At 34.9% G+C, this 72,089-nt stretch overlaps 1 protein-coding gene and 1 non-coding gene across 2 annotated transcripts; both read right to left on the reverse strand.

Moving 5' to 3' along the window:
* Positions 1 to 17,743: 17,743 nt before the first annotated feature.
* Positions 17,744 to 18,283, reverse strand: LOC120135624. The gene has a single exon (XM_039151872.1). The coding sequence runs from the start codon at positions 18,281 to 18,283 to the stop codon at positions 17,744 to 17,746; it is 540 nt and encodes a 179-aa protein (XP_039007803.1).
* A 25,346-nt stretch (positions 18,284 to 43,629) lies between these two features.
* Positions 43,630 to 43,736, reverse strand: LOC120135735. Its single transcript, XR_005517285.1, has one exon. It is a non-coding gene; the product is annotated as a small nucleolar RNA R71 (small nucleolar RNA).
* Positions 43,737 to 72,089: the final 28,353 nt, after the last annotated feature.

Consider the following 72,089-nt stretch of genomic DNA (forward strand, 5'->3'; position numbering starts at 1 on the left):
ATGAGATGGTTGATTCTTTAGGTGGGGACTATCACACTTATAGTGACTCAGTTTTTGGCAATGGTAACATATGATAGGATCCTTATTCTTCTTCGATTCATGCTTCCTTTTTTCTTTCTTTGGATGACATGAATATCTTGAATTTTTTGAATAGCTTCTCTTCATCTTCGTCATCCACCTCTTCACCAAAATTAGATTTTTCATGTGTATATGATCTTAAAGCAACACCAAATTGCTTTTTGTTTTCTTTCCTCTCTTCTTTCTTTTGTTCTTCTTTCTTCTCCTCTTTTACCATCAACTCATGAGTTAGAAAGGAACCAATAAGTACATCAAGATTGAGTGACTGTAGGTTCTTTGCTTCGATGATTGTCGTCTTCTTCGATTGCCAATATTTTGGATGAGAGTAAATCATCTTCCTCACAAGCTTTTCATTAGGGATAATCTCTCCATGACCATTTAGGCCCTTGAAAATTACAGAAAATCCATTTGTCATAGCTTTGATTTCTTCATCTAGTTTCATCTTGAAATTTTCATAGTTATGGTTGAGAAGACCGATTTTCGTTTCCCTTACTTCATCAGTTCCTTCATGATGACTTACAGCTTGTCCCAAATCTCCTTGGCATTTGAACAAGAGGAGACTCTTCCATATTCATCCAGGCATAATGTACTATTGAATAACCGGGTAAAGAAAACAGAAAGAACACAAAAATTTTAACAAGGTTCAGCAATGTGCTTACGTCCTCAGTGCCTTAGGCGGCGCTAGAATTTCATTCAATTCAATGTCTCATAGGTTTAGGTTACATCTTCTTTTATAATAAATAAACCCTGGTACATATTTACAAAAATAACCATGTACCGTACCGCGGGGTGCGGGGTTGCGGCCTTGCACCCCTAACCCATAATTGAAACACCCACTACAAGACTTTCTACCGATTTATTTATGAGTCATACCTAACAAATCTCCACCTTGGCGAATATCCTTCCCCTTAGGAAACATTCAATGTGGGTTGGGTTACCTTACTTCTTTAATAACTCGAAACATTCAACAAGTCCAAGCAATGCATGAACTTGTCTGTCGTAACTGGCTTGGTGAATATATCAGCGACATTCTCATCAGTATGTACCTTCTGAAATAAAATCTCTCCGGATGCAACCAACTCTCTCATCTTGTGAAACCTTACATCAATATTCTTGGTTCTAGCACGATATACTTGATTGTTAGTTAAGTGAATAGTACTTTGATTGTCACAAAGCAACTAAATTCCACCTTGTTGAACACTAAACTCCTTCACTAAACTAGTAAGCCATAAAGCTTCTTTTGCAGCTTCAGTCGCTGCCATGTATTCAGCTTCAGTTATAGATAATGCCACAACAGATTGAACAGTAGACTTCCAACAAATAGGCCCTCCACCAAGAGAAAAGACATACCCTGTCGTAGATCTTTTATTATCCAAGTCACCCGCATAGTCTGAATCCACATATCCTACAACCAAAGGATTATCCTGCTGACTACCGAAAACAATTCCATGTCCCACAATACCCTTTAAGTACCTAAAAATCCACTTGACTGCTTCCCAATGTTGCTTACCAAGTTTAGACATGTACTTACAAACTTGACTAACAACATGAACTAAATCATGACGAGTACATACCATTGCATACATCAAGAAACCAACATCATTAGAATATGGAACCTTTGTCATATCTTCAGCTTTCTTATTTGTCTTAGGGCACTGTTCTAATGAGAGCTTAAAGTGATTTGCCAATTGAGTGCTCACTGGTTTTGCGCTGCTCATCGCAAACCTTTCTAGCATTTTCTCAACATAACCCCATTGAGATAGCCATAGTTTTCTTGAGTCTCTGTCCCTGCAAATTTCCATTCCAAGAATTTTCTTTGCAGCACCTAAATCTTTCATATCAAATTCATGACTCGATAAAGTTTTCAAACCGTTAACATCATCCATATTCTTTGCATCAATTAACATATCATCAACATACAGTAACAGAAAAATAAAAGAACCATCATCAAGGATCTTAACATAGACACAACAATCATAATAACATAGCTTGTAGCCAATCTTGATCATATAGGAGTCAAACTATTTGTACCATTGTCTCGGAGACTGTTTCAACCCGTACAAAGATTTCTTCAATCTGTAAACTAAATGCTCGTTTCCAAGTTGAATGAAACCTTAAGGCTACAGCATGTAGATATGCTCCTCTAAATCACCATGCAAAAAAGCAATTTTAACATCCATCTGCTCTAAATGCAAATCCTAACTAGCCACCAATGCAAGTACTGCTCGAATTGAAGTATGCCTGACCACAAGAGAAAAACTTTCATCATAATTAAATACTTTCTGTTGTGAAAAACCCTTTGCTACCAAGCGAGCCTTAACTTCTCCCCCTCTTTTTCTGTTACTGATGGTTTCTTCTTATACACCCATTGCAACCAATAGGCTTCTTACCCTTAGGAAGGTGAACTAACTTCTATGTACGATTGTGATTCAAAGACTCCATCTCCTCAACTATGGCAGTCATCCACTTGTCGTTTTCTTGACTAGTAACAGCATCATGAAAAGTAATCGGATCATCACTGCTAACAGTAAGTGCAAAAGAGACCAAGTCTTCAAAACCCAATCTGTTTGGAGGCTTTATATTCATCTGTCTCACCCCGTCTCTGGTGAGACTATAATCCTGCAAATCAACCATAGTAAAACCACCAGAAGTCGGTTAAGAAGTTTTGTTTTCTCAATTGGAAACTGCTCGAAATCCACCACTGTCGTGTCTTTCTTCTGCTGTAACATGGGTTGTTCATCAAAAACATCTCTACTGATCACAATTTTCTTCGCAACTGGATCCTAGAACTTGAATCCTTTGACAACTGTCTTGTAACCCAGAAAAATGCACTCCTTCGATTTTGCATCAAGATTAGATCTATCATCAGCAGGTACATGCACATAAGCAGGACAACTAAAAATCTGTAAGTGATCAAAAGTAACATCATGACCAGTCCATGCCTCTTCTGCAACTTTCCCAGCCAATGATGCCCTTGGCGATCTATTGATAAGATAGCATGCCATGTTAACAGCCTCAGCCCAGAAGTGTTTTGAAAACCCCGCATTCAACCGCAAACATCTGGCTCTTTCATTCAACGACCTGTTCATCCGTTTTACAACACCATTCTGTTGTGGTGTCTTGCACACTTTAAAATACCTTTTAATCACATGCTCCTTATAGAAGTTTAGAAACTATGAATCTGTGTACTCCTTACAATTGTCAGACCACAAACACTTGATTTTTCGTCCTGTTTGGTTTTTTACCTCAGCTTTCCACATCTTGAACTTCTCAAAAACGTTAGACTTCTGTTTAAAAAAATACACCCAACCTTTCCGTGAAAAATCATCAATAAAAGTAACATAATACCTAGATCCACCCAAAGACGATGTCGTGGAAGGCCCCCATACATCAGAATGCACATAATCAAGAATCCCTTCAGTTGTGTGCTTCTCAGTCTTGAAACGAACTTTAGTTTGTTTACCTAGAACACAATACTTGCAAAAATCGAGCTTACATCTTCTAACACCATGCAACATATTTCTTTTATGTAATTCAGCCATACCATGTTCACTAAGATGAGCAAGACGCATATGCCTCAGTTTGGTAGTATCATCACATGACTCAACAGAATGAACTCCACCTACAATGGTACTCCCTAACAATCTGTAAATATTCCCTGTAGTCATATTTCCTTTCATCATAGTCAAAGCTCCTTTAACAATCCGAATGGTTTCCCTATCCTCATCAGCCTTAGGGATAAAACCATTCTTGTGCAAAGTGCCCAAAGAAATCAAATTCTTCTTCAAATATGGGATATGTCGAACACCACACAACGTCATAACAGAACCATCATACATCTTAATTCTGACATCACCAATACCAAAAATATTACAACATCGATCATCACCCAAGTAGACAGAACCAGAATTAACCGACCTGTATGTTGAAAACCATTCTCTATTTGGCGTGATGTGATAAGAACATCCAGAATCAAGAATCCAAGCATATTTCAATTGAGTCGTTGAAATAGAGAGCATATCACCCTCACTGGAATCAAAATTGTCATCATCGACCACATTCACAGACTTGGATGAGTTATCACACTTCTCATTAGTCTGCTTTTTCAACTTCGGATAGTCTCACTTAATATGTCCCACCTCCTTGCACTTGTAACAGTGAATTTTCTTCTTATCCCTATATTTGGATCTGAAATTACGCTTTTCAGACCCTCCATTCTATAGATTCCGTCCGCGGTCTCGATTACCCTTGACATATAAGCTATCAGCTTGAGAGCTTTCCCCTGCATTCTACTTCCGCTGGTTGTGAGCCAACAAGGCTGCAGTAATATCCTCAACTTTGATAGTCTCTTTCCCATATATAAGAGTAGTAACCATGTGTTCGTAGGAGGAAGGCAACGAACACAACAGAATCATCGCTTTGTCTTCATCCTCAATTTTCACATCAAGCCGAGCCAAATCAGAAGCGATTTGATTAAAGACATTCACGTGTTGCGCCAAATCATGATCGTCCTACATTTTCAGCCCATACAGCTGCTGCTTTATATACAGTTTAATTGTTAAGGATTTGGACATAAACTAACTTTCCAACTTCTTCTAAATTTCATTTGGAGACGATAGATGCATGATGTGATACATGACATCGTCCACCAAACATAATCGTATGATTTCTGCCGCTCACTGCTATAATTCTTCCCAATCTTTCTCCTCCATCGACGCTGACTTTGTAGGTCGTAAAGCCTTTAGGATCCCTTGCTGCGCCAACAGATGCTTCACCCTTGTTTGCCATAATCCGAAGTTACCCAGACCATCGAATTTCGCAACTTCTAATTTGGCTCCTAACATCTGATATCAATTGTTGAATAATCGGCTAAAGAAAACATAAAGAACACAAGAATTTTAACGAGGTTTAGCAATGTGCTTACGTCCTTGGTGCCTTTGGCGGCGCTAGAATTTTATTCAATTCAATGTCTCATAAGTTTAGGTTACATGTCCTTTTATAATAAATAAACCCTGATATATATATTTACAAAAATAACCCTATACCGTACTGTGAGGCTGGGCCCCGCACCCCCAACCCACATAATCGTAATCTCCACTACAAGACTTTCTACCATTATATTTATGAGCCATACCTAACATGTACAAAACAAAATGTACACGGCCTTAGTAATTAGTTGGAACTATTTCTTATCTTTTTCACTCCATTCTGCCAAAGCTCTAGTTGGAGTAGAATGACCCTTCATGATAGACTCCCAAGCTCCTAAATCATATGCTTGAATGAAGAGCATCATCCTATTCTTCCAATAGGGATAATTTACACCATTGAAATAAGGTTGCTTTTTGACCGATTAAGAATCTTCAACGTAATAAGAGCAAAAAGTTGAATCCATCTTTCTCGATTGATAGAGAAAATTGATAGAGCTCTCCTAGAACCTTCTCAAGGTTGTTAAATCGTTGATAGAGACCCACTATGATACCAATTGTTACCTTTATCGATCAACCGAATGATGCCAAGAAGGGGAGAATTGGCCTTTTAAGAATTTCAGTGGAAGCAATCGAAAAATAAAATTTTTGTACACCGATTTAGAGTGGTTCGGCGTTCTCAAACAAATTATACATCCATTACCATAACATCCACACTAAGGATTTCTAAAATCCACTAAATTTACTTACCTTTAAGGACAAGGTGTAACCTTACAAACACTTCAATGTTTATACCCCAAAACCTTGAATACACACTCTCCCAAAGAGTAAATACAAAATGAAGCAAACAAAGAGAAAACCTCAAAGGGCAAATATGTTTGCAGAATTTAAGCACTCACCCAATACCCACTTGAGCAAAATAAACAATGTAGCTCACAAGTGTGACTACAACAAAGAATTTGACAAAATAAGCACAAAACAAAACTTTGATGTTGGTAGGTTGGTTAAATATGTTTATTGTTTACCTTGGGAAGGTTTGACCTTCAATTTATACCTTCTCTATTAATTCTAGACATTTGGAGCTGTTGGGGATCATTATAGATGTTACCTAACACCAAAAAAACAATTAATACACAAGAGATCGGTCATGTTGTGAAAGGGATAGATCATTTTTCAAATAATTCGACCGTTATAAGAAATGAATCAAACCTTTAATGGAAGGGATCAATCATTTTCATTAAGGGACTAATAATTGTCATTAAGGGACTGATCCTTTTGGTGAAGGGATAAATCCTTTTACTAAAGGGATCTATATTTTTTGTAAAGGGATCAATCACAAACTTATTAGAGTCCAAGGGACCGATCCTTTGGTCAAAGGGATCAATTCTTTTTTTAAAGGATCGATCATTTGGGCCAGAAAAACTTGGAAACTTGAATTTAAAGCGCGAAAATGATCGAGTAAGTTTTTGAAAGGTTCAACTAAGTTGAAAAACATTTAAAACATATTTTTCAAGTAAATTTGGACTTTAAATTACTTTTGATATGATTTCGATCAATTCACTTAAATCCAAAATCAATTTTACAAATTATTGATATATCAAAAGATTAATTCAACACAAGTATATACCCGATCGTGCTCTTGATTATTTACATTTGCGCGACTCATTTATGATGTATTTTGATGCAGTTGGTTGGATGTTATACCCTGAGATTAGATTTAGTGCATATTATGAATTAGTTTTTGAGTTTTATGCTACATTTACATTCCTGGCAAATCCTATCAAAACTAATGACTCACCTAGTGTTATCTCTTTTCGGCTATTAGGACAACACTTTGTTATGTCTCTTTCTGATTTTAATTTCTCAATGGGATTCATGGTGGATGTCATGGATCATGGATATGTAACCTCTTTACGTGACATTCTGCAGAACTTTGGCATAAACATGGCTTATGATGTGCTCACTGGATTACCAGGTGCCACCTTCAATGCTCGTACCACCAAAGGGTAGCATATTCATGACCCCATTTTCTTCTACATACAATGGTCCCTCGCCTACAACTACTCCATACATAACGATACCATGTCCTGTTTGAGTTAGGTTGAACTCTTTTCTTTGTGGTGTATACACACTGGTACGAAGCTAAATTTTGGCTTTTGGTTCACTCGTGCCTTCGAGCGTGTTGTGCGCTCTGATCGCCCATTAATTCTCGATCCTTATATTACTAACCTTGCATCTTGATTATTTCCACTGGCGTTCGATACTACACAATTTACTTGTGCTTTTAAAATGGACCCTTTAGATGTACAATGTTTGGACACAATGGGTCTTTCTACAGGTACTCCCTTTGCGCCGTATATCGTTCCTCCCGACATTGTTACATCATGCAATGTGTGTTTATTTCTTTGGAGGACGACACCACATGCGACACCGACAGAGCACCCATAGTCGATGTGCACGAAGAGATCCATTAAGTGAACGACCGACTTGATTCCATCAAGACCGACCTCGCCGAGATCCTCTATTACCTTCTCCCAAACACCTCTCGATGTGACCATGACCGTTATTAAGTTGGGGAATATTTCCATTCCCTCTCTTGTTCTTTAATTTTCATATTGGGACAATATGACTTAAGTAAGGGGGTAGAGTTGACATCGAATTAATTCTTTCTTATTCAATCATGATTGAAATTAAGCGCTTCTTGATTTTATTTGTTGACATTTCTTGTTGCCTATCTCTTGTTTCACTTTATTTCTTTGTTTTCCTTGTAAATTTTGATCTTGCTTTTGTTGGAATTAGGATGCATGATAGCATGGCATGACTACTTTTTGTAAATTTTTCTTAGTATTTCCATGCGTTTTTTAGTTGAAATGATTGTTTGACTTAGTACAATTGAACCTTACATGTGAGTCTTGAGCCTAATGATTATATTTTTACATTCTTGTTCTTTGTTTAATTTGAGTATGCCGACTAATTATTTACATTTTTGCACCTTTCTCTTCTAAAAAACATAGTGTTCCCTTGTTTATTTTCCCCTTAGTTAGCCGATTTTGAACTTTGTAACATTTTCTTTGTTTACCACATTATTAACCCGAGCCAATTTTAATTTTATTTTTCACTGTTTGGTTCGAACAGTACAGAAAAAATAGTGCACTTTGGTTCGAATAGTGCAGAGAAAAAAACATATTTGAATAAACTATTTTGAACAGGGGAAAAACGAAAAACGAAAAATTTGGTTCATTCGAATTGAAGTAAGAAAGAAAAAAAATAATAAGTTCAAAAATAAAGAGAAGGTTGTTTCATTTTTTGTTATCTTCCTTTTCGCTTGCTTCCTTTAGATTAAATTCATGGAATGAGCTTACTTTTTTTTTTAATTTTAACCCGATTTTTTGTCTTTATCCTACCCAAACCATAGCCCCGTTACAACCCTTTTAATTACCCCTTGATTATTACATCATGTTCATGCTTAGCGGTGGAGATTAGATTTAGTTACAAGCCTACGATAATGTATTGATGATTTGAGAGATTCTTTCACCTGAAAAACTTGAGCTAAATGAGTGAACCATTGTGAGGTATTAAGTCTTGTTCCTTTGAGATTGACGAATAATTGGAATGCCATGCTTAGCTTATACTTGCTTTTAGTTGTGTCTTTGCTTGATTGTTCTTGAATTTTGGCATTTGCTTTGATTTTTTATTTGGAAGTCTTGGGAATATTGTGAAGTAGAAGGTGGAAACTTGAGATTCTTGACATGTTAATTGAGAAATGTTTGAGGACAAGCATTGAATAAGCGAGGGAGAATTTGATTAGTGCTTTAAATGGTCACTAATTTACTATTTATTACTCCTTGATTTGTCGATTTTTGTTGATTATTTGGGCATTTTCACTTGTTTTCTATGCAGTATGTCAGATTCCAGAAATGACACTTAAATGGTGCTGTAGTTTTTAGAAGGTCCAATCAGTAGTTTCTAGAAGGTCCAATCAGCAGTTTCGTGAGGAAGAGAGACTTAGCCGCAATTTTGAATTTTAAATTAGGATTTATTTTTGTTTTTAGGATTTAATTCAAACACTTTCCAAAGATTATCTATTGTCATTTCTGCTACATTTTGGTTTTTAGAGGACTATAAATATTCCATCTAGGTAAGCTGAAAACATATCTCAGATTAGCTTTTTTTCTTTGTTTAGTTTTTATAAAATTCTTCTTTTCTTTATTTTATTTTTTTTATTTTCAAGTTTTCTTTTAAAATGCTAAGTATGATTTCTATCATGCTTAGCTAAGTTTTGGTTAGCTAGGTTTTCCATAGCCAAAGCCTGAAGCGATGAATCAATTTCGATCGTGAGAATTGAAAAGCGCCTAATACAATTCGGGTTACATTCTCAATTTTTTGGAATCAAGGATTGGCAATCGGCCATCCTATTAAAATAAAAAATGTTTTATTTCAAAAAGTGCATGTTGACTTGATTGCGGTTTTGATTAACAATTGGGAGGATGGATCGGTTTGTAGCACATTCGACTTCCTATTAAAACACTTAGTGACGGTCCGCTAAGGGAAATCAAGATCGAATTTGATTCTCATCGAGACGCTATAGTTTGAGTCGGGTTTTTCCAAATCTTTTAATTGAGTTGGCACTAGCAATGATTATCGCGATTAGTCCACAAAAAAGACTGAAATTCATAGATTGATTTTAGATTGTCGGTTTAGCAGGGAGAAAAAATAAGTTACAGGGGTTGGGTCCTGTAGACTGTAATCGACGTGAATTATGAAGCGAAAAATCTTATTCAATGATCGATGGAGTTTGAAGCAAAGCGGACCTAAGGCTGATTTTACCACATAAGTTTTATCTTAATTACTTTCTTTAGACTTAATTTTATTTTCTTTATAATCTTTCAATCTCCCCCACTTTTTTATCTTTAAATTTCGTCTAGATCAAGAACAATTACATCAGCATCTTTCATAGTCACTGTGGATCGACCTTTTTTCTCGCTGTACTATTTTATTTTATTTTTTTATTTTGAGATTAAGGATAATTATTTGACAAGTAAAACGAGTGTGTCAAGGACTGATCACAGCTGGTGAATCAACTTGAGGATCGGGACCAACACTCGCATCACCTGCTGCTTCCAAATCTTGTGAACCAATTATAGGTGACCCATCATGACCAACTTGCTGCAACTCATGCATGGACACAGGTGAGCTAGAAGGAACCGTACCAGAAAAATTTGATTTGTGAATATCAGCGACAATTTGTAGCTCATCTGATTGCCCGATCTGATTAGAGGACTGAGTACTCCCTAGTTCCTTATCTACAAAAGGAAAAGATGATTCATAAAATATTACATGTGATATAATCACACATCCCTCAGGCAGACGACAATGAAATCCCTTGTGTTGTGAGCTATAACCCAAGAATGTACAAGCCTGAGAATGGAACATCAACTTATGTTTATGAAATGGTCGAAGGTGGGGAAAGCATTTACAACCAAATATCTTCATCAATTTGTAATCCGGTTTATTTCCAAGAAGCTTCTCAAACGGCGTTAGATCTTCTAGCACCCTTGTTGGTAACCTATTTATAAGATACACAGCCGATATTACAACATAAGACCAAAACCGTACGGAAGATAGGATTAAGATAATAACACCAATTCTAAACCAAATGTTTGTGTTTGCATTCCACCTCCCCATTTTGCTCGAAGGTGTGTCGACATGCTAGAAGATGCATTATCCCAACTTTAAGCAACTCGGTTGACAAGGCCCTGTACTCTCCTCCCCGATCACTTTGTATAGCTTTGATTGGTAGCTCAAATTGTGTCTTAACCATTTGTTGAAACAAATGGACAACAATTGCTTGTGACTTATCTTTAAGCAAGTATAACCAAGTATGCCTGGTACACGCATCAACAAAAGAGACATAATAGCGGAATTTGTTCGATGACATGTGCGAGGGACCCTATAAATCGGTTAACTCAACTTGAAACGGCGAATCATACACAGTTTGAGAAGCATAAAATGGCAATTTGTGACTCTTTCCCATGAAACAGGCAGAACACATATTATTCATAATCGGTGGTATATTTACATCAATAGTGTTGCAGATTTTCTTCAAAGTACTAACATATGGGTGCCCTAGGCGCCTATGCCAAAGCTCATAGGTATTAGGGGAAACAACAACAATGTATACTTCTGCTTTGGTGCATTTACGTCGCATGTCAAACATATAGAGACCATCTCACAAACGAAGCATTCCTCAGAATAAACTCAACAAAAACCTGATTATCCCTAGCAAGCTTAGTCATCTTAATAAATTATTTGTTATTTTAGGCCCGTGCAAAAGATTTATTCAATAACAATGCTTGGGAAGAAGATGCAACTACCGATCTACCAACCATATTAACTAACTTATAATGATTCTCCGTTACCAACAACCAAATTACCTAGGCCATGAAAGTCGTCCGGATGGACGATGTTAGTTGCATCAGAAGTTACGTGGTGCGTAGTACCGGAGTCCACTACCCACTGTTCTCTTGAGGTAGACGCAGCATGTGCTTATGGTAAAGAACCAGTTTAAGCCTTGATTGCACCATCACGGCTACTGTTTGAACAACATAAGCATCTTTTATTGTTATAGTTCACATAATGAGCAGTTTCAGACTCTTTATTAGATGAAGACGGATCAGCACTGGAACCTACTCCAGGAAAGTCTTGATCAAACCGATACCAACATCGGTCAATAGAGTGGCCATTCTTCCCACATAACTGACACTACAACCGGGTATGTCCTCATTGACCTCTTTCACTGGTTCTACCACCCGAGTTGGACGGGTGTCGATGATGCTTATACTCATTTATAGAACGAGAATCAGAGGCACCAACCTTGTCTTACGCTATGTTTACTGATCGGCAATCCATCAAATTGGGATTCATACATAGTAATTTGTGTCTCGACATCTATCAGAATAGAACAAATTTTGTCGAATAAGAGAGACTTGCCTGAGGCGGTTATAACAGCCACGAACGGTTGATAATCCCTCGACAATCCTTTCAAGATGCTAACAATCTATTCGATTTAAGCCACAAGACACAAAAGCATCGCAGACTTCCTTGATACGGGTGAGATAAACCTGCATGCTATCATTGTCTTTCTTCAACAACTGTAGCTTATAATGAAAGTTAATCACTGTCGTAGTTATTGTTGATATGTTAGCAAAGAATCGGAGAACCATCTTCCAGACATCGGCAACTATCTCGACACCAACAAATTGTGGTAGCAAGGAGGCACTTATTGTTGATAGTAACCACGATGCAAGAGCGTTATCTTGAACGATGAAATCGTCATACGCATCGTTTGGAACAGACTCACCTCTTCCATCTATAATAGTTTTAGAAGGTTTTTGCATCGTTCCAGTCAGCAATCGCTGGAAACGATGAGTACAAATCGTAAGCAGCGCTTGTTGCTTCCATAATTGGAAGTTCGACTCGTCGAGCACAACATTAACTTTATTATTTGTGAAAATCTTCCATGATCTTGAAGAAAGGTCGACTGGGCACAACTTCAAGAAAAAAATAACAAACAGCCGAAGCTTAGCAAGATGCAATTCACACAGCTCCTGAATCTTCAACGAAAGATAACATATTGAAAATGTACAAGAAAGCAATCTTTTACCCAAAATGTGAACAACAGTGTTTTGAAAACCGGACTGGCCGGTTCAACCAGGAACCGCTGCCTAGTCCGGTTCAATCTACACCGGTTGAACCGTTACTAGTGAATCGGTCGTAACCGCTGAACAGTTCGAATCGGACCAGCTGAAAATCGAAAAAAACCGCCAATTTTATTTTTTATTTTTTAAAAATTAAACCAAACGACGTCGTTTGTTAAATGAGCCAAGTCGAACTCGAATATTGCTGAGCTCGACTCGAACTTGAAAACTTTAAAAGTAAGCTCAACTCGACTCAAACTCACGATCTAAAAATTATCAAGTTCAACTAAAACTCGAAATATAATATTAAAACTTGAACTCGAAAATGCTTAAACTCAAAAAAAAATTTAGAAGCTCAATTGAAGCCTAAATTTCGAGCATGATTAAAGTGAAATAATAGGCTCACCAAAAGCTCCATAATTTTGAATGTCAAATTACCTCTATTATTTATAGAAGTTAGTTGGGATGCTCTTCTATGTTTCTTAGCCATGTGAGATTGTTTTTAAAAAAAATTAAACCAAACAATATCATTTTGTTATGATTTTTTTAGCCTCAAATTTATTTTTTAATTATAGTTATATAATTATATTTATTATTTAATATGTTTTACCTTAAATATTATGTTGTAGTTAATTTGAATCATTTTGTTTCACTTGATTTTATGGTTTTTAACTTATATATGTTATGACTTGCTTTGAATATGACTTGTGATATAAAAATTTATTTTTTATTAAATATTTTTAGTATTTTTATTTAATTTTTTAAATAATTATGACGTTGTCCCGACCGGTCGAATCGATTCGACCGATTGAATCAATGAACCAATAGTATAACCGGTTCACTAACCGGTCCGATTCTGAAATCCATAGTGAACAAAATATAGGAAGAACTTCTTTATTTCATGTGGGATAATACTAATTATTCTAGGAAACAAGGGCATTTTTTTATAGTCATCAATACACTTAATCAGTCGACAACTGACATGAGAAGCTAGTCTAACAAACTAATTGCACAGCTAGCCTAACCACCTAACTGACCACACGTGACTAATAACTACAACACTCAACACACATGGTTTTGCTTAAATTATTTCTATTTTTGCGTTTCACTTTATTGTTATTTTTTATTCAAATAATTGTTGTGATCTTGACTTGTTTGATTTTCTTAGAAATAAATAAAAGTAAATAGAGGTTTCAAGACGCTTAGTTAAGGCATGCTTGAGTGATCTTGAGTGGGAATTTGATTAGTATTTTATTTTGCACATGTTTTGTTGATAATTATTTCTCGTTGTCTATTTTATGATGTTGATTTAAGCTGTTTTGATTCGTTTTTGTGCAAGAGCTTACTTTCCAAAAAATCAACACTAAAAGGGTCGATTTTGTGGTTTTTATTTTCTGGAATCATGACTAGATACATAGGCATGACTTAGGGTATGACGCGGTCTCATGTGACAGTTTCTAGAATGTACAATCAGTAGCAAGAGCAATTTCTAGAAGGTTCAATCAGCGCTATCTAGAAGGAGGACGAGCGAAAATCGTTTAGGAATTAAGTTTGAATTTGAAAAAAAATACTTGGTATTTATCTTGTTATTATTTGGAATTTATCTTTTGGTTATTTCTAGGACTATCTTTAGGATAATTTGTTTTATTTTAAATTTATTTTTATCTTTAAGAAAATTATCCTTTGTAATTCTCTAGGCTATAAATGCTCCTTAGGGTGAAGCTAGAGATGTACTTCTATTTGTTTTTTATAAAATTCTCGGGTTTTTTTTATTAAAGTTGCTTTTTCTTTCTTTAGTTTTCCTTTTACTTTCTTTTTAAACAAATGCTAAGTTTGATTTTCATCATGCTTAGCTATATTTTTAATTAGCCGATGGCTTAGAGATGACTCAATTCATTTGGTGTGAATTGAAAAGAACTTTATATCTTCGGATATCATTCTTAATTTTCTGTAACTTTGATTGGCAATAGACATCTCCTTTAAAAATCTTAACACTTTCATTTCGAAAAGAGTTCATTGGTCTGGATGTTGTTCTGATTTACATTTGGGAGGACGAGTCTGTTGGTAGTAAATTCGACTTCCTATTAACAAACTTAGCAGTGATCCGCTAAGAGAAATTGAGATCGGATTTGATTCTCATTGAGACAACATAATCCGAATCGAACTTTTCTAGTGTTGAAAGTTATTTTGGTGCTAATGGCGATAGTCGTGGTTAGTCTAAGAAAGGACTGAATTTCGAAGATTTAATTAGGAATGTCAGTTTATCATAAAGAAATGTAAGTTACAAAGGTTGGACCTTGTAGACTGTAACCGGCATGAATCCCGAAGTAAAATCGACGATCGAAATGAATTAAGGCAAAGCGAAGTTTGAGGCTATTTTTCATCATTAATTTTTTTAACTATTTATTTTCATTCTGTCATTTTTACTTAGTTCATTTTATTTAATTTTTATATTACCAAACCCTCTTTTATTTTTACTTGTAGTTTCCTTGGATCGGGATCAACACAATACGACATTGAACATTTTTAAGTCCCTATGAATCGATCATTTCTTCTCTATATTATTTTTAATTTATTTCATTTGATAAAAAAAGAATTTTTATTTGACAATTACTATGCTTGTCACTATTACATGTTAAAGACTACTCATGCGTAAAATTAACCTTTAAAAGATGAAAGTTTTTGTTTGAGAGACATTTAAGTTTTCCATTTTGATGCTTAGGCCATATTTTCATCCAGTCTAAAAGGGGAATGGACATCAAATTTTTAGATTACGAGGCATTTTTCGATGAAATAAATATTAGATCCACGTTTAGGAGGTAAAGAATGAGTGAATTAAAATTTTGGAGTATAACGATTCGTCAAAGATATCAATAAGCAAATGCTAAGAATATCATCTAATCATAGAGCACTGATTATTTCAAAATTGAATTTGATCCGATCATAAATAAAAATCACTTATAATATTTAAATTCAAGACTTTAAACATTAAATTTCTTATCACTTCCTTCAACAGTGTTGGATTTATATATTGAAAATTAAGTTAATAAGGATGTGTGTTTTGATTATGTCAATGGGTACCTTATGTCACACCAGCTTCATGCCATGACCATGTACACGTGCCTTTGATCATATATGAGATTCATCAACATCATCATTCCATTTTTATGAATTGGGGTAGGTTCACAACAAAAATGTTTTCCTTTACTTTGCCTTTCTTTGTGAGGTGCTTCATATTATTGTTTTGAAAAGATCAAGAGGATCCTCCAATTTGCCTTGACCTCGTAAAAATTAGGTGTAAAGGAATTAGAACATGGAACATTATACGGCATATGGTCATTGGAAAGATCAAATAATGTGTCATTCTTTAGGAAAATGGGCTTTCTCCATCGCTTTCACTTTATGATCATTTTTCCAATACAATGTTTCCAGAATCTTTAAAACTTAGTATGAATTCTAGAATACATCTTTTGCAGGCCTCAGCTAAAAATCAAAACAATTGTAATATAATCTTGTTTTATATTTTCTGGACCTCTTCTACAAGTCATACTTTCATTGTTATATTCTTTGGATTCTTTCATAAATCATACATCTTCTATTAATGGTAGATTTGCGTTCGAGTAAAGGTGAATATTGGACACGTGTTCATATTGAAATTTGAATTTTTTTAGTAATATATATTTTTTAAGTATATCTATTCTGAAATTTTATTTGTCCATGTCTGTATAAAAAATTATATGTTGTTAATATATATGTCCAACATCAAAAATATTTTCGAATCTACCACTATCTAATTATGATTTTTTACCAGTTGAGGTTTTCGGAATTCTACAAAATCTCCGAAGCTCAATATCCTCTAGACAGCTGCATTTTTTTGATATGATCACTGACTAATCTATATGATCTGTTAAATATATTATTTAACAATTATATCTATGAGTTATGCTAGTATATGGATAATCATCATGATCCTAGATTTGACACCAACACTAAAGATCAATACATAAATCATCATATATGACTAGAGAAAAATCATAAATTCTCTTTTTCTCTTTCGATTTTTTTTTTCACATCATATATGATTTTTTCAGTTTATTAGAAGAATCGATCGCGATTCTCGCTTAAACCAAAAGGAATAATCCGAAGAATTACACTTTTGTTATCAACAAATGTAATATGACTATATGAGGTTACACCTGTGGCTCGGTGGAACAGTTGTTTTCGAACCAAAGCTTCCCTTTGCTCGGTGCAATTTGGTTTATAGATAAACAAAATGATTAGCACAAATAGCGAGACGGCGGGCTTTATAAGTCAATAAAGGGATAAATGTATTGGTGTCATCGTGAGATATTTGTTGGAGCAAACCTAGTTTTGATGACCAGGAAAGGAAATCATGAATCTACTACACTTCCCCTCACAATAATTGAAGCACCGAAATGACCTGATTGGGATCTGGTTAAATAATTTATTTCAGATCTTCACGGTTGTTACACAGGTTGGCCAATCTATATTATATATATTTGCATATGTTGGGTTGAAAAACTTGGCTTAATTGCATTGGTGGAAGTGCAACAACTCGACGTTGAAATTACTGATCCCAAATTAACATAATAATATATTTTATAAAGTGGATGTGCATCTATACAGTAGCAGATCTATAGTAAGTCTAGAGTGGATGTGTGTTTATCTTAAAATTTAATTTTTTTTTTATTAATTGTTCATTTTTGGTGATTGTGTTATATCCACTCTTCATAAAACTTTTTGTATTCTTGTATATCTACTTTCAAAAATACTATCTATATTGATCTTTCATCATAAATATATTTCTTCTGGCCATAGCTACAGAATAGAACATTCATCTTCCAGCCGTCTCAAAGAAAGAAACCATAAAAATCCGGAAAGTTTTACTGAATTTGTTAAGATTATTCCCACTAATTATACATGATCTTGAAAGTGGAAAGAAAACCACGTACAAAAAAGCTTAGGCTAGCAAAACAAAGAAGATGATGAAGTAATAATTAAGAAGAAGAAGAAGAAAAAACTTCACATGCTTCTAGCCATCATTTCCTGGAATCTCCTGTCAGACTCTTGCTTCTCCAACCTAAACTTTTCATGACAATCGGCTATAAACATTTCTGCCAGCTTATCAATCTCATTGAGATCCGTCTCGGCCGTACAATTCCTATTACCCTTCTTTTCTTCTAGCCATTGAAGGTAACCTGAAAGTTCAGACTCCACCGTATCCTCCTCACATTGCTCACCTGCTGGAATCACTGAATCGTAGTACGAATGAGTCGCGGTGCAGCCTTCGAGTACCGGAACCGGAACTGGTGTAACATGGGAAGAACACCAGTTGTAGTGTAGCCTAAACGAACCAAAGAAGAGCTTCTTTTGCTTGTTTTTTGTGGTCTTTGAGCTGGAAATCAAGAATCGTATAGGTTTGTTTTGTTTACAAATTTGAAGGAAAGTAGACTTTGCTTTCGAAATTGCTCGGATTAGACGACAAACGTGAGCATAGACAAGGGTGAGGATTTGAGTTTTTATTTTCATGGAGCATAAGGAAGAAGAAGGACCAACCTCCATTTTTATTTTGTATTTTTGTTGGTGTTGTAGGGTAATCATGAACCACGTTCTCATATGGAGTTTATAAAGGGTCTTGATTACCAATTTGCCACCCGACTTTTATGTTATTTAAAGCATTGCCATCCACTTTGCAGATTTTGGACGACTCTTGCATTTTGTCTTTTTCCATGGATTTTCGAATTCGATAACTCCTTCTTTGGTTTCACTTGCACCAACCAACGTGACTGGTAAGTGATCTTAAATCATTTGTTCTTGAATGTACCCTTATATTTAGGCTTAGCCTGTATTATCATTGTAATTAAGGTCATAATGACATTAATTTCTTTGAATTTGCTACATAATTAAATAAGGGTTGGAATCTTAGGGCATGACCGGGAATCTTTTGGATTTTGGAAGCAAGCAAATCCCAAGGCTTTTCTCCCCCACAAGACCCGCTTACATGGTTTGAAATTTCAAAAACTTTTTTTCACTATTTAAAAAGTAAAATTGGGGCCTGTAAGGTATGATTCATAAATATACCGGTAAAGAGGACAGGGGATGGTCAGGGTAACTTCGAATTATGGCAAACGAGGGTGAATGATCTGTTGGCGTAGCAGGGGATCCTGAAGGCTTTGCGACCTACAAAGCCGGCGTCGATGGAGGAGGAAGATTGGGAAGAATTGCAACAGCGAGCGGCAAGAACCATACGATTATGCTTGGCGGACAAGGTCATGTATCACGTCATGCATCTATCGTCTCCAGAAGAAATTTAGAGGAAGTTGGAAAGTCAGTTTATATCCAAATTCTTAACGACAAAACTGTATCTAAAGCAGCGGATGTATGGGCTGAAGATGCAGGACGATCATGATTTGATGCAACACTTGAATGTCTTCAATCAAATCGTTTCTGATTTGGCTCGACTTGATGTGAAAATTGAGGATGAAGACAGAGCGATGATTCTGTTGTGTTCGTTGCCTCCCTCTTACGAACACATGGTGACTACTCTTACATATGGAAAAGTGACTATCAACGTTGAGGAGATTACTGCAGCCTTGTTGGCTCACAACCAGTAGAAGTAAAATACAGGGGAAAGCTCTCAAGTCGATAGCTTATATGTCAAGGGTAATCGAGACCGTGGACGGAAGACAGAGAAGGCAGGGTCTGGCAAGCGAAATTCCAGATCCAAATCTAGGGATAAGAAGACAATTCACTATTACAAGTGCAAGGAGGCGGGACATATGAAGCGAGACTGTCTGAAGTTGAAAAAGAAGACTGATGAGAAGCGTGATGATTCATCCAAGTCTGTGAATGTGGTCGAGGATGACAATTCTAATTGCAGTGAGGGTGATATGCTTCCTATTTCAACGACTCAATTGACGGATGTTTGGATTCTTGATTCAGGATGTTCTTATCACATCACGCCAAATAGGGAATGGTTTTCGACATACTGGTCGGTTAATTCTGGTTCTGTTTATTTGGGTGATGATCGATGTTGCAATATTGTTGATATTGGTGAGGTCAGAATTAAGATGTATGATGGCTCTGTTCGGACGTTGAGTGGTGTTCGGCATATCCCAGATTTGAAGAAGAATTTGATTTCTTAGGGAACTTTGCACAAGAATGGTTTTATCCCTAAGGCTGATGAGGATAGGGAAACCATTCAGATTGTTAATGGTGCTTTGACTGTGATGAAAGGCAAGATGACTGCAGGGAATATTTACAGTTTGTTAGGGAGTACCATTGTAGGTGGAGTTCATTCTGTTGAGTCCTGTGATGATACAACCAAACTGTGGCATATGCGTCTTGCTCATCTTAGTGAACGTGGTATGGTTGAATTACATAAAAGAAATTTGTTGCATGGTGTTAAAAGCTGTAAGCTCAATTTTTGCAAGTATTGTGTTCTTGGTAAACAGACTAAAGTTCGTTTCAAGACTGCGAAGCACACAACTGAAAGGATTCTTGATTATGTGCACTCTGATGTATGGGGGCCTTCCACGACATCGTCTTTGGGTGGATCTAGGTATTATGTTACTTTCATTGACGATTTTTCACGGAAAGTTTGGGTGTATTTTTTGAAACACAAGTCCGACGTTTTTGAGAAGTTCAAGTTGTGGAAAGCTGAGGTAGAAAACCAAACAAGATGAAAAATCAAGTGTTTGCGGTCTGATAATGGTACGGAGTACACAGATACACAATTTCTAAACTTCTGTAAGGATCACGGGATTAAGAGGCATTTTACAGTGCGCAAGACACCACAACAGAATGGTGTTGCGGAACGGATGAACATGTCGTTGAATGAAAGAGCCAGATGTTTGCGGTTGAATGCGAAGCTTCCCAAACACTTCTGGGCTGAGGCTGTTAACATGGCGTGCTATCTTATCAATAGATCGCCAAGGGCATCATTGGATGGGAAAGTTGCAGAAGAGGTATGGACTGGTCATGAAGTTAGTTTTGATCACTTACGGATTTTTGGTTGTCCTGCTTATGTGCATGTACCTGCTGATGAGAGATCCAAACTTTATGCAAAATCGAAGGAGTGCATTTTTCTAGGTTACAAAAAAGGTGTCAAAGGATTAAAGTTCTGGGATCCAGTTGCGAAGAAAATTGTGAACAATAGAGATGCTATTTTCGATAAGCAGTCCATGTTGCAGCAGAAGATAGGCACAACAGTGGTGGATTTCGAGCAGTTTCCAATTGAGAAAATAGAAACTTCTCAACCGACTTCTGGTGGTTCCGCTACGGATGATTTGTAGGATTATAGTCTCACAAGAGACAGGGTGAGACGGACAAATATAAAGCCTCCGAACAGATTGGGTTTTGGAGACTTGGTCTCTTTTGCACTTACTGTTAGCAGTGATGATCCGGTTACTTTTCATGATGCAGTTACTAGTCAGGAAAACGACAAGTGGATGGCTTTCATGGATGAGGAGATGGAGTCTTTGAATCAGAATCGTACATGGGAGTTAGTTCCCCTTCCTGAGGGTAAGAAGTCGATTGGTTGCAAATGGGTGTATAAGAAGAAACCAGCAGTAATAGAAAAAATGGGGGAGAAGTTCAAGGCTCGTTTGGTAGCAAAGGGTTTTTCACAGCAGAAAGGAGTTGATTATAATGAAATTTTTTCTTCTGCGGTCAGTCACACTTCAATCTGAGCAGTACTTGCATTGGTGGCTAGTTGGGATTTGCATTTAGAGCAAATGGATGTTAAAACTGTTTTTTTGCATGGTGATTTAGAGGAGCAGATCTACATGCGGCAGCCTGAAGGTTTCACTCAACCTGGAATCGAGCATTTAGTTTGCAGATTGAAGAAATCTTTGTACGGGTTGAAACAGTCTCCGAGACAATGGTATAAACGATTTGATTATTGGTTTGAAAACTTTATCAAGTCAGGAATTTGATATGAAAGATTTAGGTGCTGCAAAGAAAATTCTTGGAATGGAAATTTGCAGGGAAAGAGACTCAAGGAAACTGTGGCTATCTCAACGGGGTTATGTTGAAAAAATGCTAGAAAGGTTTGCGATGAGCAGCGCAAAACCAGTTAGCACTCCATTGGCGAATCGCTTTAAGCTCTCATCAGAACAGTGCCCGAAAACAGATAAGGAAGCTGAAGATATGGCAAAGGTTCTGTATTCTAATGTTGTTGGTTGCTTGATGTATGTTATGGTATGTACTCGTCCTGATTTAGCTCATGATGTTAATCAAGTTTGTAAGTACATGTCTAAACCTGGTAAGCAACATTGGGAAGTAATCAAGTGGATCTTTCGATACTTAAAGGGTACTATAGGGCATGGGTTTTGTTCGGGATAATCCTTTGGTTGTAGGATATGTGGATTCAGACTATGCAGGTGACTTGGATAATAGAAGATCTACGACAGGGTATGTTTTTACTCTTAGTGGAAGACCTATTTGTTGGAAGTCTATTGTTCAATCTGTTGTGGCACTATCTACAACTGAAGCTGAATACATGGCAGCGACTGAAGCTGCAAAAGAAGCTTTATGGCTCACTGGTTTAGTGAAGGAGTTGGGTGTTCAGCAAGGTGGTGTTCAGTTGCTTTGCGAAAATCAAAGTGCTATTCACTTGGCTAAGAATCAGGTATATCGTGCTAGAACTAAGCACATTGATGTACATTTTCACAAGATCAGATAGTTGGTTGCATCTGGAGAGGTTTTGTTTCAGAAGGTACATACTGATGAGAATGCCGCTGATATGTTCACCAAGCCAGTTACGACATACAAGTTCAAGCATTGCTTGGACTTGTTGAATGTTTCGAGTTGTTAAAGAAGTAAGATAACCCAACCCACATTGAATGTTTCCTAAAGGGTAGGATATTCGCTAAGGTGGAGATTTGTAAGGTATGGCTCATAAATATACCTGTAAGATATTTGTCAGGATTTTCTATTATAAATAGAGATGTAACCTAAACCTATGAGACATTGAATAAAATTTCTAGCGCCGCCTAGGCACCGAGGACGTAAGCACATTACCGATCCTCGTTAAAATTCTTGTATTCTTTCGTTTACTTTTCTCGATTCTTCAACAGGGCCATTTTTTTGGGCAAAGAACTTGGTAATGAGGTTTTAACATCTAAAAATCTTTAAAAAAAACAGTAAAAAAATCGGCTCGAGATTAGCTAGCAAGTAGGAATGGACAGAAAATTTTAGAGGATAAAAATAACTATATAAATTATATAAGAATTCAAAAAATTTAGAAAACAATAAGTCCCATTAGTCCCCGATTCATCCTTACTAGAAAGGCTTATTATTCACCAATACTACCGCTCCAACGAATAATATAATCTTCTGGTGTTTGTTGTGATCCAAATGTCGTTTCTTTGAAAATATCTTCTGTGTTCACTTAATTGCAAGTACTTATGTGGCTATATCGCACAAAAACAGAAAAAAAAAGGCAACGAAATTCCAAACTAAGTATTGAGAACAATTATGTCTTTTTCTAGTGATGTAGCCATGCATAATTCCCCCGAAACTTTGGGCTCATAATTTTCAATTGAAAACCAAAATAAATCTGAAATCTGAGTTAAGCATGGAAAGTCTGCTCTTATTCTTGTACGTATGGGGAACCAATACTGTATAATATGGGCGAGTTGTTGTAGACTTTGGGGAAAATATAGATAGACTAGTAATGGTTGAATATGACAGGTTTTTTTACTTTTAGTAATTGAGCAGCAACACATGAAAACCCGTGTATAATTTTATGTTAGGAGAAAAATTTATAAAATTTTAGAGGAAAAAAAATAAATTATCAATAAAAAATACTTAAAAAAATCGTAAATATAGAAAATTTTGAAAATTTCAAGAGACGAATATCCTATTCATCCCTTCGTCCATGGAAACAAATTCCAACTTATCACTTTCCACCAAAATTTTGAGAAGGAAAATAAAACCTGTAGTGATATGGAGTTTTGTAGACTTATTGTGGATAAAACAGCTGATTGACCCATAATTATTATACAAATGGATGTTCAATGTTATGATTGTAAAGGGACTTCAATTCTATCTTAAGAAAGATAAAAGATTTTTTTCTAGACTTCTTACTTTTATAATAATTACATGTCTAATATTTAGATTTTTGGGTTATACTTCTGCTTATGGTCATAATATGGATGGTAAATGATACTTGACTACAATCTTGCGTTCAAATAATAATATAAGATTTATTAAAATTTAGTTTTTCCATGATTATTATTAATAATAATAAGGGAAAACTATTTCAAATACTACTGAATTTTGTTTATTGATTTGTTTATATCACTGAATTTTTTTATTTTCTCAATTATATAACACTTAATTTTAGTTTTATAATTAATTATATCATTATGTCGTTAAATAAGTAAGGAGATTATGAAATGATTAATGGTTGTTAATGTGGCCTACCATACCAAAACGATATCGTTTTAGACATTTTACTTTATAGGTGTATAGATTTTGCCATAAAACTTAAAAAAACATTTTTAAGCACTACACTTTCCGGCCGCCACCGACAGCCAAACATTGCCTTCCATCATATTTCGTAGCTAGATTAGTATCAAATTTTCGTATTTCACTCACATTTCTTCTCCTAGAATTGGTTTTCCACGAAAATCACTCAAAATTGAAGAGAATTCATTTAAAAGTTTGGCCTAACTTCGATCTCTTTTAATGACCGCCCAATTATACTAGTTTTGAGGTATGTTATTTGTTTTCTTGAAATAATATTTTTACCGGTCAAATTTTCGAACAAACACCCCAAATCCCATAAATCTAAGAAAGTCTTCAAACATCTAAAAAAATGGTAGTTTATTTTTTGTTTAATTTTATCAATTTGGAGTGAATTTTGTGAAAAATTAATAGTATGAGAAGAATGAGTAGTTAAATATGAACATTTTAGTACCAATTTTGTCGCGAAAGACATTATATGATTGACTGCTAGTGGCGACCGAAAATGTAGTGCCAAAAAAATTAAATTGTTTAATAACTCAGTGGCAAAATCGATACACCTTATCTAAAATGATAGCATTTTAGGCACCAAAACGATGTTTAGGTTTGGCATGTCATGTCTTAACCATGTCATCGTCCTGTTAGTTACTTAACAGCGGAGTGATGTACTGAACGTAAAACTGAAGTTCAATTCTATAATTGATAAAATTAAAAGGTTAGTAGTATATATAAACAAGTCAACTGACAAAGTTTGATAGTGTGAAGTAGTTTTTCCTAATAATAAATATTAAAGTAAATTATAAAATTTAAAAATAAATAAAAATCAATTTATCATAAAATGAAATATTTAAGGACTAAACTAAATAAAAAGTAAAATTAGATAACTTGACACGTCATTTACCTTTTGTCATTAAAGTCATTTGATTAGAAATGTCATATTGAGTGATATTATTAGTCAAAGATATTTTAAAGAAAAATAACGGTTTGGGGGTGAAATTGATAATGAAACAGAGTTATGAGGTAAAGAGCGTATAAATTAAGAATATTATTTGTTATTAATTTAAAATTATTATAAGTGGTATTATCTGTTGTAAAAAAATCTTAATTATTTGATAATGAACGCTTAAATATCTTGTAATTATTTGTGCTTGAACCCGAAATATGTAAGGATAATAATAATCTATTTAATCATTAAAGTGGCTTGATTAATGTTAAAAAAGGTATTATTGGATTATACGAGTGAATAAATTATTATTGGATAAAAAATAGAGATTTGAGGTAAAGTGTGTATAACAAATAATTATTTTAAAGTTATTATTGGATTAGATGAATGAATAAATTATTTATTTATGATCAAGTGGTTGGATAAATTGATATTGATCATTTCAGGTTTCGACCCTAAAATCTTGAGAGTGCATTTGCATTATTAATTTGTTTTTGTGTGGGAGTTCTATCGAAGTTGGTACATGGAAGCAAATTAAGAAATCCTTTGTTTTTGTATTTGACAGACACAGATCATGTTTAACGTAATGTCTTCGGAAAGTGTTCGAATCCCTGTAATGTCAGTATCCAATGTTTGGGATCTCCCTCTCCCGAACTTTTTTTATTATTAATAGGTTAGAGTTATTACTAAAATAGTATAAGTTTAAAATACCTTTATTTTTTAACCAATATTAATATCTCCGTAAATATCATCTCGAACTTATAATATCTAAAGATAACAATTATTCATTTTAACTACTAAAGTTGTTTAGTCCGTAACTTCGCCGTAACTTCAATTATTTGTTATGGGGAATCTTATCCATAAATAACTAACTCAGATGCCATTGGAACCTTCCAACTAAGCTGCCACATTAAATATAATTCTAGGCAATAAACTGGTACAACCACAAGATTTGTATTTGTTTTTTTTTCCCAAGAGAATCTATGTAACACAGCGAAATAAAGCCAAGGGCTTTTGGTTGGGGAAAATAACACAAGCCAACTTTAATCTGTTAGATAAAGATAAATTCATATTTTCTTTATCATATATATTCGCTTGGAATAACTTGTCACAATCATACACAGTCTTTGTAATTTAACATTTAAACTTTCATCTTTCCCTCCCACATCTTGTCTTCTGTTTTCTGTTTCTTTTTCCTTCGATAAATAATGCTTTTATTCATAAAAAAATTAAAACAGCAAAACTTGGGTAAATGTACTATAGCACGCTGTTTAATACGAGAACCTGTACAGTACTATTACAAAAAAAATATTACTGCCAAAATTTAGGCAGAAGCAATAGAACATGAAAGAAAATAAGAGAAAATTGCAGAAATAGTTTCAAATAAAAACCAGTAAAAGAGAACAGTATAACTAATGTTTTCTCAAAGTTGCCCACACGAAATCTCCAGCTTTGACAGATTTTATAACCATCCATCCTTTGTGTTCACTTTGGTTGTTACATTTTGAAATCAGTGAGGCTTCATGGAACAAGCAAGTCTTGCCATTCCCAAACATACATTCTAGTAGAACGAACGTAGAATTGTATATTAAACAGTAAAACTTATAAGATTTTACCAACAACAAATTTAAAAGAATAAAAAATTAAAATATTAATAAAAAAAATAAATAATATATTTAAAATATAAAGAAAATTAAAATTTTTAGGAGACACGATTCACCGTATCCCTGCATTCAACTTTCAGCTTCTGCAATCTGCAGTGATTCTCATCTGTTACTTTATCTGTCTTCTTCAGACATCAACACTTTCGCCAGTGCCATGGATTTCTGGTAACAGTCCTCAATTTTCATTTCAAATGGCGGGTTTATCTGACAAATATTAAAATTCAAATTAAGTGAATTAACTTTGGAGTTTTGACAATAGTTTTTCCTGCATTATGACCCAATGATGGGCCCGGAATCTCATGGCAATATCTTTTCCTTCTCTTTATTCCTTTCTTTATGCAAAGTTTTATTCTAACCTCTAGGATTAAAACATGAAACTTCTCAAGTTATTATGTTTCATTCAGCTGGATAACATACATTAATTTAATGAAAGCTTCAAACTCTTAATGCTTCTTGATTCTTAAGCACAATTAGTTCAAAAAATACTATGCTATATTCTCTACAAAGTAAGCACAATTAGTTCAAATAAGTATACATATCGAACAAGTAATAAAATTATAAATAAAATCATCTTCACAAAGATTGAATAGATACAATTTAATCAAGTTATCATTGTTAATTCTCAAATAAATTGTGGTAAATGAGTTATAAACAATAAAATTGGAATCGCAAACTTGGTGAACACTAGTAAACAATAGACCTAAGGTTGCATATAGCTTTAAAATTGAGGACCACTAATAAAAAAATTAGCTGACCCTTATTCCCATATGTAATGGGGTAAGGGGAGGTAGGATAGTAGGCTGCCCCCAACACTAGGTTGAGAGCAGCTTCCGTAGGAGACCTCCAAATTATGAAATGCCCTCTGTGGGACTCGATCCCACGACCCCAAGGTTAATATTGGACCGATTTAGTTGGACCTGATTTAGGTTTGTAATTCGGTATTAGGTAAGTTAGTTTGAGTTGGTTGTATATTGATGTATATAGGGATTTAGGCTTGACCCGCATACGAAGGGTGTTGGGTCTGACAAAATGAGTTTCAGGTTTAATGTAGTTTTTGGGTTATAATAGGTATTTGTGATTATGCAATATAATATATTTGACCTCGAGTATAATTTTCCCATTTAGCAGCAAAGTTATGTTAATGAGAAAAACTTTCAAGTAGTTTCAGTAGTAAAAGGGAGTGTTGTTCTCTTTAGAAGTTTTGAGTTCAAGCAGTTGCGTTTGCAAAAATATATATGTATTATCAATGCTTAAAAAAAATTATGAATGTATACTACCTTATAACAACATATCAGACTAATAAAAAAAGTTTTCTTAATGAGATTGTAATGCAAATATGTTATTCTCTATATATATAAAAAAAAACTCCCATAAAATTGTCACCATAAACTTCGATAGAGATATACTTTTCTCATTACCTTATTCTACCCCAATCACCATAAATTTATATACTACTACATACCCTTATTTCTTGGACCCAATACTCAAACAAAATTCGATTATATCATAATTAATATTTAGGTAAACTACGTATTTAATACATAAACCATCGGTTTTGACTCGTTTTAGTACCTAAACTTTCAAAATTTTCAAAACCACACCTAACGTTTAGTTTTCATTTCATTTTAGTACCCCACCATTAAAAACTTAACGCGCTTAGTACCTAAATTTTCAATTTTTTCAAAACTTAAGGTTAAATTTTCAACGAGGGTACTAAATATATTACCCCGAATCCCGGGTTAGGAGTTTCGGGCTAACCCAATAGGGCCTTGGAATAAATCTTTTAGCTTGTAAGAAGCCTAGACCCAAGTTGAATGGATTTGGGCTTGGCTTAAGCCCATTTGAGTTTAAAAAGGGCATTTTTGATCCTCGGATGAAAGATGAATGAGTGAAAGAGCAATTTTACCATTTAGAATTATAAAGGCTAAAATCCTTTAATGGTTGATAATATCACGTTTGTTTTCCCCCTCTTTTTCACCATTCTCTTCTTTGTCTCATTATTTCCTTTCCTCATCATTTTAGTTGAGTCGAACTCATATCAAGACTTGAAAGGATTTAGCCAAGTCTTTCTTAGAGCAATACAAACATGTGAAGAATGCGAGACCTACTCGATTCATATTGCAAAGAATAGAGAAGAAGTATAATGAAAGCTTCCGACAATATGCTAAAAGATGAAGGGACATAACGGTGCAGGTTTACCATCTCTTAGCTGAAGAAGAAACGATAATGCTCTTCCTGAATACCTTGAGAGCTCCATTCTTAGGATATTTGATAGAAAATGTCTCTAGGAGCTTCGCTGAGCTGGTTACATCTAGAGAGATGATTGAAATAACTATCCAACATAGGATTATAGGGAGCACTAAAAGCACCAATACCGAGGAAGATGTTGAAATTAATATAGTGGTGTCTCAATATCAAACAATGATTCAAGAAAAGGCTTATATTGATTCGATTCCAATGTCATATGAAGAATTGCTCGCAACCATGGTTGAAAAAAAACTTGAGAATTGTTGGACGTTAAAGCCTAAGGTCCATAATTTGATTGACTCTAGGGCATGGATACTTAATGAGTAATGGGGCATTCTAATACAAATCGAGAAAAAAAAACTATTTCATCCACCATCAAGCATATTTACACTTTGCATAAGAACATTTTGGTTTGTTTGAATTCATTTTTCGTCTTTCCTTAGCTTTATTATATGTTTCAAAGGTATTTAAATGAAAATTCTCTACCTTCTAATGTTATAACCAATGAAACAAATTTCTTTTTGGAGTTTAATGAATATAATAAAACGTTCTAATAGTTGTTGACAAGTGGCAATATTGAACCCTTGTAAAATAACGACCTTAACCATGCTTCAGAGATTAGACCCAAATGGTATACCCTTCTTGTTGCAAGATTAAACATGTTCATTACCCGACAAAGAATACAAATGCAATGCATTAAGGTATGTATAGGAGCTGACAAAATGAAGTAACTTTCGTGTATGAAGTTGCGAAATTGATCATACCATACTTCTATTGAGGATGTTTAGTGATGATTATAATCTTCACAAATGGAATTATGGAGTAGATGAATTTAGTTAAGGCCAGTTGCTTGGAAATTGAACTCTAATGATGAATTTTTTTGACATTCAATGACACCAAGACTATAACAGGTTCTTCTCGATAAGCTTAAGAAATCGAATTTGTATACCAATAATTCAATAAATTATTATCGTAAAGTAAATACAATAAAGTTGAGCTATTCTACTAAAGCAATAGGTTATAGAGGTAACTCAAAAGCCTTGACTTTATGAATAGGTTACATTCAAACATGACATTGATCGGGTACTTGGCAATTCGGTTTTTGCTGCATTATGGTTGTCAAGTTGAAGGTTTTGTAATGAGATGAATCCTTCAGCTAGCCAAATAAAGGGAAAAAATTTTGAATATTATAAATTCCAAGAAATAAAGGTGGTGATGCCTAGAGTTTAAGTTAATAAGAAGTATAGGTGAAAATGGACTAAGGGAGTTAAGAAAAATATGTTGTAGTAAACTTCACACAAACACTTAGGAGTTTTGTTTTTAGACCGATATTTATACACTACCTTTGCTAAATGAGTCTAGAAAGATTGAACAAATGGATGATTAGCAATTGAATATGATAGTTGCTTCATTTTACTTGCATCCAATTTGAATGATAAATCCAGATAGAAGGGCATGCCATGATACTTGCAAAGATCGAGAAAAGAATGACATCTTGGTGATTGAAATGCTAGACAAATAAAAGACCAAAAAAGAAGTTAACCCATTGATCTTAAAACTTGTCAGAGGGCTAATTTTTTTTTATAAATAACAATAAAATAAAGTTAATGATTTACTCTATATTCATTCAACTGTTAATTTGTTTTAATTGTGAGCTTGAAGCAGAGGGACACCATCTTATAAAATTCTTTCATTCTTTTGAATTCTAAATATTAAAAAAGAGAAAACCATTTTCAAACAATAGAATCTCTCATGAATGAAAGAGGTCCTTGAAGTTGATAAGCCTTTTTCTGCCTTAAATAAAAAAATTAGACCATAAGAGATACAAGAGCAATGAAGACATTTTATGATTTTCGAGAAATGAAATCTGAAAGATTAGAAGATTCGATAAATTTCTCATATTTCTTTGCGACATTATCAACATTAGTAATCGATTAAGAAGTAGATGACCACCTGAATAAGAAAAGGGGCATTCTTTTAGATTTTATGATATGGCAACTCATAACAAAGGTTTGAGGCATTTCTTCTAAAAGTATCATCCATCTGGTTTTGAGACCTTAAAAAAAGAGGTCTTTAAACTATTATATTTGAATAAGAATGAATAAATACATTTGATGATATCCTTGCGGACCAAAGTTGACACCTTGATCTTGTTTGGTATATAGCATGATGATGAGAGCCATTTGAGGTTAGAAATTTTTTGCATTAAGATAGCCATGAAAATACTTGCATTGAGGCATTTCTAAAAAATCATATCATTTTGGGGTAAAAAGATCTAGATCGAGAAGAAATTGAGAAAGAACTTTGTCGCTAGGAATAGCAGGGCAAAGTATGAAGACAAGAAGAATAAACCTTGAAAAACAAATCATTCATGCTTCAGTTGGCCACAGAGTCTTGAAGAGAAAATTCTGATGGAGCATTTAAGTTAGAGATAAAAAAGGCATCGAGTTCATATATCTGACCATAATCAATTATTTTTCAAAGCATCTCTGCTAAGATTTCTAAATGATGAATTAGAAATAGGGGACACAACGACATCGAATGATCAGATTGTTCTTCAGAAATTACAAGCTTGAACTGACAAGTTGCTACTAATATCGAGATAGGCTTTGGACAAGGGTCTCTCCAACTTCAAAATTAGAAACTAGGGTAAAACAATTTGAACCCTGGGGGTAATTTTGTTATGGCCAAGAAGAACAGGATACTGTGAGCTAAGAATTGTCTAGTGTAGAAAAGAATAAAGAAGATTCAATCAAGACAAGAATGGGCTACAGATTGAGAAAGTCACGCATTATACTTAAATGCATTTAATTGCGTACATATTTTCGTACATAGATGTATAATTATTACAGATCTTCCAAAGAAATAAGAGAAAATCAAAATTCAAGCATCAAATAGAGGGAATTGCATTCAGAATGGAACCTCAAAAATAGAAGAGCCTCATCCACAAAACAATCATTACTTTGAAGTGGGGTATGTTACTCGACTGATGTTTTCAAATGAATTTTTAAAGAAGCCAAATTAGATTTTCAAAGGTTTCTTGCTTGAGTAAGTCCATCATGCCATCAGTAAGTCTTTCGAGTATGATGATTAAATTCTTTAGGTCATCTGCCAGTCTTTCGAGCAAGATAATAAGTCTTTCGGGTAATCTATAAGACCTTGAGGAATGATGTTTTCATATGATATTTTAGAAAAAATATTTTCAAAGTTTCCCTTTTCTGAAAATTAAAAATTTTGAAAAGTAAGAATGCGATTTCCCAAAGTTTCTTACTCAGTATACTTTTTCACCTCTACTGAGGACTTTTCACATGAATTGCATTACCACATTCATGAGAATTTTATGCATGTATTGCATTACAGCATTCATCCATACTTTTTATATTTATTGAGGACTTTCGGTATGAATCGCATTACTGCATTCATGAGGATTTTATGTATGAATCGCATTATCACATTCATCCTTATTTTTCACCTCTCATAAGGACTTTTTTCAAATACATGAATCGCATTACCGTATTTATTCAGATTTTCTAACCTATCATGAAGACTTTCCCTAAATACATGAAATGCATTACCATAAGTACCATTATACATTCAAGATAATCATTTTTACACATTTTTCGAGAAAACTAAAGATTCATGACAGTTTAAACTTCAATAAGAGAATTCAAATTTAAATATGTGATATCACACAAAACCCCTCAGACCGAGGAGTTAACAAGTCACGATATTCAAGAGTGACCTTGATATTTTTTGAATCCAAGATAAACCTCTATAGGAGAAATTGAATTTCCATAATTCTTGAATGATGACATTTTCAAATTCCTAGATATATAATGACAAGATATAATGTTTGATTTGTAGATCTGACCTACAGTGGAGCATATCTCATTTTCTCTTAATTTAACCTACCTTGAAGATTACTAGAGAAAATCTATCTTGGTTTGGCCTACCCTAAAAAGCAATGGAGTAGATCCCCTTTTGTCTGAATCTGACCTAACCTGAAGAGTACCAGAGCATATTCCATTAGATTTGACCTACCCTACAGAATAACATAGAAAATCTATCTTGTTCTGACATACCCTAAAGAGAAGCGGAGAAGAGCCCCTTTTCTTTGAATCTAAGCGACCCTGAAGAGTAGCAGAGTAGATTCCATTAAATTTGGCCTACCTTGAAGAGCAGTGGAGCAAATATATCTTGATTTGACCTATCTTGAAAAACAGTGGAGTAGATCTCATTTCTTTTTCAAATCTGACTTACCTTGAAGAGTAACAGAGTAAATCAAATACGACATACTCTGAAGAGTAGTGGAGCATATTACCTTTCACAACTATTCTAACTCTAATCATAATTTGACGAAAATTTGTGTCTATTTGTCTTTACCTCATTCCAACTTACATAAGGGTAACAATTGATACTTGTTTTCATCTTAAGAATTTCATCTCCCTTGAAATAAAAAGATCATTTTTAGTCTCACATGAGACATCATCAATTTTGAAGATATATATATATATATATATATATATAATAAGAAATAAATGCTCAGGCTTACTATTTAATGGTAATTGTGCCTTTTGCAAGCCCATTCTGTGTAAAAGCAGGGCAAACCGAGTGAGAAGATTTTTGGACACATGAGATTGAAACAAATCAAATGAGGAAAGTCTCAAATTACAAGAGACGGATAATTCGGTTGAAGGTGGAAGAACAAACTAATGAAAGATTGAAGAAGAACATCATAGCTATGTGGAGTCACATTCGAATCAGACAAAATTAGGCTATCTTTTGTCTTTGCTTCGTTTTTGTTTCACAAAAACAATTAAAGAAGGGTAACTGTAATACCCTAATTTTGTCTGAGTAATTCAAATCGTGGGCAAGCAAAGTTTAATTTTGTGGACGTTCGTGTGGTGGCGCAAAGTTGATTCAATGGTGAATGAAGTTGAGATTTTGGAATCATGAGAATGGATAATTTCGTGTGCTTTGATGGATGGTTGGCAATTTACAAAATTTAACTCAGTTACATAACCAATTAAAGGTCCAAATGTCCATTTGCATTTTCCTTATCAACCTAAATTACACCCATATCAAATTAACTTACCATTAACCCATTTGCATCATATTTACCAAATGTTCAATTTGCAAATACACCCTTAGCCCAAAATAACCCAATTTCATTCATCTTCTAAAAACAACATTAAAATTTAAATCCAAGCCCAATACCCAAACATTAACCTATAAAACCAAAACCAACAATTCATTTACAAGATCAAACTTTACCTAATTAACTTTTAGCCCACTTTCAAACCTAAACCCATTTATTCATTTCAATAACACTACCCAAATTACATCTTAATGTAAAATCCATTCCCGTTTCCTAAATTACATTGACCCAAATGAAACCCAAGTTTAGCCCGTTACTAACCCAATTACAACCCTTAACCTAATTCAAAAATCTACCTACAGCCCAACGGCCCATATCATAAGATTTTTTAGAAACCCTAGCAAGGTTCCTCACCAACTTCAGTCGTCGCCTCAAGGGTCTCCAAAATCTTCTCCAAACTTCCACATTATAAACCTTCTAGATGCTTCCTATACCAGCAACTCTTTCACGTAAGGTTGTAAATGAGACGAGACAGATCGCGAGCTACTCGAGATCGACTCGATCAAGGCTCGATAAATACTCGGATTGAATAGACTTGACTCGAATTCTTAACGAGCCAAAATAAGTTACTTGATACTCGACTCGAAAAGCTCGTGAGCAGCTCGAAAATATAATATATTAAGATTTTATTTTTTAAAAATAAATTATTAATAATATTAACATTTATATGTTGAATTTTTTTTAAAAATACAATAAGACTTTCATGTATTTAAGGTTCAGGTTCGAGTTTGAGTTTGCAGATTCAATCTTGTTAAGTTTAAGAATTTTATTTTTTATTTTAAGCCTTTTTGAGCTGCTCACGAGCTTTAGTTCAGGATTTTGAGTTCGAGTCGAGCTTAAAAATTATAAGATCACGAGTTTTCGAGTCAAGTCGAACTCCATTTTAGAATTTTCGAATTGAGTCGAATTCAGCAATACTTGAACTCAGCTCGTTTATACCCCTACTTCCATGATAATTGTGGTTTTCAGTGGGTCCTCCCTCAACCGTTTCCATACCTCGACAATAGGAAACTAAATGAAAGAAAAAAGAATGAGCTGTAATATTTTTATTTTGCCTACCGTAATTTGATTGTAAGTAAAAAATGGTTATAAAACCCGAGAGAGATTTGTAAATTAGGACTTCTTCCCCCGATTCATTTCGAAGCAATACACATAGGTTTCCCCCATACTCAAAATCAAAAAACAATAACTTTCTATCCCTATATTCGAAACAAAGATTATTTCTAAAGCAAAACCAAACCAAATAAAAAAGAGAGGGTCATTCAAGTTTACCTAGGGTCGTTGGAGATCTTTGTCGGTCGTCGGGGTTCGTGAAATTGAACAGTTAAAATGGGGGATTTAGGGTCTCAGAAGTTTTTTTCGTGGGTTTTGGATCTAGTTACCGAGGGTAGTTAGAAAAGTGGTGTCGATCTGAAGGGGTCTCGGTCATAGTGAAATAGGAGATTAAGAGAAGAGTGTGAAACATTTGGTTTGAGCGGGGTGGATTTTGGTGTGTTCGGTGACTGTTTTTGGTGGTCAGAGTGAGGGTTTGCATTGAAGTGCGGCGTTTTAAGCTACAGTCGTGTTGTGGGAGGTCTCAATCGAGTGGCGCCACCTGTGAGCGAGAGATTAAGTTGAGAGAGAGTTGTAAGTTTTTTAGTTTTTTTTGGCGAATTTCCAACAAAAAATCACCTTATTTTTATTTTCCTATTAGACACCCATGCAAGTTTATTTCATGATCTAACACCTTTTACAGATGTGACACCACGTGAGGTAACGTGCGGCCATGCACCGCGCATTATGCTGACATGGTGTCACGATGGGTAAGGCGCGGTTCATGGGTCGTGCCTTCCTAAAAGTCTGACATGAGTTAGAATGGTGCGGTGCATGTGTCGTGCATTCGCTTTAAATCGGGCCCCCCACCCGACCATTCACACCCCCATCCCACCTTATAAATACCTCAATTCTCAATAATTTTCATCACACCAAATCCTCTCAAATACTCTTAAATTCTCTCATAACAGTTTAAAGTATATTTTATTATATTTAATATTTTGTTACTATTTTATTTAATTATTTAATTTTTTTTATATTTTATTTAATTACTTTTTTGTAATTATAAAATGGAAGGAAGTCTGCTTCGTTTGGATGGAAATTATATATCTAGACATTATGCTGATACGATAATATTTTTACATTTTAATTTAATTTAAATTATTAGTAATAATTTAATTATTTATTTTTTTATTATTAGTTTATAAATTAATTTTTGTAATTTTTAATATTTTTAAGGGAGCGATCGTATATTAGATCTTTTTATCTGGAACCTTAAGTTAGCGATATCAACCCTTATCTGGCCGTATTTAGTCTAGGCTGTATTCAGTCACATAGCTAGGTATAAAGGCCATTGTAGGATAAAATCAAACTTGATTTCTGCATTAATGAAGCGGTGGAGACATGAGACTCACACATTTCATCTTCCGTGCGGAGAGTGTACAATTACGCTTGAGGATGTTTCCATGCACTTGGGGCTTCCGGTAGATGGAGATGTGCTTTCAGGGATGGTGCACAGTAATTGGAATACTTTGTGCCAGGAATATCTTGGAGGTGTCCCACGAAATTTTAACGGTGGTCGGATATCGTTAAATTGGTTAGATGCAAATTTATAGAATTTGAGTGAGGACGCCTCAAAGGATCAAGTTAAAAAGTATGCGCAGGCATGCATACTGCAGTTGATAGGAGGGTTGCTGATGCCGGACAAATCGCGCAACCAAGTTCAATGTATGTGGTTGCAGCATCTTGGCGATTTTCATCTGGTTGGATCACTGTGTTGGGGCTCGGCAGTTTTGGCATTCCTGTATAGGGAGATGTGTCGAGCGACTGACTACAGGAAAAATGCTATCGCCGGATATCTCTTTCTGTTGCAGTCTTGGGAATGATATCGCTTGACCTTTTTATGTCATGTTGTGAAGAACTCGTTCGTATTCCCACTACTATTGAGGTAATTACAAAAATGATTTTGTATATTAATCATTTTATCCAATGTATAATAAAAATTATTTCCTTGAATAGGTGGTCTATTGACAGGAAAAATCATCGGGATCTACCTGATGAATTAGAAATAATCAGGCTACAATCAATCAGAAGGTTGGCACAGAGGTATGTATTTTAATGTTTGAAAGTCTATTTTGTGTTATAGTTATATAATTAGATTATTATTTTGATAAGAATTATTTATATTTGTTTTAGTTTGAATGGGTTATTTATTGTAATGATAATATGAGGATGTGCATCCTACCTAAATTAAGGGGCCCATTAGATGTTTGGATGGCGGTGGTCCCTCTGATCTGTTATACGATTATCGAGTGGCAACCTACTGATCGCGTGCTTCGACAATTTGGTTTTGTACAACCAATTCCGGAAGCACCTCAAAATAGGGACCAGTTGCATAGCATAGATCGACGCGGTAAGACGGATATAGATTGGTTGGTGAAGCATTATGAGTGGGTCATGATATGGGAGGATCAACATCGACGCATTCCCCATAGTGAACCCATTTCTGTTGACCACTTGACGGTTGCCGATGGTTATTATGAGTGGTTCAACAGTAACGGGAAATCGTTTATACTTTCCGAGGATGCACGATGACAGAGAATTCATTGACGTCGACAGAGACATGCACCATCACAACCCCATCGACCCCCGACTCATGAAAAAAGAGTAGGTGCTTCCGGTTCGTTGTCAGCTGCACCATCGGAACCTTCACAGCAACCACCATCTGCAACGACTTACACCCCGCAGCCATATATGATGCCTCCACTGCTTTTCCCTTACCAGATACCACCACCGCCACCGTCACAAAGTTATATGACCCCTCCTAGAGGATATTATAGTTCTATGTTTGTAGATCCAACTTGGGGTTCATATATTGGTTATTTTGGCGGGTGCAGCCTCATCACCGATGACCGCCGCACAGACACCTCCTGTAAAGTTTTCTCACTCATCGATGTTTGCGTTTTCTGAGTTTTCCCAATTTTCTATGAGCAGTTGGATAGTCAGTCATACACCTCCGGGGTCCTTATTCTATGGAGGTGCTACATCGTCATCAGTTCCTCATCAACAAAATGTATCTGCTCCTGAAGATGACGATGATGACAACGACGACGACGACGATGATGATGGTGATGATGATGACAGTGAGGAGTCAGAACTAGTTATACGAAGAAATCCTCTCGAGATAGACATCCACCGCCCTGCGGAACACATTCGCACCGCAGACATCGATAGGTTTTGATATTTTATTATATTTGTATTTACTTGTTTATTGGACTTTCTTTATTGTAATTTTTTATTATTTACCATTTAATACTTAATTTATTTTGCTAATTTTGTTTATTACTTAATTCAAGCAAATGGTGATGATCATTTAGTGCTCTTTAATTGTTTTTATAATAATAATATTAAATTTATGTATCAAAAACATTTGTCTTTTAAAAGTTTGTTGTATTTAAAATTATATTTTAATACCAAATTGTTATTAGTTTGATAAAATTTAATAATTATGTTCGATAACTTTCTTAAGTTTTTCGCTTATTATCACTTTTACTATAATCACATATAACGCCAACGTCGAATCTCGTTTTCTTGTATTGTTTTTTTAATTAATCAGTGGTTATCAAATGACATTAACTTTAAGTAAAGGTGAATTAAACTCGTATGAACTATTATTTGATAAAAACAACTATATCAGTTCCTCATCAATGGTTACTTGATTACAAAAGAAGTGGACATGTTCTTCTAGTGCGTCATGGGTTTCTACAATACCCACATCTTTTGTCGTGTCTAGATGTTTCTTGAATATCCATATCATAATGAATTCGAGTGGATTTTGGTCGACCACGGTCCCTCAATAAAGTCAGATCTGGTACAATCGAAACCCAATTCTGAACCTCATTAGGGTCTTTCTCATTACCTATGGGGGGAACTCAAATTCGTATACCTTAAACACTTCTGATAGTAGGTATACGGATCCAAAAAACAGTTATAGTCTTCACGGGTATGCAAGCAAGTTGCTATCACATGAGAGTATGGATACTTCAGAGCTTGAAAAAACCCACAGTCGCACCATCTGTCCCGTATATTTACTCTTAACGAGTTAGCTTCAATCCCCTTAAAGAGGTCACAGTAACTCTGTGACATGAAACAATTCATGCCTTCTAGAGAAGCTTGTTACAGACATTCCATTTGATGCAACAATTTTTTTTTGTAGATTTATAACTAATCTAAGGTGATAGACATGACCACCTTGCATCCATGTTTGAGCTTGTCCCCCGAGCTTCGCAAAAAATGCCCCCAAATGAAAATATAGTTTTTACCAAAGTCGTTACAGGTAAGTGACGTGCACCCTTTAAGGTCGAATTGACTTCCTCAACCAAGTTGGTCGTCATGTGTCCATATCGATATCCACCATCATATGCATTTGTCGACATTTCTTTATTGATCAGGATGATGTAATCGTATCGTTACTCGTTCTGTGCCCGCAAATCTTGAAGCATGGATTCAAATATTTGAGGTAGTAGTTCGTAACCTGAGCATAAAATGTAGAACTTACTAACTTTGTTTCTTTAAAAAATGAAAATAATTGAATGAAAAAAACTACAGCAGTTTCACTTATCCATGCGCACAAGTAATTGACGCTCATTATTCTTCTTGAACCTTCCATGGTAGTTTGCAACAATGTGTTAGATACAGTACCTATGTTGGACAAAGGGTGGTTGTCACATTGGACCCAAAGACTCCATTCCTACTTTGATCACAGCTCCGCGATGTGAAATGACACAGATTTTTTCGCTCATGATAACATGTGAACGTAAGTTTCGGAGGAAAAAAACCCAAGAATTTGTATCTTCTCCTTCAACAAGGGCAAAAGCAGCTGGAAGAATGTTGGGAATACCATCTTGGACAATTGCCAACAGTAAAACTTGCTTGTATTTTTTATACAAGAGAAAGTCTCGTCGATCTGGACCACAAGCTTGTATTATTTCACAGTATTAATGCACTGTGGGTAAGTCCAAAAAGCCCGGTAGAATTGGCATCGATCGCGAAGAACTTGATCATTATGGTATGCATGGCAGGTTTCAAAATCCACAATTATCCTAGGATTCAACCTCCACACCACCCTAAACCAACTTGGAAGTTCGTTGTAAGATGCATCCCATTCGCCGTGAAGTTTTTTAATGGCATTCTGCTTTGCCTTCCATGCTTTTTTGGATGAGACGGAATACCTATACTGCGATTGCATAGCTGAAATCAACATGACAATAGCTATATGGGAGCTTGCTTTTATCATGGGCATGATGGCTTGGAAGATCACTTTAGAGTCCAAGTTGGGATGATCTTATTTGATCCCTCCAGCACAATATGTGTGAGTATCCACTACAGCAAAACTGGTTTTTTGTGGCGTTTTTTTACTTATAGCGGCGTTTTAAGCGACGCTAAAAACACCTACAGCGTTATGAAAAACGTCGCAAAAAGCACCACTGAAAATGGCGCCGCTAAAGTTCACGGCGTTTTCCCACAAACGACGCAGTAGATGTTGAGATTTAGCGGTGTTTTATTGTAAACGCTGTAATAGGTGCTGTATATAGCGGCATTTTTAGGATACAAACTCTGCTAAATGTATGGTATATTGCGGTATTTTTTTGTTACAAATACCGCTAAATAACACAGAATTTAACATTTCTAAAAATTATGCTTAATACCCCAAATCTATTTTTTTCAACATGTTCAATTATCCAACAAACAAAACAACAATAACATCAAACTCTATATCCATAACAAGCAACATCAAATACAATATAATAAATAAAAGTATTCATTAACGTAATATAAGTTCAGTTAAACACGGTTCATTAACATTCACATAATGCTCATAACATAAATGAGGCTACGATGGTGGATTCTGAGGTTGCATTTTCTGTATCATCAGCATCATATCATTGAGTCATTTTTCAAATTCTTCACATCTCTGCTGATATGTTGCTTCTCTCTGTGATGTCGCTGCCTTTCTCTATGCTGCCACTGCTTCTCTCTCTTCTTCCAGTGCTGCTCTGGCTGCTTCCGCTATTGTTCTCTCTACTTCCCTTGCTTCATTTTCGGCTTTCAAGTTAGCCATTTGTTGATCCATCTCAGCCAACTTTTCTTTTAAACGACCAACTTCTAATTGGGAAGATCGAGACTGTGATGACATGTATTGTGATGAACTGGATCCAAAATATTTGGTGGGAGTAACGAATGATCCTTGACAGCGCACCCGGCCATATCTTTCAGGACCCAAAACGTCATTAATAGTTTGGTTTTCAATGTCATCATCATTAACAATACATTGACTCGAAGCAGTAGCATGATACTCCTCCCTTTTCTCCCTCAATTTTTACTATAATTAATTAAAATAAAAAATGTCATGGTATAAATATAAATAAAATCAGGTAAATTTAAAACATCTACCCAATAAACATACCATAATTTCTACAGCGTCAGCAGTCATAGGAGTGCCATCATTCTTCTTATGTGTCATGTCGAAGAGTTGGATTCGACCAACTTTAGAACCAGATGTATTTTCCTACCATGTACCATAATGTAATTACTATGAGTTAATATGTACATGGAATACAAAAAACTATTTCAATAATCTATAATACCTCCTCATGAGCTATACAAGCAAAGCTCTTCGATCCAGCTGTGTGAGTAAACTTTTGTTGTTGCCTGCTAGTAACACCAACATGCTCTCAGTCCTACAATGTCAAACAACCACTTTTAATGATGATTTTAATTTCGTTACAACTATTTATGAACATCATACCTGTCCTTTTTGGGAACTCCAAAATCTGATTGTATCTTCCCATTGGTACCTGAGTAATTCTGGTGGGACTGTTTGCAACTTCTCTTCAAGACTGAGATCATTATTGAAGTATTTCTTCTTTAAGGAGCTCTTGTAGTCCCTCCATCTATTCTCTAACGCTTGCTTCACATAATCATCAGAGACCCCTAAAACAAATTTCTCCTATACAGCAAATAAGTGTGCACCGTAAGTATAAATTAGTATTGAATTTCTATAGAGTATATATTATAATGACATTATTACCTTAACAAAATCCAACGCTTGATTTTTGTTACTATTAGGCATTTCGCGCCATGACTCATAATTGTTCGGTAATAGATTCACATTACGTCCAACTATGCCTAAGTAACCTGCTAGAAGACGTGATTCTGGACCAATAGGTTGACCATCATCGTTTCTTGAAACTTTGACACGATGCCCATGAGGAAGTTAGTATAATTCCTTCAAAGGTGTACGTCCTCGAGTCTTGCGCATTCCAGTATTTTCAACTATATAAGAAATTATTAAATGTCAGTTTTGAAAATGAACAAAGTAGTAAATAATTGCATGCCAGTGTTTGACATCCCATAATTCTTTGTCTAAAACAATCATTGCTTCATTTACTTGTGTTATAATCTCATTTATTTTATTTTTCTTTCTATTACATTGCTACAACATTGCTTCCTACATCAACAATACATAATTTTACGTTTGTTGCATAACAATTCTACAAAGTAATACTAATCTCTGTGGATATGATACTCGACGCTCTTGTTGCGTCCATTTTACTACTTGAATATGATACATATACTTGTGTGATTGCTATATCTTTTATCGTAGCATCAAGTTTTTGGTGCCGTTGCTGGGGATTAGTGCCATTACTTTAGAGTTATTTTTTATTGACATTGTTTTTATTCTTTTTATAGGTAGTTTTAATTAGGCATTACTGGTGCATGACCTGCAGCAACAACTAGGACTTAACACCTTTTGATATAGAGATAGAGAGAACTTTTCACCTCAGGAGACAACAAAATCAACAACATCCAAACATGAATCAGAATGTTTTGGGCAACAATGGCGAACTACCATTGCCAATTGAGGATAATTAGAATCTCCCAAACAAAAATGGGAAAAATAACGAGAGGATTCCACCCTTACACAATGAACCGATGCAACTAAGTTACCATAACACTAATGATAGAAATATGCAATCCAAGAGTATGTTGTGCCCAATTTGGATGACATAAATCCTGCCATTGTTCGACCAGCTATCCATGCTGCTCACTTTGAGTTGAAGTTCGTGATGTTCCAAATGTTACAATCAATGGGGCAATATGGGATGCATACCGAGGACCCTAGAGTACACTTACAAGCATTTATGGAAGTGTGTGATTCGTTCGTACATCAAGGAGTGCCCGAAGAAGACTTGAATAGAAATTGTTCCCATACTCGCTTCGTGACAAAGCCAAGTCGTGGCTCAGCTCGCTGCCACCTAGTGATGTAGTATCATGGAATGAACTTGCCCAAAAGTTCTTGATGTGATTCAACCCTCCCAACATGATTGCTAGATTGAGAAATGACATCATATCTTTCAAGCAAATGGATGATGAGAACTAGTATGAAGCATGAGATAGGTTTAAATATTTGTTGCGAAAATGTCTGATGCATGGTTTCCAGCGTTGGATGAAAATGGTTTATAAACTTTGAGTCAAGAACAATTTCACTTTGAGTCAAGAACTAATTCAGAATTTTACTATTAAATGTAAATAAATATATAAAATTATGTAATCACATGAATGACAAAAATATGATTAGAGAATCTTTCGGCTAAATTTGTGAAGAGATCAGGAAAGATCGTATCGAAGGCTCCATATGTAAATTAAAAGATTCTTTCTAAAACAACAACATTGAAAAGAAGAGGGGAAGGTGGTCACTAAATTGGTATAACGTCCCTCCAAAGCTTTAAGGGGAAATTTTTGTTTTTTTAGTTGGTAATGTTCATATAAATTAAAATAAAAAGAGAAATAAACAAAAAAAATAGATACGAATTTAATAAATAATTTAAAAATAATTGCGTATTCATTTTTATATTTAACTTCGTATCAATATCAATTCAACATAGATTAATTGATCTCGATAACTTCAAAATGACCAACAAATAATGCAAAAACAAATATTTCAATTATCAAAATTTTGCAAATTAATAAATTGGATTAACAATATTAATTGAAATGTAATCCTTTAAGTTCATAGAAATAAACTCATCAAACTTCTCATTTTTAATGAGCGAGAATCAATTGTGAAAACCATAAAACAAGATCAGAAGACATGGCTGAGGTTCTTCCTATGATGTCTAAATATTTGATACTTTGTGTTATCTGTCTTATGCCTCTTAACACAAACATACTTTGTCATTAATGTCATATAAACTCGGTTCTTCAACAACACTAATATATTATCGTAAGAAGCTGGCAACCCCATAGACTAGACATATATGTTAGGGGTCGAATTCAGAAGTTAACATTAATCATTAAAGTGACCTAGAATACAATCCAATTATTAGACATTTAAAATTTTATTATTTTCATCAAAATGTAATATTTAACATTTAAAATTTAAAAATACACAAAATTATCTTATCAAAATTTATTTCACCATATTCTTAATTTGCAAGCACAATTTATAATATTTGGTTAAAACCCGTCAACGTGCGAAACTATATGTCTAGCTCAAAATATTAGTTATATCAAAGAAAATGCTAAAACATATATAAAAATGTCACATGTAATTTAAACAATAAAATAGGGAATGTTTATTACGCCAAAATAATAATAATAAATCAAGCTCTTGATTCTTCAAGTGTCGAGCCCAATTCCTTACTACACGAAACGCCTAAATATAGAGTAAATTGAAAGGGATGAGCTATAAAGTGTAGTATGATCTAAAGATGTAAAACTTGACCTGAAACATTTAGAGGATTCATGATGTTACAAATTAGCTTATTGAAGTGACCAACAACTTAAATCTTTAAAATTTGATGCATAATTATCGAAGTTGCATCTCAAGTCATCTGTATAGAATAAAATCATAATTATCGATATTAAATGTTACATTCAATGATATTAGAGCGATCCAAATTTGACAACACTTGCTCTAACTTTCAAAAGAAAAAAATCATAATTTTATAGGATCAGATTAGGCCGAAACTTGTCAGGTTCGAATCCTATACTCATCCCTATTACATATACATAATTAAAAGCAAACATCTTATTTATAACTATAGATTTTTAGTTTAATAAGAGATATTAATAAATAATATGATATATTATTCTCTTTTATAATTCTCAAATTTTTAAAATTATAGATGTTTCGATGGAGTGTTGATTCAAATTGGTTCGTTGGATTATTAAATTTAACGAACTTATTGGCTTTAATTTAATTCTCGAAAGTTTTGGATCAGAAGCTTAATTGGATTGTGCCAAAACCCACTGCCTTTTATTTTTATCCAAATGAGTTAAAGAGAATAAATGCAAAGGTTAAAGTCCAAATCCTTACCATCACCCAAGCAGATTCAAGTCACGAATCTAAAAAATTTCAAGTATAAAACAAGTTCACAAATAAATAGTCCATTACAAAACCCAATTATAATTAAAATTCCAATACAAGTCCAAAGTAAAAATCAATCCATTACAAAACACAATTGTAATTAAAAGTTCCAATACAAGTCCAAAATAAAATTCAATACATTATACAAATACATACCCATTATATACCATAAACCCTTAATCCCAACAGCAGTGGCCTGTTTGGTCTCTAAATAGTACTTGTAATTTTCACATAGAGGCACTGAGACATCCCACTGATAAGTGCATACTGTTGATGGAAAAAAATAAATAAATCATCGACATTGGAGTTCTAACATGAAATTTGATAGATAAAGTGGGACCAAATGAAGCATTAAAGGGTAAGATCTCAAATGTAATTCAATTGAGCACCCATATATCCGATGAGTAATGAGACGTTCCAAGTGAACAAGAGGAGATCGTTGTCCATTAATCATCAAGCATAGTTGCAATTTGCATGGAAGCATATTGTTTCCTTAATGTGATTTTTGTCTTTTCTTAGTTTTTTGTATGCTTCAAAGATGTTTAAACAAACATATGTTACTTTTCAGACTAAGAGCAATGAAACAATTTTTTTTTCCTGAAGTTTAATGAATATAATGAAATACTTTTATAGCTTTTCATAAGTTACAAGATTGAACCCTCATAAAACAAAGACTTTTGATCATACTTCAAAATTTACATTCGAATGCCACACCCTTTCTCTTGTAGGTATGAAGAAAACATTATCCTCCCACTACCAAACGATTAAAGGTGAGGCATTCATGTATGTATAGGAGCAGAAAAAATGGGACATCTTTTGTATATGATACTGCAAAACTGATTAAATCTCACTTCTGTTGAGTATATTCAGTGATGATCATAATATTTGCAAATGAAATGATGGATTAGATGAATTTAGTTTAGATTAGTTGCTTGAGAATTGAAATCTAAAGATTGAATTTTCTGACTCTCAACGATGCCCAAACTATAACAGGTTCTTCTCGATGAGCTTAAAAAACTTAAATCTAAATAGTTAGAAAGATGATGAAACATCATCACAAGGTAAGTGTAATAAAGTTAGAGCTATTCCGCTAAAGAAATTGGTTAGAGAGGCAACTCAAGAACCCTGACTTTATTTATAGAATACATTCAAATTGTGATATTGATTGGATACTTGACAATTCGGTGTTTGCTCGACTATGGTTTTCAAGTCGAAGACTTCATGACGAGACAAATCCATCACCTAAGCCAAAATAAAGGCAAATGAAACCAAAGTTAATAAAATCCAAGGAAATGGGAAAGTTCAAGGTTTGAATTAATAATGAGTTTCGGTGAAAATTGACTGAGGGAGTTGAGAAATATCTATTATAGTCAACTTCAAACAAGCACTCATGAATTCTATATTTAGACTAATATTTCTACATTGCCTCTACTAAAGGAGTCTATGAAGATTAAACAAATAAAAGATTCTAGAGAACCAAATTAGAAGTGCTCTAAAAGGTCTAGCAATTGAATGTGCTAGTTGTATCAGATTGTCTGCATCCAATTGAAATGTCAAGCCAAGATAGAGGGATATGTCATAATGTTTATAAGGACCAAAAAAGGAAAGACATCTCGATGACTAAAACTTTAGAAAATTTAAGAAGTCAACCCAAAACCAATCTATCAATCGTACCACTTGTCAAAGGGTTATAATTTGTGAAAAATAAAAATTCTTGATTTATTTAATATTCATTGAATTGTTGGTTTATTTAAATAATGAGCCTAAAGTAAAGGGAATCATTTTGTTTTCTAAAATTATTTTATTTTTTTAATTTTTTCAAAATAATAATAAAATTGAGAAAAAAATTCAAATAAAATAATCTCTCAAAAATAAAAAAAGGTCCTTGAAGCTAATGAGAGAATTGAGGCAAGAAATGATGGAAGAGTAAAGAGAATAAGTGATGCAGGAGCAACGAAGATGTCCTCATATTTTTGAAGTAATAAAGTTTGAATGGTCGAAATACTCAAGAATAAAAAATTTCACACTTCATTGTGAAATCATCAAATAGTAATAACAGATCGAGAAGCAAATGGCTACTTTAATAAGAAAATGTATGGCTTAGTATAACATCATCAAATATCAATAATAGACTCAATACATTTTCGTATTAGATATATTAATCACTTTTCTAAGCAAGCTTGAAAATAAGAAAGCAATTTTGCAATTGAAGTTGATAATGATGTTCAAAAGCTTTTTAAATGACCCAATGCCGATGTCCATATGGGTATAAAATCTTCTCAAATGAAGCCCTTGCTGTAAAACTATTAAATCAAAGAAAAGAAAATGAAAATATTTTGATAACACTTCTATTTTTTCCAAGCTGATAGCATGTGATTGTTGATAAATGAAACAAGAGTGGGACCAATCAATGTTGAAATTTTAACACTCAAATAAAGAAGAGCTATGAAAAAAAAATACTCAGACTGGGGAATTACTAAGAGACTCAGATCATGTTGAGATAACAAGATTTGAATCAAGAAGACAACGAGATCAATAAAAATGAGAATGAACATGTCACTTGAAATGCTAGTGGAAGAATACAAAGACAAGAAGAACTTATCTTGAAAAACAAACCATTCATGCATCGATTGGAAGTAGAGTCCTAAACAAACCAATCTGATAGAGTAAATGAGTTTGAAGATAGAAGAGACATCAAGCCCATATACCTGACTGTGGTAAGAAACCAGACAAGTGTTCATCATGGTATAAAATACATATTCTTGAAGTTCCGAAGCAAAGTTAAAATCAGAAGACATATGAAATGTTTGTACATGAGATGACAAGATACATGCTTGAATTGATGAGTAGTCACATGGATACTAAGGCAGATTCCTGAATGATCAATAATGGAATATGAAGGTATTTAATTTGAAAAGACACTAGAAGATAACAATGTTTTTTTTATAAATACAAGCTCGAATTGATAAGCTACCACACTGCTACTAGGGTATGTTTTGAATGAAGAATAAGAAGAAACAAAATATTGAAGTTTCTGCTTTGAAGTTAAGAAAATGAATGATGATCGAAACTTTTGCATCCATGGGAACATTATTTCTATAAAAAATGATGCATTACATTTATATACATTTAATTGCATTCACATTTTCACACATAGATGCATGTTTCTTACAAATTTTTAACAGAAAAATATTTATGATGATGAGATATCAAGAAGAAAGAGATAGTTCAAACCTCAAACTTAGAGGAATTTCTATTCAGAATGACATAATTTCAAATATATAAGTGTAACAACCTAAACCCGATTGAGCATAAAGTGGCATATTTGGCTACCGAGGTGACCCCTGATTTTCAAAAACTGTTCAGTTTCATTTTCAAAACATATTGAATGGTACAAAAATTAACATACATGACGGTTATAAAAAACACTTTTATAAATTAGATCTCTGTGACACATAGTTTAAATCAAAATAACACAAACTTAATGTTATAAATATGAATACAATAATAAGGGTCCTATGAATACACATGCCCACTAAAGCTACATTATAGTACTCTGAGGGAGATGATAGAATTCCTATTGCGACAGTGCTCCATGAACGACTCAAGCTAATAACTTGCAAATAGAAAACATCCGAACGCTGAGCTTACAAATCCAGTAGTGTAATCATTAATCTAGAGCAGATCTATGAGTCCAATAAACACAAGCATGCTAAATACATGATACTAAGAAGTAAGTACATACATAATACTTAAGGTTTAACTGTTCTATCGCTGAAATATAAGTCTCATGATTCCCTTAATCCTCTGTTAAGGGCCTTGCTATGAGTAAACCTCTATTAGGTCTCTAACCCCAGTGATTGTAATTGTTTTGCATTCTCTAAATGTAAATCATGACTCATTGTTGTGCATTATCTGAATGCAACAAATAACACTATTGTGCATTATTTGAATGAAACACACTACTGGTATCTGGTCTCACATAGCTATTATATACTAGTTAGCTACTGAATAATCTCCTATTCTTACATAGAAATCAGGTAGATCAAGGAGGGGGAACCTGGTGATCACATAGCATTGGTACAATTCCTGCTCAATTGAAGCATTGGCTCGATCTCACACAGTTGTCAAGCCAAGCTCTAAAGATAGCCGTTGTACTGGACTATTGCAACTATACATGAATAATTGAGGGCTCAAGGCCACAAAATACTTACAATACCCCTACAAGGGCAACTGAGCTTAGCTACACACCACTAACAATGCCCTACTAGGGTAAATGAGGTATCCTCACCATACACTAGTATGGCTCAATATACTAAGCTAAGGACATCCCCTTACTAGTTGATATCTCGCTTGTTCTCTTATTTAGAACGTTATGCAAGGGTTCATTAGTCTATTATAGCTATTAGTCTATTAAGCTGCTTTAATCTAGTTGTTTAACACTAAAGGGGGTTTTAGTTATTTTTGTCTCTAGGAGATCTCTATGTGTTTCACGGTTTTATGATGATTTTGTCTTTCACTGTTCACTTTTTGTATTATTTATTAGCCTAATACCTAACTCAGATTCATAACTTGGTAGAGATACACTAGTCTCTCTTACACTCTTTCCCTCAATTCATCCTCGAATTAGAGGGACAACTGTACGTTCTCGGTTCACTAGCATTCTCATAGTACCTAATTTTGGTATTTCATAATCAGATTAGTTTATCATATTTCTTTTTTGTATATCCTCGACAACAATCCCTCATTTTTTAGATACACACTACGTGCTCAACTGAAAATATTTGGATGTATTACGCCTAGTATGGTTACTTTGGTTGTAACCTACTCTTACGAGTGTTTATAGGCCCCTTTTTATCCATTTATGCCTCTCATGACTAAATTATACCATTACATATCATCCTTGACTCTTATAGGCCTTAATGAAGTCAAATTTAACCATCTAAAATGAGTAGTATCGATAACTTACATGTAGTATCGATACCCTATAGGCTAGTATTGATACCCCTATGAGTATTAGTACCAAAAACATCTTATGACAACTGAAAAATGGCCTAGTATCGATACCAAATACCCTCAATATCGATGTCAGAGGGTTAGTATCAATACTCATCCCCTCAGTATTAATAATCCCTACTAAAACTACCTAGAATTCATCCCAGTTCATCCTTGTAAGGAATTAAGTTAGGTTGAATTTTTTTATTGATGAATAACTGAAAGTTGCAATGTTATTTGACTTTGAGCGTATTTGCACCCAAAACACATTTGAGTGGTGATGTAAAGGTAATATACCCTCAATTGATTGTGGATCTAGGAAGGAAGCAAAACAACCTACAAGTAAGTGAATGGCTTGAACAGAGTGGTTTGGATGTTGATGTAGGTGAATATGGAAGGCTATTTTCTGATATATGAATGGTTGCGGAAGTGTTGTTGAAATGAAAATGGTTTGGGCTTAAGAAACAAGGGAAAATGGTAGGATAATATCTTAAATAGACTTAGGAAGAACCAATGTTATAAGATAGCAAAGACCCAACCAATATAAAGTTTAGGAGTTCTCCCTTGAGTGCTAAGGAAAGTATTGTTGTGAATGGTGAGAACGAGCTTGCATCAAGTGGATTGAGTGAATCTTTGTGAGGAATTAAGCAAGGTTGAATTTTTTATTGATGAATGATTGGAAGTTGCAATGTTATTTACTTAATCTTATTTGTGTTTATTCACTTGATTGGTATTTTGATACAAATGGTTATTGTGAGCCTGGCTTTCATAGTTTGCCTTGGTATGAAATGAAATGGAGGAAAGTATATTAAGTTCTTAACTAGTTTGATCAAAGCATGCTTAAGGAAAAACATGAGACAAGTGAGGGGGAATTTGATGAGCATTTTTAATTGTCGCTTTTTAATTGTTAATTCTCCTATTTATGAACTTATCACTGCTAATTTGGATTGTATTTTGTTTATTTTATATACAGTGGCTTGGTTATTGGAATTGGAAGAAAAAGGGTGTAATATGTATTTTTTATTTATTGGTCGCAGTTGGAGACATGGGCACGACCCTGGGCACGACGCGGGTCTGACGTAACATTTCTAGAGGGTGGAATATTCTAGAAGAAGCCTAGTGAGCACAATCTGGAGAGATATTTTAGAACTTAGTTTTTAAATTTGAATTTGAAATATTTGAATTATCTTTGGAATTTTAGGATTATTTTTATTTTGAATTTCTTGTTATTTTTAGGGTTTAGAAGCCTATAAATATCCTTCTTAAGGTAATGCTTAAGTACACATCCTTTATCTTGAATTCACTTTGTTTTATTTATTATGTTTTAATTGAAGTTCATTTTATTTTCATTTACGCTTTCTCGCTTTTACACTTTTATCGTTTTCCCAAAATATGCTAAGTATGGTTTTCACCATGCTTGGTTAATTTCTTTATTAGCCGAGAGTTAGCGAGTGATGGCTCAATTCCATATTTGAGAATTAAAAAGCACTAAAATACCCTTGGGGTACATTCTCAGTCTTCTGTTTTATTAGTTTGGCAATCAACCTTACTTACAAAATTAAAACGCTTTCATTTCAAAAAGTCAACGTTGGTCTGGATGTTGTTTTAATTTGTAGTTGGGAGGAAGGATTGACCTGTGGCAAATTCGACTTCATGTGAACACACTTAGCGGCGGTCTACTAAGAAAATTTGAGATCGGATTCGATTATCGACGAGACAACATAATCCAAGTTGAGCCTTACTAGTACTTAATTCTGTTTGTTCTAATGGCAATAGTTGTGGTTAGTCCATTCAAGAATCGACTTTCGAAGAGTGACTTGAGAAGATCGGTTACTAAAAAGAAAGGCAAGTTACAATGGGTTGAGCCTTGTAGACTGTAACCGACATGAATCTCAGAGAAAATATCCATTTCGATGATCAAACAGAATTGAAACAAAGTTAGCTCAAGGCGATTTTCTTATCAATATCTTTAATCTTTATTTTACCACTTTCTTTCATACTACATGAATTTTTAATTCTTTATTTTCTACTACATCTCTTGATCATAAACCCCCTTTTTATTATTTTTGTTATAGCTTCTTGGACTGAAATCAACACAGAATTACTTCATAAATTACTAAGTGCTCGTGGATAGACCTTTTTCTCTACTTTACTATTTATTTTTGTTATTTTATTTGAGAAGAGGATTTAATTTATTTTGATGAGTAAAACGACACTTGTTAATAGGTGTAAAGCCCATTGGTTAAGGAATTCATGGTGGATACTCAATTTAGTTATCTAAGTTCAATGTGGTCAAACAAAGCCATGGAAAGAATTATAGTATACATTTATATTTCTTATCCTTATGATGAATAAGGTACATGCACAGAATGAGCTTAATTGCTCTTAATAAATTCATAACCCAGAATTAGGGTGGTCTTAGTGAGAAGGACTTACTGCTAGTGAGGATGAACTTTTTTAAAACTCTTAATGAATTCAAACCCAAGAGTTTAGGTTATCCTAATGAGCATGACATATTAAATTTATCAATTAATGAGGTTGAATATTTATTCCCAATGATTTCTTAACCCATAGTTTGGGTGGTTCATTTAATATGAACTTGAAGAAATTCACCTTACCTATTGTGAGGACGAGCTGTTGTAAAAGCTCTTAATTATTTTATAGCCCAGTTTTGGGAACCTGATGAAATAACCTACGTAAGTGAGAAGGATTAGCCACCTTCTATGAAATCGTTGGGTCATTTTTCTAGTACACTTATTAGAATCTTGAAGAAAAAGGGCTATATATATATATGTTCATATATGTATACTTTGTAGACACATCGAGGACTTCAGTGGATGAAGGGGTTAGTTGTGTGTTATGAGTTCACCCTAATCTTAGAAAGTTCAAGATTCGTTCACTTATATAACAGAAGAATTACTCATTATCATTATGCACTAGTTCCAGATACCTTCTCTAGTGCTTAAGCAACTAATCTCGCTATTGTTCTTCTCTTATTTTAACTTCATTGCTTTCATTTTTTACGAAAGAATTCTTTCGCATTAGTGGGAGAATGTTAATAATTCTCAGAAGTAATAGTATTTTTAATGTTGTTGATAATAACATTTTTTATTTTTTGAATGAAATGACGATTTTGCCTTCACTATTTAGCTTATAAATAGTGGACAAGTCTTCTCATTTTGTTTCATCCCAAGCACATATTTATGTGAAAACTCTCCTTCCCTATAGTGTTTTCAAGATGTTTTTGAGTTCTAATTCTGAGTTTCAAGAGAAGAGAAGTACTACCAAAGTCCACCCTACTTTTTGGGTGTTTGTAGCGATTACACACATCGGAGTGAATTCAATTCTAAAGTAGTGGATTATCATGACACAATTATCATTCCATTTAAATATTTTATTTAATGTTCCCATTCAATACTAATGCCTTGTTTTCCAACCATCTATTTTCCAATAATTGCCTTTGTTATTTACTACTCCCTCTGTCCCATTAAATATGTTCACTCTTGAATTTTTTTGTCAATTTTTTTAACTTTGACTCATTATTATTTAAATTTTATTGTTGATACAAATATGAAAAATATATTTTGAAAACCTTAAATCAAGTAGTTTTCAAATATATATTTCATAAAAATTAATTGTTTAAAAAATTAAAAATATGCATGGTCAAAGTTTAAAAATTTGACTTTTTAAAAGTTAATAATGGACACTTGTAGTGGGACGAAGGGAGGATTTAGGATTTACAAGGTAAGAATGTGGGGGGAGCAAGGACAAGAAAATGATGTGGGTCCGATGGGGTATTATTTAAAAAAAAATATATTTAATTTTTAATTTTATTTTAAAAAATAAAATTTTAAAATTATCAGAACATAACACGAGTAACTTAACGGAGTTTTTCAACGACTATTACGGTCGGAGTATCTAAAGTGGTAACTTTTGTAGGTTTAGGCACTAGAATGAATCAAGAAAAAGTTTAGGCACCACTTTGGGAAAATAAGGTATAGTTTGGGCACTTATTTTCTAGTTAAGCCTAATTTTAAACTTCTTTTTCAAATTTGTGTAAACTACAGTAGATACCACCAAACTTTAGACGTTATATCATTTATACCACTGACTTTTAATTTTGTCATTTATAGCATTGAACTTTGATTTTCGTTTCAATTATACCATTGAACCGTTAAATCATTAACAACATGATGATGTGACTGACGACTGATGACATGGATGATGACTACTAACGTACACGCCGCTCTAAAATGACGTCATTTTAGTTCGACTGTTAATGATTTAACATCCCATTGCTATAATTGAAATGAAATAAGTTCAGTTCTAAAATTGTTAAAATTAAAAGTCTAATGGTATAAACGATACAACGCCTAAAATTCAGTGGTATCTGGTATAGTTTACACTTCAAATTTTTATCTTTATTAGAATGCTATTTTTCACGTCTTTATCTGGTATAGTTTACACTTCAAATTTTTATCTTTATTAGAATGCTGTTTTTCACGTCTTGAATAATGGATTAAAAGTTCAAATGATAATTCTGAAAAGTCAATTTTGAGATTCAATTGAGAAATGAGACTAAAATGTTTAGCTTGCTAAATTTTAGGAGTTAAATAAAAGATATGTGAAAATGTATGGGTAAAAATATGAAATTTAGAACGTTTGGATCATTTTCGTGAACCTCAGAAGCGTTTAAGAACACTTGAACAATTAGCCCATCTTTTTAATAAATTTCTCTCAGAACCCTATTTTCCTTTTCTTTGCATCGCTGTTGCATTCTTAGCCTCTGTACTTTTCGAATTGCATCGTCCGTCTGTCAGCTTGCCTTCACCGATCATAATTCCTCACCTCTTATTCTCCACCCATCCTAGGTCTAACATAGAATCAGAACCCTTGTCAACCAAGTCTGTCGCGTCTATAGTATTAAATTACGGTCGTAACATAATATAACAGTTACATCGTAACATTTTTTAAGGTAACCACGATACCATATATGCAATATAAAATCATAATTATTTTTAGTAAATAAATCACGTTGTAACGTCCACAACACCAGAAATCACGATACCGTAACCGTAATGTAGCACTATGGTGGCGTCCCCGGCCAGAACATGTTCTGTTCTGTCGTGGCTTTGCAGCCTCGGAATAACTTTTGTCAGATGTATTGTATTTTTGTGATAGTTTGAAAACTTTATATATATGTGTATACCTGATGTGGTTGTATATATTCATTGTTGAATGGTGTTGTGTGTGTGTGTTTATACCTCATGTATGTTATTGCTACTGTGTCTACTCTGTTAAGCATGTTTATTATTACTGAAAAACATACTGGAATGTCATGATATTATACGGTCTTTGGATACTTCATTAGCATACACCAATACGTTGTATTGTTTACATGCATTTGATGGTTGGACCCCGGAACATGGCTGGAACTGTGTCACTTCAGCCCAATCCTAGAGCTTCCGAATCATCGTCGTCATCGTCTATCGATACGATCATGGGTGGTTTTACGACGCCCACTGCTGCCTTTTATGCAATTGAAAGATGCATGGGGTTTCCCCATGCAATTCTCAATTTCCTTCATTTCATGGCACAGGGGAGAACTTTTCCTTTGCTCGAGATGAACCAAACTATGAGTCCATAAATGTCACACCCCAACTTAGGCCCTAAAAGTTTTTTTAAAATTCTTCCGAGAATTAAATTGGAATTTTAACTAAATTCGGGGGCCAAAATGAAATTTTGATTAAATTGGGATACAAATTCAAAAAATATCAAAAATTAGAGGACCTAGAATGTAATTTACCCATTTTCCTTTTTGGTTGGGTTTAAAATCCCAAAATTCAACGTTTCCATTTTTGGAAACTAATTTTCTCTCTTTTCAACTTTTCCTCATTTAGAAATAATCATTCAATCGTCGTTTCGTCGTCGATCGTTGTTCCGTTTTCGACGTCTCTCACACCATCGTGTTCCCAGCGTTGTCCCAAGTCCACCGGTGTCCATATTGTCTCCATTGTCACCAGCGTGTGAGGGGTGAGGAAGATAAAGTTTTTGACGTTTCAAATCGAGCTCTATCGTTCACCGCTGTGAACTGATCTTGGTAAGTGTCTCAAAACCCCTTAAAAAGCACGTAGGATTTTTTTCCAGAAATTTCTCGACCTCCGAGGGCCATGCATGTGCCGTCGCTAAGCGTGGGGAATTTCTACCTCCTGGTGGGCTGCTTGATAATGGGTCGACCAACCTGCCCGACCCGACCCGTGTCAGACCCGATCTGACCTGACCCAAACCGAATAGGTTAACCGTTGATTGTTGACCGACATTGACTTTTTTTAAAAACCTTCATCTTGACATTTTTCGATGTCCTGAGTCTGATTTCGCAATCCATTTTTCCAAATTCTAATATGAAAGTCCCAAATCGACCTCGTTAATCTGAAAATGCTTAGTATTTTTAACATTTTTACTTATTTATTTGGATTTGATTATGGAATTGATTCGAGAATATATTTTTATGAAGGTACTCGAATTTCAACCGATCGAGGGTCGGTTAGATCCGGTGCTTCCCGTCCGTCAGATCCGCACAATCTGCATTCCTCGAGAATTACTCGTATATATATGTAAATTGTTTAAATATGGGTTATTATTATTCATATTAGGATTCCGATATAGATTTTCCGATTCGTAGGATCTAGCGTTGTCGCTAATCATGATCGACAGACTTAGCAATATGCTTCCTTATCAGACTACTCAGACCGGTACATGTGTGTTTCCTGATGGTGTTACATTATTGTTTTAAACTATTCATCTGAATTGTTTTAGATTTCTGATAATAATGAATATTTTTATGACACGATACCTGATTTTCTGAATACTATTTATCTGATATCGGATTTACTGTACATTTTTTATATGATCTCTGATTTATGTATTTTCTGTATATGATTTCTGAGTCTAGATTATTTTCATGTTTTAATGGATTAAACCATCGTTTTCACTCGAATGCATACATGTTTATTACTGTCATTTGGGGCATTATTGGAAGAAGTATATCAGGCCTAGTATATGACTTGTAAGACCTTACCGTAGGCTCCTCTGCTTTGTGCTCAGTGTAAGTCCTTACTGAAGGCTCCTCTTTTTTGTGCTCAGGGTAAGTCATTTTCGCAGGTCCTTATGCTATATGTATAAGGTATTACCAGGTGTACAGGTGGGTGTATCGTTCTATGGAACCTACACATTCAGGTGATCGGATGGTAGTGGTCATATTTTTAAAAACATGTTTGATAAACTATTTTTTACTGAAGTATTTTATCTATAAGTTTTATATATTGTAAGTAGCACACTAGGCTTTTTAGCTCATTCTGTAAATTTTAACTTTTTCAGATAGTAGCAGGTCATAGACTAGCAGACTTGGCATCAGGAGGATCGACAACTCCTAATTTTGTACCACTGTATATCTCTATATGCCTTTTGGTTATACTTTGGTGACACTTGTTTTTGCTACCGTCTCAATATATTTGTATTGCTGGTATTTTGTTCTGTAAATGTTTTATACGATTTTCTAATATATGTGTGTGTGTTTGTGTGTGTGTGTTTATTGTATGAACTTTTTTATGACTAATTTCATATTATATTGTTATATGGATTTTAACGTTATTTTAAATATGAAAATAAATTTTGAATAAGATATGTAGCCACCTAGATTTGTGCATAACGTCCAGGCTGGGTCTACGGGGTTACACTTGGTGGTATCAAAGCTTTCGGTTTTAAACACTCAGACTGTGAATGAGTCCTAAAATTTGGATTTTCAAGATATTTTTTATAAAAAAAATCGTGTCATCTTATTTTATGAGTTTAAATATTGTTCGCTATTTGTGAGTACTATAAATGGTGCGGATATGTGTGCAAGTATACACAATCGAACAAGTAATACAGTGATGAGTGAGTATCGTTCTCCACAGGGATTGGGGGAAATCAAATAAGTTTGTCACGACACTTTACTCTGTCACCTTAGTAAAGTTAGAGATGGTATATATACAAATGATGATGTTGTGGCAAAATGAATGGATGATATGGAAATGGAACGATGGTAATGTGGTAGCAGATGAATATGTTGTGGCAAAATGGATTGTGTGTAGAGCGATCAAATAAAAATGTAAAGGCAAAATAAACTGTAAATATTGGATTTGCTTATAAGAACTTTAGACTCCTCACACGACAAGCTACTATAGGAATGAGTGATGGGAGTTACCTAGGAAAATCTAAGTCCACTTATCAGAATGGTTTTACTTCTATGCCTTAACTGCCCGACAGAGTTTACTAAGGGTGCCCTATGCTATCTCTAGTTAAGGGACTCGACAGATTGAAGATGTCTTGGCAAAATCGATTGGCGTTAGCTACTGCAGGGATCCTATTGGTCCATATAACAGGATATGTCTCGGCAATACCTTTTTGCGGCAGCATTAACATCTAACCTATCGCTCATGCACAACTCTTTTTAGTCGAATGAAATCCTAGCCTTATCTCTAAGGTGGATTAGGCCTAGTTACTATTTAGAACCCCTTGCTTATGTGGTTCCTCCCTAGTTTCTCTCAAATACTAAGGATATGCTACTTAGGCATTCTCTCGAACACTAAGTAATCACCTAAGGAATGGCTACTCTCATAGCTCCTACAACCTTAAGGCATTAAAATTCATAAGCAAAACATATTATAACATAGAAAAACAATCATTCATTAAAGCAAATCTTAAATATCCAAAATAAACTCCCACCAAATAGGATTAGTTCATGGTGGGGTTCGAAATAAGCAAGCACAAAGCAAGTTAATCAGTTCCTTACAACCCAAATAATAAATAATGAAAGCAAAGAGCAAAGGGAAGGAGGAAAAGCCTTCGACGTGCACTGCTGAAGCTTCCCTCGGCCACCACGAACAGTCCTAGTGATCTAGCTCCTCTCGAACGCCTAGTTCGTCACTCCCTATAGCCTGTCAACGGAGGAATTCCATGGCAAAACTGATTGACGGGAAAAAGAGAGAACTTTTTCTCCGAATTTTTAGGCTCTTGGCGGCTGTCTAAAAATCTCCAAATCCCTCTTAAAAAGTCAGTTTTCTTCTTCTATTTATAGGGGAGAATGAACCTAGGGTTTTGTGTTAAAATTACCCTTGCACCCTAAAGTTCATTCCTTTTATGCGAGAGTTGGTGCAAAGATGGTAACTGGCCCCTCCTTTAATGTTGATTGCATAAAGCACTTTTTATGCCATGGCAGATGGCTCTTACTAAAAATATATTCTTTGACTTTTTCTGCCCAAAAATGCTGTCCGAGATGTCACGGCAATCACATTTTGCTCAGTAGTCTCCTTATGTCATGGCATTTCCCTTTTGCTTTTCCTTGCTCCCAAATCTTGCACATCGTTAAACAAAACACCTTCCTTATAATGCAACACTGATTACAAAATAAAATACCGTGACAAACAAAATTTCACCACATGCAACTATATGCTCCTAAATGCATCTATATGATCCTAAATGGGATTTTAGACAATCAATAACTTAAGTGAAAAGGTCCCAAATATGACCTTTTTACGGAGTTATCACACCCTCAAACTTAAGCTATTGCTTGTCCTCAAGCAATGGATAGTATTAGGCAAAATAAAAATACCCTGGCAAGTTCAGAAGCATAATAGTTATATGGTATAGAATTTCAGCCCTCAGAACATTTGGCTTCAACATGTTAGACTAGTTTGAGAAATCAAGTATTGTCCCCTAGGGCAAGATTCTTTGTGCGGGTGTGTACGTGTTTGTATCCAGTCCATGCTTAACAAACCTAAAAATTTTCTACGCAAGTTTTCTTGTTTTGCCACGACATTTACAATTTTTACTCCCATATTTTTTTCTTTTCCTTTTTGCTTTTTTTTAACACTGCTACGAGGGGAGTCAGCCCATCACACCTACCATCCCACACTCTAGGTGAAAGGGAGCATACCTTCCACCCCCGAGCTAGTCAGGTAGAGTCATCCCGTGACTACTTTCATTCACTCATATACCATAGCTGCCATTTATTTATTTATAGTTTCCAGGAAATGCCATGGCATAGTGGAGTGTCCCTCTACAGATATGCCGAAGCATTTATTTACAGCTTCATTTTTTCTTTTTCTTTTTTTTTCTTTTCTCTTTTTTTTACAAAGTGGGGTTTTCATCGTTTATGCCAAGACATGCAAGAGTTCTCTTATAAAAATAATTTAAGTTCCTTACACATGAAAAATATACAATCGTGTATTCAAAGGTTTCAAAGAAGCAAGTCCTAGAGTTGCTTCTATCATCCTCAACAGTCATGTACATTCAATCATATCCATCAAGAGTTCATCATCATCTGGCATCATTAATTTATTCCAGAAAACCCATTCAACCACTTACTAATGTCATGGCATATTCATTCTACTAATACTATCATGTAATGATTTAAGAACCCTACCTTGGCTAATTATCAAATATATTTGAGATTTCTAGTGTCGGTTTAACTTAGGTTCAATTTTTTTTGTAGCACCTTGTATAATTATCCTATGAGTGTTGTTAGAGGTTGTAGGCCAACCCGTGGCCGTGGTCGAGGGCGAGCAACTCGGTCTTCTGTTACTATAGACGATCTGATATCACCTTCAGATAATCCTATTCTGCATTTAGACCTGCCTATTCCAGAGATGATCCGGTTACACCTGCAAGAGATCCTCCCGTCAATAAGGACGAGGACACTGATATGGTTGAGGATGCCATTAATAGAGCTACATTCCGTATGTTCAGGAGAGCTGCTAGAGTCTCTGGTAATATGTTTGTGGTCAATATTTCGAAGTCTTTGGTAGTTGCTGGAGTAGTTCCATTCGAAGGCATTACTGGTGGACCTCTGACTGAGGCTGAGTATTGGTTGGACGATACAGAGGGGATTATGGATGAGATGGACCTGAGGCCTAAGAAAAAGTTAAAGGGGACCCTAGCTATGATAAAGAAAAAGAGTTTTAGATTGTTGAAATTTATTTTTGTTAGTATTCTGAGAAATCAGTTGACTTGAGTTTTTTTAATGAACGTTTTCGAAGTCACTACATCGGAGAGAGATATTTGCATGAGTGATGCCAAGAGTTTCAAAATCTGGAGCAGGGTGATGTGTCTGTTATGGATTATGAGATTGAGTTTATCAGGTAGAGTTGCTATGCTACTGGACTTGTTGACACTGAATCAGATTGGTTCTTGAGGTTCAAGAATGGAATCCGGTATGAGATCAGGAGTCGATCTACTACCCATCGGAAGAGAAACTTTGATGCCTTGGTTAAGATAGCCAAAACCGCTGAGGAGATAGAACGAGTGGGTATGGAGCACATGAGAGATAGAGACTAAGATCGATACTGATTCAGGAGGCCTTCTGGTTCTATTAACTCTTCTGCATGCCCCATCAAGAGAGGTAGGGTGAGTCTTTTCAGAGAGGCGGTGCGAGTGCTAGGCCTGTGGCATCAAGTTCGTTAGATGTGGAACCTTCTATTCAGGGTGGTTCTTCTGGATCACAACCTTTTTCATCATGTGAGCACTGTGGGAGATGTTATTTTGGTGAATGCAAGAAGAAGTTGGGTTCCTATTTTAGATATAGTTAAGGTGACCAACTCCTGAGTGATTATCTAGAGCCAGCTCATATAGTTCAGACACCAGCTCGTACTCTCACTCGTACTTAAAGTACAGTTCAGACTCCATGAGGGGGGTTATAGTCAGGTGAGAGCATTGGGATCAGCTAGTAGAGGTTGAGCTTCTCATCGTAGAGCCAGATCTGAGGTTAGACAATCTATAGTTGGGACTGTCGGCGCACCCCACAGTGCAGCAGAAACAAAACTCGACGATCTCACCAGCAAACCAAGTACATAAAATTGAAATCAGGAGGAAGGGATGCGAACACCTACAGTGGGTTCCTTGAAAAACATCAAGAACAATAGTGAATACTGGTGGTGTAGATCGGTTCGAATCGTAAGCCTCCATTAAATCACGTCTTGGCCTCTACTCAGTTCACCCGATTGAGAGCAATATTTGTTTTCCCCAAAACTGTTTTGAGAGAAAACGACTGAAGGTTTATGTGTGTATTAAAAAATGGATGCTATACCTAACACACCCTTTTATATCTATTACCCTAACATCTTAGGGTTTTCAAAGTTATTTCAAATTAACAATAAAATATTATTTAATTAATTCAATTAAATATACATTAAAGACTTATATTCTGAATTATAATCTTTAATGTTTATTTCAAAACTTATTTAATTATTCCAAATTATATATATGCCAATTAAAAGAGTAGTAATCTAAATTACATTCCTTTAATGCTTACTTATTATATTCGGGATAATTAAAATCATATGTATATCAAATATACATATCATAACTCTATATATATTTTAGTAACATACAACAAATTGTACATTTTTTCTCATTTCAATCCTAGGGTGTGACCCTGTAGGTTCTTGTAACGTTAGTAGTAATTATTAGAACAATTCTAATATTACATACAATGAGTGACATCTAGCAATATATCATTGTCGCCAAAGTTACAAGAAATTATGATTCGATATATCATCTTCTTGATTAACTCTTTTATGTATTACATCATTTTGTCCTTTATATCTAGAATAGGCACAAGTCTTAGAATAGTCACACTTGTATAGCCCATCTATTGTTTCTTGATATCTAGAGTAGACTATAATTAACAAATATGATATCACATATCAATTTATTCGAGCATGGCCATGCATTTCTAGTCTCACTCAATCAAGTGGCATGTGATATATTTCCTATTATGTAGGAAGAACAAATCCTATCTTAACCATATACACCCCACTACATATATCGAAATATATTCAATAACTAGTCTTTATAGTGCAACCAGTTACGGAGCATGTTTAACTGTATCAAAACATACAACAATATATGTTGGGATGATATTGATCTCAAGTCTAAGGATCATACATATAGTCATCACCATGAGCAATGTTGTGACCGTTACATAATAATCCAAGACATATGCTCATGATGGGTCAATCCAATACATTGTTCTCTAACAATATAATCATGTATCAATTTTGACATCTCTATGTCAATGACAACTCCTTGTCATCAATCAATACCATGTTAGTCTTAAGCATATTATTATTGTCCATGCCCGTAAAAATACTTGACTATGGATCTTTTAATAATGTTATTAAATGGACTTTATTATATTTCAGTTTATGTTAAACACAGACACATAACTGAAAATAATAGTGGCAATGCCTTAATTTAATAAAATCAGTAAATAAATATATTATTACAATCATCATATGATTGGTCTTTGGGCATACTCTAACACTATTCAGGGTGGTTCTTCTGGATTGCAACCTTTGTCATCATGTGAGCACTGTGGGAGATATTATTTTGGTGAATGCAAGAAGAAGTTGGGTACTTATTTTAGATATAGTTATGGTGACCAACTCATGAGTGATTATCTAGAGCCAGCTCATATAGTTCAGACACCAACTCATACTCTCGCTCGTACTTAGAGTATAGTTTAGACTCTAGGAGGGGGTTATAGTCAGGTGAGAGCATTGGGATCAGCTAGTATAGGCTGAGCTTCTCAGCGTAGAGCCAGATCTGAGGCTAGACAATCTATGTTAGTTTACGCTACTAGACGTCAACGGGACCGCAATGAGCCTGATGTGATTACATGTACTGTTATTATTCATTCAGTTCTCTACTTTGCATTATTTGATAATGGTTTTACCCATTCCTATGTGTCGTATTCTATTTATGAGGGTCTAAATATCCTGGTGGAGAATACTAAGAGTTCGATGAGAGTTCAAAGTCCCGTAGGTCAGTCAATAGAGTTAGATCATATTTTTAGAGGGTATCCTATAGAGATCCATGGGGAGATCTTTCTGGCCAAACTAATGGAGTTACCTTTGGAGGAGTTTGACTTGATTCTTGACATGGATTAGTTGAGCTAGCATCAAGTTAATCTCAATTGTGAACCAAGAGAGTTGTTATGAAGACTCCAAATAACTAGAGGATTGTGATGATCGGGGAACGTCATGGATTCCTGACGAATGTTGTGTCTGCTTTGGTAGCTGAGAGGATGATCAGGAAGGGTTCCAAGATGTTTCTTGCTTATATTATGGATACTATGAGTTCTCGATCTGACATTGAAGGCGTCCAGATTGTTAAGGAATTTCCCGATGTTTTTTTAAAAGTTCCCAAGATTGCCGCCAGATGGAGAAGTTGATTTTGAGATTTAAGTCTACTATGGTTTCACCCGATTTCGATTGCTCCTTATCGTATGGCCCCAAAGGAGCTCAAGGAACTAAAAGTCCAACTCCATGAGTTTTTGGATAGGGAATTATTTCGACCCAGTGTTTCACCATGGGGAGCCCCAATTCTCTTTGTCAAGAAGAAATATGAGACATTGAGACTCTGTATTGATTACAGGAAACTAAACAAGCTCACGGTTAAAAACAAATATCCTCTGCCTATGATCGATGATCTGTTTGACCAGTTTCGAGGGGCCTTTATCTTTTCAAAGATAGACTTGAGGTATGGTTATTACCAACTCAAGGTGAAAGATTCTGATGTCCCAAAGACTTCTTTTTGTACTCAATATGGGCATTACGAGTTTTTAGTGATGTAATTCGGGTTAACTAATACCCCTGATGCTTACATGGATCTGATGAATCGGATGTTTTGACCTTACTTGGACCAATTTGTAGTTGTGTTCATCGACAACATACTAGTGTATTCTCGAACTGAAGCAGAACATGATGATCATTTAAGGATGCAGACTCTGAATGAAAACAAGTTATACACGAAGTTGAGAAAGTGTTAGTTCTGGCTCAGTGAAGTGACTTTTCTTGGGCATATCGTTTCTGCTGAGGGAATTCGGGCGGATCTGAGTAAAGTGGAGGCTATTCTGAACTGAAAGCAACCCAAGAACGTCTTAGAAATTCGTAGTTTCTTGGGCTTAGTTGGTTATTACCGTCGTTTCGATGAGGGCTTCTCCATTATTGCAGATCCTCTAAAGAAACTATTAAGGATAGATGTTCCATTTGTATGGTATGAGGACCAACAAGCTATCATTGAGAAAATGAAGACTGTTTTGAATCAAGCCCCAATGTTGATTCAACCCGAGTCTGGGAAAGACTTTTCTATCTACAGTGATACTTTTCACTCTGGATTAGGATGTGTTTTGATGCAATATGGGAAGGTTGTTGCTTATACATCACGTCAATTAAAGTCGCATGAGAGCAACTATCCCACTCATGATCTGGAGTTAGCTACCGTGGTTTTTACTTTGAAGATCTGGAAACACTATCTCTATGGAGAAAAGTGTTATATATACCGATCATAGGAGTCTGAAGTATCTTCTTACTCAGAAAAAGTTGAATATGAGGCATCATCGCTGGTTGGAGCTTCTAAAGGACAATGATAGTGAGATAGAGTATCATCCAGGGAAGGCTAATGTGGTGGCTGACACCTTGAGACGTAAGGCGATATCTGATATAAGAGCCTTGTTTACCAATTTGAGTTTGTTTGATGATGGTAGCTTGTTATAAGAGTTACAAGTTAAACCCACTTTGGTCGAGGAGTTTAAGGCCAAATAGCTCCTTACTTCTCATGATTGAGCAAGTTGATCAAGGAATGAGTTCAGAGTATACTTTTGATTAGGATGATATTATGTGCTTTCATGGTCGTTATTGTGTCTCTAAAGATGATACGTTAAGACGGGCCATAGTAGTCCTTATGCCATGCATCCTGGTGGGGACAAAATGTACAAGAATCTTAAGGAGCGATACTTTTGGAGTGCCAAGAAGAATGATACTTCAGATTTTGTAGTTTGTTGTCTGACTTGTCAGCAGGTTAAGGATGAGTACCAACATCTGTTGGGATTGTTGTAATCTATTAAGATTCTTGAGTGGAAGTGGAAGCGTATTATTATGGACTTTGTTACTGGTCTTCCTCTGACTCCTTCCAAAAAGAATTATGTTTGGGTGATTGTGGATCGACTCACCAAGTCAGCTCATTTTATTTCTATTCGGGTTAATTATTCTTTAAACGAGTTGGCTAAATTATATATATATGATATCGTTAGACTCTACGGTGTTCCATTGTCCATCATCTTCGACTGAGATCCGAAGTTTACTTTTAGATTCTGGAAGGCTTGCACGAGGCTCTGAGTACTCGTTTAATTTCAATACAGCTTTCCACCCACAGACTGATGGTCAGTCTGAGCGAGTGATTCAGGTGCTGAAGGATATGCTACGGAGTTGTGTGATTGACTTTCATGGTAGTTGGGAAGATTTCTTCCTTTTAGTTAAGTTCGCTTACAATAACAGTTACTAGGCAAGTATTCATATGGAACCGTATAAGGCTCTGTATGGACGTCGATGTTGTACTCCTATATGTTGGACAGAGTTGCATGATAAGCAGAAATCTTATGCAAATTAGTAATAGAATGATACCGAGTTTGAGGTTGGGGATCAGGTCTTTCTGAAGGTATCTCCATGGAAGAAAGTGTTGAGATTTGGATGTAAGGCTAAATTAAGCCCTAGATTTATTGGGTCGTATCATATTCTAAAGAAAATAAGGCTTGTTGCTTATCAGATTGAGTTGCCTCCCCAGCTCAGTCGCATTCATGATGTTTTTCATGTATCCATGTTGAGGCGATATCATCCAGATCCAAGTCACATCATTCAGAGTGAGGAGGTAGAGTTAAGACCTGATTTGCCTTATAAGGATGAGCCCGTTCAGATTTTAGATTGGGATGAGAGAGTTCATCGAAATAGGCATATTCTGATGATCAAAGTTCAATGGATTATCTATGGCCCCTCAAAAGCTACTTGGGAGACATTGGAGTCGATGGAGGCTCAGTTTCCGCACCTTTTTCCATGAGGTAAATTTCAAGGATGAAATATCTTTTAAGGGGGAGAGTTGTCACACCCCAACTTAGGGCCTAAAAATTTTCTTAAAATTCTTCCGATGACTAAATTGAAATTTTAACTAAATTCTGGGCCAAAGTGAAATTTTAATTAAATTCAGATCCAAGTTCATAATGTATCAAAAATTGGATGACCTAGAGTGTAATTTACCCATTTTCTTTTTTGGTTGGGTTTAAAACCCAAAATTCAACAATTTCCATTTTTGGAAAGTCGTTTTTTCTCTCTCTCCAATTTTTCCTCATTTAGAAGGAAACATTCAATCATCGTTTCGTCATTGATCGTTGCTTGTTTTCGACACCTCCTGCACCATCGTGTTCCTTGCGTTGTCCCGAGTCTACCAGTGTCCATATTATCTCCATTGTCGTCAGCGTGTGAGGGGGTGAAGAAGATAAAGTTTCTGATATTTTGAAATCGAGCTCTCCGTCGTTCACCGCTGTGAACCGATTTTGGTAAGTGTCTCAAAACCCCTTAAAAAGAACGTAAGATTTTTTTTCATAAATTTTTTGACCTCCGAGGGTCACGCACGCGTCCCCATGCATTGTTGTCGCGTGTGGGGAGTTTTCACTGCCTGGTGGGCTGCTTGATAATGAGTTGACTCGACCCGCCTGCCTGACCCGACCCATGTTTGACCATACTCGAACTGAATCGATCAACCATTGATTGTTAACCATTGAATATTGATCATTGACAGACCATTGACCGTTAACCGTTGACTGTTGATCGACCGTTGACTGGTGTTGACTTTTTTGAAAACCTCTATCATAACGTTTTTTGACGTTCTGAGTCCGATTCAGCAATCTGTTTTGCCAAATTCTGACCCAAAAGCCCCAAATCGACCCCATTAATATGAAAATGCTTAGTATTTTTAGCATTTTTACTTATTTAATTGGGATTTGATTATGGAATTGATTCGATAATATATTTTTATGAAGGTACTCGTATTTCACGTGATTGAGGGTCGGTTAGATCTGGTGCTTCTCGTCTGTCAGATCCGCATGATCCACGTTCCTTGAGAATTACTCATATGTATCTATAAATTATTTAAATAGGGGTTATTATTATTCATATTAGGATTCCGTTATAGATTTTCCGATTCGTAGGATCTTACGCTACCGCTAATCGTGATCGACATACTTAGTAATAGGCTTCCTTATCAGACTACTCAGACCAGTACATGTGTATTTCCTAATGGTGTTACATTACTGTTTTAAATTATTCATCTGAACTGTTTTAGATTTCTGATAATATTGAATATTTTTACGACACGATACCTGATTTTTTAATATTGTTTATCTAATATCGGATTTACTATACATTTCTGATATGATCTCTGATTTATGTATTTTTTGTATCTGATTTCTGAGTCTGGAATATTTTCATGTTTTAAAGGATTAAACTATCGTTTTCACTCGAATACATAAATGTTTATTACTATCATTGGGGGCATCATTGTATATCTCTAAATGCCTTTTTGTTATACTTTGGTGACACTTGTTTTTGCTACCGTCTCGATATATCTGTATTACCGATATTTTATTCTGTATATGTTTTATACGGTTCTCTGATATATATATATGTTTATCGTATGGACTTTTTTATGACTAATTTTGTATTATACTGTTATATGGATTTTAACGTTGTTTTAAATATGAAAAGAAATTTTTAATACAATATGTAACCGCCTATATTTGAGCATAACGTCCAAGCCGGGTCAAGGGTTACAACAAATACATTGCAGGCTTATTGGAATTCACATGGTTCTTCGCCTGTAATGCTAAGCTTCTTTCAACAAGAGAAGCAATCTTCAAAATGTTCATCTGGTTCCTGAGGCTTTTCGGTTTCTTCCAGTAAGGATGCTTCAACCGGCTCAGTGCTCGCTAGTAAAACTCGAATAAGGTGGACGCAGGACCACAATGACAAGTTCGTGGAGTGCGTTAAACGCCTCGGGGGTGCCGAGAGTAAGTCAATACTGAAAATCTAGAGAATCCATTGATTGATTCTTCAATGAATTTGTTTATGTATTGCTTTTGATCTAACAGAAGCAACCCCGAAGGCAATTCTGAAACTGATGGATACTCAAGGGTTGACCATCTTTCATGTTAAAAGCCATTTGCAGGTACTAATTCAATTTTAGGAACTTGGGATGTTGATTAAAACATGATAATTCTGACTTAAATGCTAATATCAGATTTTGTTCCCTTCTGGTTTCTTGCAGAAATATCGAATTGCAAAATACATGCCACACTCTGCTGAAGGTATAATTTGCTATTATGATTCTGTTTCTTTTCTGGTTATAATCTAAAATCGTTTTCTTTTTGCGGGAAAATCAGAGACAAGAACGAGTACAAGTGATGCAACTCAGATGGATGTCAAAACGTAAACTTCTTCACCCCTTCATATTCACCAAAAATGTTCATTTTTGTTTTCCCCAAAGCCTGAAATTCACAACCAAATTTTCTTTTCTGCATTTCCACCATGTTTGATGCGGCAATTTAATCAAAATTTTCTGAGTTTATTCCTATGTGGTTGTGGTTTGCACCTCACAGAGGCATTGCACCTTCAGTTGGATGTCCAGAGGCGTCTTCATGAACAATTAGAGGTTTTAGCAATGTCCTTTGCTTCTTTTTCATTTTCGTGGTATATCTTGCCATCATTTCTGTTCTGAATGCAGTAACTCAAGCAGACAAGCACAAATATTTGTTTTACTATTTGGTGGCATCCTGCTCTTCATCACCATAAAATTGAAGTTTGTTTGTTTTTGGTGCTCAGATTCAGCGAAATCTGCAGTTGCGAATTGAAGAGCAAGGAAGGCAGCTGAAGATGATGATTGATGAGCAACAAAGAACAAGTGAAAGTCTCTTAAAAAAGAAAGATTTCAGCATCACTCCATTTGATAATGATCCATCACTTAACTTGGAAGATGTTGAAGCTTCAATTGCAGAGAGTTCAGGGACTGCTAACTCTCCATCCAAGATAATGTTAGAGCTTCGGAACTCATGTCAAAAGATGACCCATTTAAATAAAAAACAAAAAATTCCCCAATTCCACCTCAAGGAACATAGAAATGCAATTTTGTTCAATCATATGAGCTTTGGGTTGTGAATATTAATTGAACTATTTATGCACATCAAGCTCTTATAACAATGTCTAGTTTTAAATGTTATAGACTAATCAATGGAATTCTTTTTAGCCCTTTTTGATAGCTAGTAGTTTCCTTGCAATATTTGTGTTCAATCATATGTGAGAAAGTTGGTTTAGAAAAATTTAACATTTTTCTCATAACCACTTAACGTTTGATTCAAATACTGATGATACTTGAATGTGTTTCTTGTACAAAGTAAAAACTTTACCTTGCCTGCACTCATACATAGTAAAGAGGAGCCGGTTCTCTTCAACTACCATTAGCATAAATGGCCAGTCTTTCTGCATCAGGTAATAAAGTTTTAGATTCTGGCTCCTACTTTATGGTTTTTTTTCTTTATTTTAGGTTCAGCATATAGACATCCACCCACATGCATTTCTTATTATAACCATTGACTTCAAAGTGAGGCCATCATGATACTAATTACTCCAACCAGCTGTAACTATTTATTTCAGTGTGCAATTCTTTAAGATGGAAAATTCATGTCAACTTTGTGTAGGACTAGCAAACTTGTAAGTAAAGGGCCTAAGAATTTATGTGGATATTGTGTTTATTTGTTGAAGTGGTTCTGGTTCTACATATTTGCATAAAGAGTTCTGCCCTTACAGCTAGTGGAATGCCATATTATAATAGTCCCTAGTAATTTCTTGAACCATAAGAATTTATGGTGCACATGAGAATTTTGATTATCAGTGCACATCAAGAACCTTCCTTTAGCTGTCGACACAGTATGGTCGGAATCAAGAAAGTCAAGACCGGCCAGGCAGTGATCTCGAAACTTCATATCGACCCCTCGGAGTATAACAGAGTGAGCTCCGAAGTGCGGCTGATAAACTGCAAATAACAATTATCTTTAGTTGATTGTAGTTATGTTTTCTGCAGCAGATTTATCCAAGAACTAAAATAGAGTTTTGTCAATTGTTGTTGGGACTTAGGAGTGGCATGAATCATAATATAATTAACTTGAGAAATGGACTTCCTCTTTGTTTACACTTTTCATAACTACACAGAGACTAAAACAACAACTTGTATGTTAATCAAACTTGAATTTGGTAAAAGTTTCAAGGTAAGTTGATTATACAATCAGAACACTGCCCACTGTTGGAACTTGAAACATAAAATCTCCGGCCCCAATTCTAATCCTTTTTCTTTTTTCCATCGTCCAAAAATAAAAACGATAGTAAATTTATTTTAGCTTTTTTTAAAAAAAAGGCCTTTTCATCTTTTGCTATGGAATTGTGAAAAACACCATTCAACTACAAAGACAGATCCATTTCATCAGATACAGACACATATTGTTTATA

This window comes from Hibiscus syriacus, unplaced genomic scaffold, assembly GCF_006381635.1.
Source record: "Hibiscus syriacus cultivar Baekdansim isolate YM2019G1 unplaced genomic scaffold, ASM638163v2 tig00110610_pilon, whole genome shotgun sequence".
NCBI classification, from domain to species: Eukaryota; Viridiplantae; Streptophyta; class Magnoliopsida; order Malvales; family Malvaceae; genus Hibiscus; species Hibiscus syriacus.

Excerpts from the sequence above, each read along its gene's own strand:
- LOC120135624 (XM_039151872.1), bottom strand. The coding sequence starts at position 18,283 with ATGGAGGTTGGTCCTTCTTCTTCCTTATGCTCCATGAAAATAAAAACT.